Source organism: Musa acuminata, chromosome BXJ3-8 (assembly GCF_036884655.1).
Source record: "Musa acuminata AAA Group cultivar baxijiao chromosome BXJ3-8, Cavendish_Baxijiao_AAA, whole genome shotgun sequence".
Lineage (NCBI taxonomy): Eukaryota > Viridiplantae > Streptophyta > Magnoliopsida > Zingiberales > Musaceae > Musa > Musa acuminata.
Window position 1 is genome coordinate 9,092,183 of NC_088356.1, and position 71,251 is coordinate 9,163,433.

Consider the following 71,251-nt stretch of genomic DNA (forward strand, 5'->3'; position numbering starts at 1 on the left):
CATTCTAAATTAATGAGACAGTGAGTTCATAATAGCAAGATCGATATCTGGGGGTTCTTCTCGGCTCTAGTTATCGTCGGCCGGAGCACCAGCATACACCTGTCCACCTTGGCCGTCATGCTGCCGGGGATGGTGGGGAGGAAGGGAGAGGTATGTGTCAGACATTGGGCTTTCGATTCTGGAATCCCGAATTGCCAAACATGAGGTATGCGTCAGACATTGGGCTTTGAGATCATACACAAGATCTGAATAAATTTAGTTTGGACATCGGAATGCTATATTTCGGAATCGTCAAATAAAACTAGATAATGATTGTGTAGGTGATGTCGATTAGCATTACTCGATTCAAGGTTATGTGTATAATATGTCTGGTATGGTTGGAAGAGAGGTTCAGATATCCATTTGAGGGCTGAGATGGATTCGAGCCCATTCTTCACGATCGACTTAGTACGAAGACCAAGGTCGGATGAGTTTTTCAACATATTTCCTTCAATATTTAATTTAGTAATCGATAAAAATAATATAATTTAATTTATATCGATTCTCGTGTCCAAGATAATCTTTTAAAAGAGGTTTATCAAGAAGAATATTTTACGAGTAAAATATTTTATGTTATCTCATTCTCAAAATATTTCTTTAACTATTATTTTATATTGATGCCCTCCACGTAGCTTAGATATCGAATGAGTCGTATCATTTCATTATCGGAGTGCAGGCAGAATGACCTGTCTTGTCAGCATGCGGTGACTGAAAAATATTGTTCGAGCAATATTTCTCTTAGTACTTGAGAGCTCTGTTAGCTCTTTCGTTTGAGCCACATATCCATTGAGCGTTGGAGTGGTTTCGTCGACATGTCTTCGACGTTACTGTTTTGCAAGTGACGTCTGACTTGAGAGGCTAACTAAGGGTAAGATCTTGCAGGAGCATCCAACCGCTTAGATGATCCAATTTGAATGACGTGACCGTAGAACAAAAAAAGAAAAAGACAAAGTCGAATCGACTCTATGGCATCAACCGTTAGTACAAAAATTATTCTTATATATAAATTTTAATGTCAAAATCTGAAATCAAGTAATAAAAGATTTAAATTTATAATACGTAGCTTTCGATATTATTCAATTTTTTTTTTTTTTGATATGTGAGCACATTATCAAATCCAAAATCTATAACGACGATACTAATCTACAAGAAGAACTAGATTAGGAACAAAAGAAAGATGAGGAAAGATATTTAATCTCTTATTGAGAGGTTTACGTGACTAGGAAGAGATAAGAAAAGGTATATAGTTTCTCAATAATATCATATATTCATGTATCCTTTTATCTGCGTATATCTATGTATTATACTTTTAGTCTCTAAAAAGTTTTAACTATTTATAGACGAGAGTACAAGATCATCTCTTAAAAAATCTTATTATAATTGGGTTTACTTTTAATTGATTAATAATCATAATAAAAATCTAATCATATTCATAATATATTTTACGTAATTAGATAGGATCACGTAATCCAACATAAACAACTAGTTTAAACTATAGATAGATAGGGTTTATCTTATTGGAACATTTCTCAAATTTCATATATTAGTGTGGGAATTCACTTGTTCCAAAAGATAAATATTATCATTAAGTTGACAAATATTATCATTAAGTTGGTAATATATTTCACGTTTGCTCCCTACTCAGCTAGGGGGGTAGATGGAAGGATAGAAAGTTATTTATTATTTTAATAAATAAAATAAATTTTGTTGGTTCAAATATGAATCCTACTTAAATATGGATAATTAATCGATATTGACGAGTGCAACATCATCCTTTCACTAGTCGACATATGGACACTAACGTGAGAAGAAATGATAAAATTATTTACATCAAATCTATCACATCAGTAAATGTCTTAATATGATATATTCCTCTAATCATTCTTGATGTTTTGCTAGACATAAGTCGTCAAGTAGCACCGACAATAAATAGCAAGTTCGACATCTAAGACGTGATTGACTTTATTTCGCTTAAGATCGAACTACGTCGAGTCGTTTCCGACATCTCACTAAGATCGCTGATCTTGGAGATAACAAGTATCAAATCGAAATCTGCATCCAATAAAAAAAACAATACGACACTTCTTTTGGATTGAACTTCTAATTCTACTCGACCACTGTGTTTTTACTGCCCCGACGGCATGCAGAGCACAAAGGAGGCATCTCTTTCCTTTCTTCGATACCAAGCTCATGCACGATGAAATAGATCAAAATTAATGACTATAGTGATTGAATGTAATCTATTTAACTTCTGACTATAAGACATTATCAACAGCAACAGTTTTGAGACGATAATTTTCCATCCCAACTCGAGTAATATAACATGAAACAAATCATCAATAATGTAAATTTGCATTAATTAATTAATTAATTAATTATGATAGGGCTCAAAATTATACTATACTAAACTATGATGTTTGGGTGATCGCAATTCTCGAAATATTAAGTTTCGAGGAAGGGATCTAATATATAATTTGTGTCCACGAAACACATTAATATTTACGAGTAAACAAAATTAGCACATGCGTAATATATAATTTAGCATTTTCTCACAAGTAAGCCTACCACATGCATAAATATTTATTTTTAAATATATACTAGAAATAGAAACAAGAGATAGATAAAATATATGATTGGATGATTATAATTTATAAAAACTTAAGTTTTTGGAAAAAAAAGGGAAAATGATGATTTTCTTGAAAAGACTTTCTTTTTTTTTCCTTTTTCCGAAGAAAAGGTTTCTAAGTTTTTTCCAAATGGTATCTCTGTTTTGAATAATGTCCAAAATATCTCTCACCAACTCCAATGATATTTGTTCTGCACGTTGCAATGTTTTGATCTATTACAGTATTTTTTAAGTTATTATAATATTTTAATCATAATAATAAAAATATTATAAAGCCTACTTGAAAATATGGTAAATGATATAAATGAACTCATAACCTCAACCAAACTAATTTTAAACTTCAAATTTTAGGAAGATACAATATATGATATCACTTACAATGTTTTTTCAATAGTTTTATAGTATTTTCGATACCTCAACAAAAACACTGAGTGAATCAAATGAAACAAAAACACACTAAAAATCATTTTTGATATTTCATACTAAGATTTAAATGGATATGTATAATAGTTTAAAAACAATATGGTCCAAATAGGGATAAAAAATTGACATGTTATAAATTTGGTATTCGTAATAAAATACTACAAAATATATTTAAAAATATTATAAATGATTCAGATGGATTTCTAACCTCAACCAAATTAACTATAAGTTTAAAAACATGACATCGTGCAATAATAGCAAAAGAGATATAATATGATGTCACTTATAATATTTTTTTAATAATTTTGTAGTATTTTTAGCATCTCAATAAATACATTAGAAGTGAATCAAATGAAAATACTAAAACAGTTTAAAACTAGTAAACTATTCTAACAGAACAAAATATATATATCATTCGAGTTGGTGAGAGGGATATTTTGGGTATTATACGAATTGAGGCACAAAATACGGAACAATTTTTTGGTGGAAAAAAAATGAAAAAAGAGGATTTTTATTTATTTTTATTTTTTTTATTATGAGGGAAATCACCCTTTAAAGAAAGCATTCGATATATAATCTTCTAACACATGAAATCGAAATCCAATGCTGGTCCTTTGTTATGTATGCATCCATTCTGATCGCGAGAGGCGTTCGGTGGCTGGTCATTTCCACGCACGGCACAAATCTTCTCCCAAAGCCATTTACTATTCCACTCGGGGTGGAGTAGCTGAGACTGATAGCTCATCTGCACCCTCTCCGATCAAAAGCAATCAGGCCACCTCTCCGTCGTCACATTACAGCTCGGCCGACAGCCTCTTTTACATGAGGTGAACTGCAGGTGTTTTTTGGATGCTCTTCCTGTGCTTCTCTTCTCGATCACTCATGAAAAAGACGGCTTCGTCGATCAAAGTAAGCCCATCCATCGCTGCCACCCCACAAGCCTCCGACGGCCAATTTGGTTTCGGTTGGTAGAGAGCAGTTTGCTCCCATTGGTTTCCCGTCCTTCTTGTGGTAGTTGGAAAGTCGACTTCAACTGACGGGACATGGACGGAACATGACGCCGTCCCTTTCCGCCAACCCATCGGTTCCATCGCCGACTTCACTCTCATCTTTTGGCACGTTGAAAAGACAAGAGGAGCTTTCTATTTTTTTATTTGAATTTATTATATCAAATAACGTACATAAACATTCACATACAATTCGAACATAGATGTACAATAATATACTAGTCTGAATTTATCATTCTAAATTTGCATGTAAATCATATATAAATTTTACTGTTAGATTATTTGATCCTATCTAATTAGATAAGATATATTATATATCTGATTAGATTCTGATGATAATTATCAAGTAATATAAAAAAATTAATTATGATAATATTTATTAGGAGATGATCTTGATGTGAAGGACTCTACTAATTACTTATTTTAGATCATCTGCTCTTGCCTATAAATAGAATGAATTTTTTAGAGACTTAGTGTGAAGACGTAGATATGTGACATTATTGAGAGATTACAATTATTCTCTCATCTCCCCTTAGTCACATGAGCCAGTCATTAAGAGATTACATATCTTCACTCATATCCCTTTGTAGATCAACATCACTATAATTTTTGGATTCGAGGATAGTGCCCCTGTAGATTAGATAAAGATTTTTCTAGATGATTCTTAAGGTTACACATCATAAATCTGATTATTATTATTTGATTCTAATGATTCTAACATTAAAGTTTTCGTATAACAGTAGCATGTTATAATTTTTTATGCTTACGATTAGAATCAGAACCAAGTTTTTTAAAATCAAATATACCTTAGATCTATTAGTTTTGATTTACAATGCTTGAATGATCCATGCATATTATCGATCAGCCTTTCTATTTAATCTGTCTTGTTGCCTCCTTATGGGCGATGCAACATTCATTGTATTTGATTAATGAACCATGGTCGATAGCTTACTATCGACGATATTATTGTTGAGGGTCGTAGTCTTCGATGATCACCTGTCTAGCCATGGGTAGTAGTTGCGTACGTAACGAAAGTACCTAGGGTAGCTATAGCAGCACCGTTGCTTATAGCAGATGTGGTGGCTACACAGCATCACTCCGATGGCAACTACGACAACTACAACAATGTTGCTATGTGTTCCCGTTATGACGATTGCAGTAATGTCGCTACGACGACATTTGTTGGCTGTCGATAATGTCATTGGATGCTTCACCCCAACGATTATGTCGTGCGATGTGTGTGCATAGTGGCACAACATTGCACAGGCGATAAGTACTACCGTCACTATAGGCGGCAGTAAGAGATGCATAGGGGAAAGTTACGCATCACGTTGGGAGCAAATTTATTATATTGATCTTATATATTGATGATATTTTATTTACTAATAGTAATATTGTTTATTAAGATATTTCCCACTAAGAATTTTAAGATGATTGATATGAATGAGACAATCTATATTAGTAGTATTGAGATATTTAGGTATAGATCTCAAATATTATTAGGAGAGTTTCAAAAAAAAATTATTAATAGAGTTTTGGAGAGATTTAATATGCAGCTTTGTTCAGATAATGATACACCTATTATTAGAGGTAAAAAATTTAATCAAAGCCGGTGTCCGAAAAATGATTTAGAAAGAAATCAAATAAAAGATATTCCGTATGCCTACGTAGTTGAAAGTCTATTATATGCTTAAATCTGTATAAGACCAAATATCAGTTTTGCAGTTACAATATTAGGTAGATACCCAAGAATGAAACATTGAAAAACTACAAATAATATAATTGTATATCTATAGGGGAAGAAATATTATATGCTCATATATAGAAGATCAGATCAACTTGAGGTGATAGGATACTCAAATGTTGATTTTACAAATTACCTCGAGAAGTTCATTTTAGGATTTATATTCATGTTAATTGGGGTAATTTCTTGAAAAAATATAAAGCAATCACTTGTTGTTTCATCAACAATCGAAGCTAAATTTGAGATATGCTTTGAGGCCACAAATCAAGCTTTATGACTATGGAATTTCATCTTCGGACTTGATGTGGTCGACTCAAATGTCAGGCCTGAAAATATTTTGTAATATCATTATATTAGTTTTCTTCTATAAGAATGATAAGTATTCTAATGGTTTTAAGTACATCGAGATAAAGTACTTGGTGGTTAGAGAAAGAATCCAAAAACAACAAGTGTTAATTGAGAACTTGAGCACCATCTTAATAATTACTGATTTATTTACTAAAATTTTATAGTCTAAAATATTAAAAAAATATGTTCTTAGGTGGATACTATTATTAATATTTTTCTTACTTAATTAAAGTTATTTATTTTTCTATTTTATTTACATTTATGTTTATGAATATTATAGTTAGATGTAATAATAAGATTGTCTTGATAAAATAAATTATAGATATCATTATATACTACATTAGGAAAAGGTAATAGTATTGTGGTATAAAGAATGAAGTATGATATTACTAATATACAACCATTATGACTCACATTAGTAGTTGAATTTAATATGGTATTATTATGCTTATTGGATTTATTAACTTATTTTAAAATTAATGACAATATATAAAATATTTTTTTAAAATCCTATTAGGTAAAATTATTTTAAAATAAAATTTATTATATTTATTTTAATCTTAAATTTTTTTTATATCTAATCAATTAATAGGTGAAGTAGGAAAATATTGGATTATGTGGTACTATCTAATTAGGTAAGATATATTGTAGATCTGATTATATTCTGATAATAATAGTTATTAGCTAATAAAAAGTAAGTTCGATTATGACTGGATTCTTTAGGATATGAGATAAATTCTCTTAATTATTTATCCTAGACCTTCTACTCTTCCTTATAAATAGACAATGCTGACTTAATATGAAGATGTGGATATGTGAGAAGTTATAGATATTTTTTATTTATTCTTGTTACTAATCCATCGATCATAATGATACTATAAAGGATAGAAAGAGAAAAGAAGACGAGTCTAGTTCTTCTTTCATATCGATATGATTTTTGGATCCGACGATGGTGTCGTTGCATATCAGATAAAGATTTCTCTAAATAACATCTAGGGATATTCATCGTAAATATAATCGATTATTAATTGATCTTAATAATTTTGATATTAAAGTTTTTTACATGATAATAATATAATATATATTTTTAATGTTTACACTCGCTTGATTGCATCACATATTAAAGACTGTATCAACAAACTAAGAACCAATCATTCCACCCCTTCGGAGACATGTGCGGTATGTTATCTGCCAATATCTAATCGATCCACGACCGTCGCATGGTGAGCACCAAGTCAACTTTTGCTTGGCCTCTTAACGAAAGATCATCATGGTGTGGCCACCACGCGATGCAGTCCGCGCCTGATTTGGTGGATCTTCTCCCACGGTGTTGCTCAAGAGCGAAGGAAGGAAGGAGGAGCAAAGAAAGAGTTGACGAAAGGCCACAATTAGTGCGTTCGTAGTGACATGTTCCAAACACGAAACCATCCTACTTGATGACTGATCTCGAGAAGCTTGTGGCTTGGGAGAACGAATCGAGATCCGGAGACGTCAACACCAAATGCTTTCGTGACGATGATTCATCGATAGAACGATTACAGTCAACAACATAACAGTACGGTGGACGGAGTGATCTTTTTGTCTGTAATCCTGATCGAGCCGAGGAGTAGTGTCCCACACACCTCGAAAGAGAAACAAATATGAAGCCATCGAGATTTAAAACGCGTTTCCAGAAATCATTCCTTGAGTCGATATTACACCATCACCACCTTTCGTCTTCCTCACACAGTGGGAGGAAATGGCTATAAAGTTAAAGAAGAGTCTGACGTCTTCTAAAGTAGGGAACAAGACGACTGAACATGTCACATGGGCATGAAGGGGAACGATGAGCTTTCCTACCAACATGCTTCTTCACGAGACTTACCTGTCCTACGTTTTCTCTCTCTAACGCGCTCATCTGTCGTTGTCTTGGAAATTTGACCCGTTCAACTTTGGGACACAGCACACTAATCACGAATTCTCCGTTGCTTCACTCAAACCGATCATTTAAAGCATTCGGGTGGGAGGAGAGTTAACTTAGTCTATAAGAACTTAATGTGTGTCATGATAAATGATATCAGTATTGCTCATCTCGTTGATGGGACTCCAACCACATCATTCATGTCTCGATGTGAATTCTCGGTTGGGATATAATCATTGAATCTACGCACAATTGCCTAAAAGATTCCAAAAGAAAATTCCCAACTTTCACGTAGTTCCGAGAAAGAAAGAGACACACACACACACATCATATCAAAATTCTCTTCAAACTCATACTACCAAGAAGAGTGAGTGACAAACGAGTAATCTGCAAACGATAAGAATTAACTCTAAATCCTACGGAATGTGCCTTATCAGGATCTAATGATAACGTATGTATAAAGAGAAAGAAAGATTCTTACTCCTTGTTGAGAACGCTATAGGGAGATCTTAAAAGACTAACTTTGTTTCTTAGATGGGACACAGGTGGACCGGATTGATATTAGTGAAGTTAGATAGGCATGCATGTTCTCTCCTGCTATGGTGGCGCAACCAACGCAACTATGTTTTGAAGTTTAGGTAAATTAAAGGTGCCGTCTAAGAATTAAATTGGTCCCAACTTATGCCTCTTCCTCCTTTGGATTGTTTGGTAGAAATCTATATGGCCTACAAAAGAATGCTTCCTACGTTCTAATGCAATGTCTTGTTATTGTAGTGCTAATAAAATACTATTCAACTTAATTGTCTCTATTTTCTTTATTAATTCATATTCTGTACCGGTAATAGTGATAATGATGATAAATGAAGGTGCTTGTTACGAAGAAGTCGAGAAAACCTAATTTGCTTCCTTAAGGATGTTATGAAATTAATATCGGGAGTGCGCTCGATGGGATCACTCCTCCGATGCTAAAATAAGTTTGAGGTCTTGTGTAAGAATAATAAAAAAATATTCTTGAATCAAGAACTATTCCCCTCTCCAATGAATCTTGGCATGATCGATTTAATAACTAGGCTCCAATTTTGATTAGCTTGAAATACTACTGATGATATCTTGGATAGTGATATTACAATGATATGGTGTCATGATAATATAATTACTGATTTGAATTGAAGCGATTAATGATGAAATTTGTTGTATTGATAGTAATAAAATGACGAGCGATAGATAATGATAATGATGATGATGATAATATGATAGCCGTGAGACGATGATACTACTAATCATAATGATGATGTATTGTTGGTGCTACAATACTAATGATAATGATGACTATGGTATAATGAAACCAATGATGATTTACATTTATATCGATCATAATCTTACAAAACTTAAGAGTCTGTCATGTGAATAAAATATAACTTTAATGATATTTATTTGACAAAGTAACACATTTTTAAATAGCAAAGGATTTTCATATATAATAAATAAAATTCCGGCAGCCTTTTCGCTTTGGGGATTTCTTATTCCTAATTGTTAATTAGTCCCGAGGGTTGCTTAATCTGCTTTGTGAACATATTAATCGTTCCTACTCATCATCCCATCGACAAAAAAAAAAGAAACGAGTAATCATTCTTATCTTGACCTAAACATAGTAACCACCGGAGTTTGAGCCTTATCTTCTTTACTCACTTGGAGTGGTCTCACAAAAGCGAATTGCTTCCCAACAAAACAAACGAAAAAGTGAGATGTATTGGGGGAACTTTTATGGATCAAAGTAGGTGTGTGGAACACTATGCATTGTTTTCTTGTGCCGAATGAACATCTTGCTGTCTTTTATCTAGGAATCTACTAAAGAAGACACACAATCATCTATCAGTGCATATCTTATCAATCAGGACCCCAAACGTGGACTCTCCTTAACAATGGAGGATCCCAAAAAAGCCATTAAAATAAAGGACTCGTAAAAAGCAATGCTAAAATAATTTAAGATAACTCTAAAACTTGTTTTCGATGAATTATTTTCTAAAGTTTTATCCTCGTTTATAGAATTAATTTTATTTATATTTTGCACATGTTATCGACTTTTGTAAAGCTTATTTAGTATGTGATAGGAAATCTATCGTTAGTTGACATGCAATTCCCACATTGATAGAAATAATAGAAGATAAGAACAATAATTGAAGAAGCTTTATTGTAGAAATGAAATAGCTTTAGCTTGAATATATTAAGCTTCCCTCATTAGAATAAACAGAATAGAGAGATTTCGGGGAAATCTTATCCTCTATCAAGTTGGAAAAATCTTATCTTCTATCACACATAAGATCTAAATTATCCTCCATCGGCTTTCAAAACATAGAAATACAAACTTCGTTATCGTTCATTATAACAAATATGGAAATTATAAACTTTCTTCTCTCTCGTTCTTCTAAATCCCTATTTCTTTTTTTATGATAAAAGAAAGTCATTATAAACTTACTTCTGCTCCTTCAAAAATATAAAAACATATCTATTATGAAATTTAATGTTGTGGCAAAAGAGTCGGCATGACTAGGTTCAATCTCAAAGATGCAGTGTCACCCACTTGAGGATCTAGTGATGTGACGGGAGAACTAAGTCAGGTTGGGAAGCACCTCATCAGTCAGCTCGAGGCAAGCCTTCGATTACTGCTCCTTCCTGGTAAGAAAAAAAGTTAACATTAGGAGGGGGATTCTCGACTTGACCACTTCGAAGTTTAAATCAGCTCAAGGTGGTATATAGGTGTTTGAAGTGTGCTCCTTTATTATGGGGAGGGGATTAGTTTTTATACTTATTTGTTGGAGGTGTTTGAAGTGTGCTCCTTTATTATGGGGAGCATAATATTTTTACCTTAGGAGCACAATAATTTCATCTTCGAAGAGCAATATTTTTATCTTAGAGACATCTAAGATATTCATACCTATACGAATCTGGATGACATAAACAATATTTTCTCATAACAATACGTAATAATTTTGATCTTTGTTTTTTGCTTCTCAAATAATAAAGTTTGATTATTTTAAGATTGATGTGGAGCCCATTGGCGCTGGATTGAATTATGTTGGTCACATTAAAAATAAAAAAACCCAAATGGACTGAAAAGATCCAAAAGACTTTAAAAACCAGTCATCGTGAATGTGCATTGCTCTTGATTGGCCAAGTCACCATCAGTTTCCGATAATATAATAGAAAGGTTGCATGAATCCTGCGAACTAATTAGGCAGGTGTTGCCACTCAAATCTAAATCCTCGATCTGTTTCCGATAATATAATAGAAAGGCTTAACCATTCAATCACTGATTAGCACAGTCTATTCTGACGAGGTTGTCGTTTTTGGATTTTTTTTCTAAACTAAATTGATAAAAGAAAATTCAATTATGTGACCATAAAATCGAAAAACATAGGCTGTGAGTAGGACACCTAATGTACTTATGAACTTATCTCACGTGCAAGAATATTACGTAATTATCAATTAACCATTGGATAAAACAAAGAGTAAACAGTGATACCAAAAATTACTATTAAAAAAAGAAGCCAATACATTTATGAATATTATTAACAAAATTTGATCTAAATTTTTGCATATATATCATTAATTTATATAATTAATATTATACTATATATTATTTAATTTTTGTTTCATCAAATGGCTTATATAATATTCATAGATATATTCGAATATAAGATATATCACTTATATAATATTGTGTCTCAACAAAGACATTGAACTGAATCCATACAAATGTAACAATCGACTGAACCTAATATAATCCAGAAACTTATTAGTTCATATTTGGATCTTAAAAGGATCCAATCTGATACCATCACGACAGGGACATCATTTACAGGCTAGTAAGAATGCTTCTTATCATGTGATAGGACGTCTGCGGTGCCACTTAAGCCGTATCTGCGGTCACTGAAGCCCATGTGTATAAGATAGAAGAATGTGGTTTAGCGTATGGCTCGCATCACCCCCAAACAAGACGAGCAAGTTTCGTGCAGTGGATTTAGGTAACCCGTCTCCATCTTGGAGGACGACAGCTCATTTATCTCGAGGAAATCGTGTCTTCCCAGTGTACCCATCTGCCTCTGTGGTCGAGTTCATTTCCTCTCTCTTCCATCTCGATGATCGCTGGCGGAGTACCTGTTGTACTTACACTATTATGTTCGTCCCCTTGGCTTGCTATGGCGTAGGTTCCACTTCAGGTTCCTGTGCCTGTGTAACACATGCCATGGAGGTGGACAATCACGCTATCTCATCTACTCTCTCACGGCCGAAGGACCACTGGTCATTGGGCCATCACTCTGCGATCCTACTGCCAGCAAACGGTGGTGGGGGTGGCATAAAAAAGAAGAAGAAAATTCATGCCCGCGTCAATGATATGATCAGTCGAATTTGTCAGGCAGCGATGTGTCTTTTTTCTGTGTGCTTGTGATCATTCAGTAATTCTTCCCTCCTTTCTCTCTCTTGAAAGAAAACAATGGCTTTTTATCTTTGCAGAACGTACAATGACTCATTCATTCACCTTTCACTTTGCAGTATAGTTTCGGGACCGTATCATACGTCGGGTACGACGTCGGGGGGCATCGTTTCCAGCCTTGCAAGTTGCAAGGCATAGACGTTGCTACTGCAACAGGGTTAATAGGAAAAGCAGCTGCTGGGATAAATCCTGACCTCTCTTATTGCTATTTATGAGATGACAATGGGAGGCAATGTTGCTGCATAGCACGGGGCGGAGCGAATTGGGGAGACATGGCGTGGGGAAGAGGAGCGATGCTGGTGGCCCTCGTCGTGGCCTTGTGCCTGAGCGCACTCGGGGCGGACGCCCAGCTCAAGGTTGGATACTACTCCTATGGCTGCCCAGCAGCTGAGCTCATTGTTAAGGAGGAGGTCGAGAAGGCTCTGATAGATGACCCTGGCGTCGGTGCTGACCTTCTCCGGATGCACTTCCATGACTGCTTCGTGAGGGTGAGTTCCTTCTCGACACCTTGATGTATTATTGCATACACGGATTCGTTTGTGTTGGAATTGGATGAATGGCCGTGCACACCACACCAGGGTTGCGATGGCTCGGTTCTTATCGATTCGACGGAGGACAACACCGCCGAGAAGGATGCACAAGTCAATCTAACCCTCGAAGGATTTGAGATTATCGACGCTATCAAGGAAAAGTTGGAGGCCGCCTGCAAAGGAGTCGTCTCGTGCGCAGACCTTCTGGCATTCGCCGCCAGAGACAGCGTCGTACATGTGAGCTTCATTGATGCTCTGTATTCCCCTGCTGCCGATTCAAGCGATTGATATCGGCATTAGCTTCTCGATGTAGTCATTTAACTTGGGATTGAACTGGTGGTATTGGACAGTACGGAGGAATTCACTACAGAGTCCCTGCAGGCAGAAAAGATGGAACGGTATCCAAGGAAGGCGACACGAGCATTCTCCCTTCGTCGGCCCTTGACCTCACTGAGCTCACAAAGTTGTTCATCTCCAAGGGGTTGAGCCAAAATGACATGATCACTCTTTCAGGTAATAATTAAGAAGCTCCCGCGACTCACTACATAATCAAAAGCGCACGCAGAGAGATCTGAGATAGCTTCCACGCGCGTGCAGGAGCGCACACGGTCGGCATCGCGCACTGTGACGCCTTCACCGACAGGCTGTACGACACAGACGAGACGCTGGATCAGAAGTACGCAAAGGCGCTGCGGAAGCAGTGCCCTCCGGGCAGCAACAACACGGTGTCGATGGACCCGAAAAGCCCTCAAAGGTTCGACAACCATTACTACAGGAGCCTCCTGAAGAACCGAGGGCTGTTCACCTCGGACCGGACCCTCCTTTCCACGCAGGGCACGACGACGCAGGTGAAGCGGCTCGCGAGCAACTACAAGCGCTTCCAGCGGAAGTTCGCGGCTGCCATAGTGAAGATGGGCCAGATCGGAATCCTCACCGGGAGCGAGGGCGAGGTTCGCGCCAATTGCAGGAAGATCAACTGATGATGACTGCCATTGACAAACGAGACAGATCCCTTTCGGTGGAGTACTTCATCATCTTATATATATATAGATATGTATATTTTATTTGTTGGAGATTGCCTGTATTGTTTCATGTGATTCTTCTTCTTCTTCTTCTTCTCCTCCCTTCTTGAAATATGTCTATCTTTGATGAATAATGAGGGTGTCAAAGACATGTTTTGGGAATCATCTCATCTGTGCGTGTCGGTGAAATGAGCTGAGATTTCTTTCTCCTTTTTCTTTATGGTGTTGAACTTTTATTATATTTTAGTGCAAAGCAAAAGCCACACCACTGCCTATGGTATTATATCTTCAATCATTGATGTAGAATTGGATCTCCTGCTACGGTCGATGATAATGCAATGCAATCATTGATGTAGAAGCCGCCGATGGAGAAGTTGAAACTACCGAGCAATTCGACAATTGCAATACGTGGTAGCAGCCACAGACGAGCAAATGCAAGTTGGAAGTTGTCGGTCCTCATCGTGTGATGTGAAGCGGTCTCGTGTCCAACCCAAATCGGTCGCTTATTGCAACGCTAACTCTCCTACTTACTCAGATTAGTTGAATTAATAATTATTGTTGTTACGGGAATCGATTAAATGTTACCATCCCCATCATTTTCTTGGAAGAGAGCAATTTTCAGCACAACTGTTATTTCTGTGATGTCCAATGCATTTGGTCTCATGACCAATAATGCAGGGAGCCCCATCTGGAGCTGTTACTGCTTGATTATTATATTGGGTATGTGGATCCTAAACGAAGTCCATACCCGTTATTCGTACTTGCTCCGTTAACAGTAACGGATAGGGCTCGGGGTTATTGGATAGCAGCGATGATGGGTTCCAGCGATGACGTTGAATCAAACCCGTTGCAAGATGAAATTAGCGACCACTTCATGAGTTGATCGATGCAGTCTCCCACGGGTGGAGCCCTGTGTTTCAACCCACATGGTGAGGAGATTAAAATAACCCCAATAACAGATGGATAAGACTTGAGAGCAGGCATCATGTCCTAATCCAAGATTCACAAGCACAGCGACCAACCAACAACCACATTAAATTGTAACACGAAAGAGGGACGAAGGTTTCATATATTATCAGACCTTTTTCTCAGAACAAATTATACTACCGACAATAGGATTGTCTTGACAATCCTGTCGCTGTAAAGCAGCATTGGCTCATCAATCGATCTCTATAGTGTGTAAATTTCTTAACAGGAAGGCCTCTAATAGACTACACCAAAGAACAGCTGCTCTAAAGTAAATGTAATGTCATAGTGGAACGTGTCCAAATTATATATAATGTGTGGGCCCAAATTAGGTCAAGAAATCCGGTCCAAGCATGCTTATTGTACAGAGTCGCCGACATAGTCTTTCGTTCTTTGACTGTTGCCACGCTGTGATATGGAACTGAACAGGAACGCCATAAAGCCGATGCAATCCTTATCGGATTGGTTATTTGCAGGATTCAACTTTGGTGTAACCACTGAAACCTGGATCACATCGAACAGCAAATGCATGCATCAGAATATTGGGTAATGGTTGGCGGGACAGCCCAAATCCATCTGTCTCCCGCATTAATGCACAAAATTTTCTTCGTCTCCAACACAAAATGCGAATAAAGAACGACTTATCTCTCACTCTTAATTCATCGATCGCGTAATTCGATGACCACTCACATGGAAGCAAGCAGCCAAATCAATTCCTTGTTCTTTCAACTGGATCATCCACCATTTTATCTCTAAAATATGCATTTTTGGCCACATGTTCTTGGTGAACCGTCCATGTCTCTAGCCACATCCACACTCTATAATGCTAGCTAAAATATGCATTAGTTAGCCGACCCCTGTGATTTTTGGAGATTCTTAATGCATATTGTTTCACATCCTGACAGTGCACATGAATTATGTTTCTATTTGTAACATTTACCACGACAGAAGCTCTAAGTTATTTCAGTAGCAGCCGAAGCTGCATGACAAACTCGCACATGATTAGCTAATGGCGGGACAGCATTCGAGCTAAGCACTCATGTCACCGGTCGCCAGACGGGGCCCCACGTTGTGTTGAGGAGCTGTAAGGCAGTGATTCGTTCACGTATCTGCTCGGTGTTGTCTTAGTTTTTGGAGAGGGGTAATGGTTTGGTGACGGCTTCCAGCTTCACATGGGTCTGCCACTGATAATGGGCATTATTTGGCGCGTCTTTGTTCTATAAAGAGGGACAAGACCTCATTGCACCACAACACCACATAGCCGAGCCCACTAAGATTTAGAGGAAGATGGCTTTGGGAAGAGGAGAGATGTCGCTAGCCATCATTGTGGTCTTGTGTCTCAGCGCAATGGGGACAGAAGCCTATCTCAAAGTTGGCTTCTACTCCTACAGCTGCCCTAAAGCGGAGGAGATCGTTAAGGAGGAGCTTGATAAGGCTCTGCAGGAAGACAAGGGCATTGGCTCTGACCTTCTCAGGATGCACTTCCATGACTGTTTCGTGAGGGTTAGTTCCTCTTTCACACCTTATCTTACTTGTTTACCTGACCTTCTCAGGATGTGATGAAGAGTAAATGAGGTTGACGTTGTGTTCGGGATGGATCGTGTCAGGGTTGCGATGGCTCACTTCTCATTGACTCGACCAAGGACAATGCCGCTGAGAAGGATGGGAAACCCAACGAAACCGTTGAAGATGAAGGGTTTGAAGTCATCGACAAGGTCAAGGAGAGGTTGGAGGCTGAATGCAAAGGAACGGTCTCATGCGCAGACATTCTTGCATTCCTCGCCCGAGACAGTGTTGCACATGTAACGTTCTTTGACTCCACACTCGCATGATTACCAGAGCATAGTGGTCATTAGCTTAACTTGGTCTTCTACACCATGAGAAAAATCAGTAGCAGTGACTTAGAAGCGATCGATTTATAGTTTATGGACTCCAGTTTACGATGTAGAACTCTTTCTAACTCGGAATCGAACCGGCGTTGTGCAGTACGGAGGAGTTCACTACCCAGTCCCTGCCGGCAGAAGAGATGGAAGGATCTCCAGATCAAATGACACGATCGATCTCCCTCCTCCAACATTTAAACTTGGTAATCTCACGAAGTTGTTCGTCTCGAAAGGGTTGAGCCGTGACGACATGGTCGCTCTCTCAGGTATGTGAAGATTGGAATGACACTTAGGGTATCAACTCCTCGTGCATGACGCTGAGTAACGACGACTGCGGTGTCGTTTTGGTACACAGGAGCACACACCATCGGCATCGCGCACTGTTCTGCCTTCTCCGACAGGCTCTACAACTTCAGCCAGACGGTGAAGGCCGACCCGAGCTTGGACCCGAACTATGCTTCCCAACTGAGGGGCGAGTGCCCAACTGGGAGCGATAACGAGGTGGACATGGATCCGCCAAGCCCCCTCACGTTCGACAGCAGCTACTACAAGAACCTCCTAGCGCACCGCGGACTCTTCACATCGGACCAGACCCTCATGTCCAAGCACGGTACCGCGACGTTGGTGAAGCGGTTTGCCAAAAAGCCTGCGCTCTTCAAGAAGAAGTTTGCAGTTGCCATGGTGAAGATGGGGAGCATCGGCGTCCTCACCGGTGAACAAGGCGAGATACGTACCAACTGCAGAGTAGTCAACTGATGAGCGCGGATCACCGGAATATATGCCGTTCTATTGGATCTCATTTTTCTTAATCTCTTATATCCCTGAGGTTAGATCACCAATGGGGCATTAAGAGATTTCATTTATTGTTTGGTGTGTGTTTCATCGATGAATAAGAATTAGTGTGACTGACGTGTTTGAGAAATTAAGTTCATTTATGTTCTGTCAGTCTCGCAAATCGAGCAAATTAAATGGGATTCGTACTCTATTACAGTATCGGCTGCACTAAGTCTCTGGCTTTGACTGAGGTTCCACAAACTGGAACCTTATTTACCGTAGGTCTTCATCCATAGATTTGATAGATTCTCCATTCCAATTCTATTAATCCTACACGAGTTGACCAATTGCATCCAATTCGCGGCCCCGATTGAGGTATCACCACTTGGAGTCTTGAGTAGAACCTATTGGGATAACTCAGTGGGAATGATTTACTTTTAATTAACTCGAACTAGAACAAATATGTCGAATAAGAATTCGACACATTAAGTTTACACCAAAATTAATCCTTTTGTGTGTTTACAGTAAATACTCACTGTAGCTCCAGAACGAGGCTAAATGAAAGGAAATGGCACTTCAGTCCATAGTATCCAACCACAAGCCGCCGTATGATCTCGATTACTACTTGATTCAAGAAACTGTTATTTAGTCACTTGACACGGTCAAAGTTTCTGAGGATGACAGCTCTGCACTGATTAGAATACGCTGCGATCGCCAACCTCAAACCTTTAGTTAATGGACTATACATTTCAGCACCAAGTAAATTAATAGCGGATAAGGATCCATTCGTACATAAGATGCTTCAGCAGGTTCCAGTCTCCTTGACATGTTACCAGGTCTTGGCATATCTCATGCACCGTACATGTTGCAATTTACAATTAGCACCACAAAAAGCACCGTTATAGGTCCCTCGACATCTTGCTCGTAGGAAAGACTCACGTAACAAAGTTGGGCATGGACAGCTTGACCGACATCAATATCCGCTTTACATGCACGTCGTGGTACCACGAATGGGAGGGGAAGAGAAATGATCACGTCGTTATAAATAGGGCATGCAGTGGAAGGCCTCATTGCATCACATCGATATATCTCCGAGAGAGATGGCTTTGAGAAGAGGAGCGACGCCACTTGCCATCGTCGTGGCCTTGTGCCTGATCGCAGCAACAAGAACAGAAGCCCAGCTCAGAGTGGGGTTCTACTGCCGTATCTGCCCTAAACCTGAGCTCATTGTCAAGCAGGAGGTTGAGAAGGCTGTAAGGGCTAATCCTGGCATCTCTGCCGGCCTTCTCAGGCTGCACTTCCATGACTGTTTTGTTGGGTCCAGCCCATATGTGGGTTTGGACAATTGGGTCTATTGAGCCCAAATGCACAGATCAGATTGCAACGGGCCGCGTGCTGAGAAAAAAGAGGAGAGAGAAATAGAGAGAGAAAGTAAGGTTTCTGAGTTTTTCTGCTTGACGATCGGTGGCCAAACGTTGTCAGTTTCGGCCCAAATTTTATGTGGAGAATCCTTGCAGCAAACTCTACAGTCCTAACGGTGTTGATCTGCAGTTTACCCTCTCTAAGGTACTTTCCTATGATATCCACTTTGTGAGATCTAGAATTCTCTTTTGAGGAGATCCATCCTACGTGATGAAGATATGCTATCCTTGAGCCAAGATCTATGTTCTTGATGTTATTCTGATCCTCTAGTTATTCTAGAGAAGACCTACTGTAAACCTGTTATCATTATTATTGATAGTGGAAGTTTGAGGTGGACTACGGTCCCGTGGTTTTTCCCACATTGGGTTTTCCACGTTAAAAAGATTTGGTCTCACTGTGTGATTGATTTATTGCTCTATTGTTTATGTTGTGCTGATTGATATTAGCATTTTGATATCAAGTTGGTATTTTGATGAGGAACCTATTTTGATACACAAAGAGGGAAAAGAATTATTCCGCATTAACAAGTTTCTTCCCAACAAGTGGTATTAGAGCATCAGGTTGTTTGGTGCTAGTTTTCTTTTGTGATTGAAATGAAGTCAGATGGTATGATTAAATTGAACTCATCAAATTATTCCACTTGGAGGCGTCTGATGGAAGATTTGCTCTATTGCAAAGATTTGTATAAGCCTATCAAGGTTAAAGATGAACCTTCTATTATGGACGATGAAGAATGGGAAGTTCAACATAGAAAAGCTATTGCCTATATTAGAAGATGGATGGATATAAACTTGCATGAGCATATTTCAGATGAAATCAGAGCTGATGTTGTTTGGCAAAGGTTAGAAAATCTCTTTGCGAAAAAGACAGTGGGAAATAGAATTTCTCTCCTCAGAAGGCTTGTAAATTTGAAATATAAAGATGGTGGCAATATTGTTGAGCACATAAGCCTATTTCAGAGTCTTGCAAACAAGTTGGTTGCTATGAAAATGAATATAGATGATGAGATGCAGGGATTATTACTTCTCAGCTCTTTACCAGAAAGTTGGGAAACGTATGTGGTGACTATTTGTAACTCCACGCCAGAGGGGACTCTAACCATAGATATGGTTAAAGACAGTTTGCTAAATGAAGATGCAAGAAGGAAAGAACAGGGTGAATCTTCTTCTGGTGCATTTGTTACTGAAAAACAAGAAAGACGTGGAAGAAGTCATAGCAGAAATCCATATGGTTATAGAGGAAGATCCAAGTCTAGAAGAGATATCAAATGTTTTCACTGTAATAGGCCAGGTCACATGAAGAAAGAGTGTAGGTTTTGGAAGCGAGAACAGAATGAAATGAAGAAAAATGAGAAAGAGATCAATACAGTTGCTGCTGAAGGTAATATCACTATTGTCTGTGATGAAGGTTGTGTTAGCCTTGTAGCTCAGGACAGTAACTGGGTAATTGACTCTGGGGCTTCATTTCATGTTACTTCTCATGGTGATTTCTTTAGATCTTACACTGTTGGTGATTTTGGTAATGTTAGAATGGGAAACAATGGTACATCTAAGATTGTGGGTATTGGAGATATTTGCTTGGAGACCAGTATTTGGAGCAAATTAATACTCAAAGATGTAAGGCATGTTCCAGATATTCGTCTTAACTTGATATCTACAGGTAGACTTGATGATGAGGGCTTTGCACATTATTTTGGTGAAAGTAAATGGAAACTCACTAAAGGTTCTCTAATTGTGGCAAAAGGAAAGAAGATTAACTCTTTTTATGTCATGGAAGCTAAGCTACATAAAGGAGAGATTAATGCAATTCGAAAAGGTGAAAGTATAGATCTTTGACATAAGAGGCTTGGACATATCAGCGAGAAGGGACTTCAAACTCTTGCTAGAAAGCAGTTCTTACCAGAGTTGCAAGGTACATCTCTTAAATCTTGTGATCATTGCTTAGCTGGAAAAACACATAGAGTTGCATTTCAGACATATCCATCATCTAGAAGATCTGATGTTATTGATTTAGTTCATACTGATGTTTGTACTATGCAAACTAGAACTCTTGGAGGTGCTCTTTATTTTGTTACTTTTATTGATGACCATTCTAGAAAAGTGTGGGCTTTTGCTTTGAAATCTAAAGACCAGGTACTCGATGCTTTCAAGGAGTTTCATGTCAATGTTGAAAGAGAAACTGGCAGAAAGCTAAAGTGTGTTCGATCAGATAATGGTGGCGGGTACAGGGGTCCTTTTGAGAATTATTGCAGGTTTCATGGAATCAGGCTAGAGAAAACAGTTCCTAAAACTCCTCAGCAGAACGGTGTGGCAGAAAGGATGAACAGAACCATTGAAGAAAGGATTAGGTGTATGCTTTCCCACGCCAAGTTACCAAAGTCATTTTGGGGGGAGGCTATGAGAACTACAGTTGACCTGATAAATCTTTCTCCATCAGTTCCTCTGCAAGGTGATGTTCCAGAGAGAGTATGGAGAGGAAAATATATATCTTATAATCATTTGAGAGTCTTTGGGTGTAAAGCATTTGTTCATATTCCCAAAGATGAGAGGTCCAAGCTTGATAATAAGGCAAAAGCATGTATCTTCTTGGGATATGGTCATGAAGAGTTTGAGTACAGATTATGGGATCCAGTGAACAAGAAGATTATTAGAAGCAGAGATGTTGTGTTTCTTGAAGACCAATTGTTTGATGATGGTGATAATGTTGAGAAGCCAGAAACCTCTGTTTATATTCCTTGGAGTTTGGGTCCAGTTCCTTCACCTGTAGTTCATGATGATCATGGGGGAGATGAACAAGAAGATTGTGGTGAGAATACTAGTGATGATACACCTACAGTTGATGATGCTGAACCAACTGAACAAGCACCTCCACCACCAGTTGAGATTCCATTGAGAATATCCACTAGAGAGCGACAACCCTCTACCAGATATCCTCCATATGAGTATGTTATGCTTACTGACGGGGGAGAGCCAGATACTTACCAAGAAGCTATTCTACATGAGAATAAGAATGAGTGGGTTAATGCCATGCAAGAAGAGATGAGATCCTTGCTTGAGAACCATACCTATGACTTGGTAAAGTTGCCCAAAAAGAAGAAAGCTCTCAAGAATAAGTGGGTTTATAAATTGAAGACTGAAAATAATAGCTCACAACAAAGATACAAGGCACGACTAGTTGTGAAAGGATTCAGTCAGAAGAAAGGTATTGACTTTGAAGAAATATTTTCTTCGGTTGTGAAAATGTCCTCTATCCGAGTTGTTCTTGGTTTGGCTGCCCGCTTAAATTTAGAAGTTGAACAACTTGATGTGAAAACAGCATTTCTTCATGGTGATTTAGAAGAAGAAATTTACATGGAGCAACCAGAAGGTTTCAAAGTCAAGGGAAAAGAAAATCTGGTATGTAAGCTTAGGAAAAGCTTATATGGACTCAAACAGGCACCTAGACAGTGGTACAAGAAGTTTGATTCCTTTATGATGAGCCAAGGGTATGATAGAACCACATCTGATCATTGTGTGTTTATGAAGAAATTTTCAGATGATGATTTTATTATTTTACTGCTATATGTTGATGATATGTTGATTGTTGGCCATGATGTTGGAAAAATTGAAAAGCTTAAAAGAGAGCTAAGTAAGTCTTTTGCCATGAAAGACTTAGGATCGGTGAGACAAATACTTGGCATGAAGATTCTTCGTGATAGGAAGAAAAGGAAGATTTGGCTATCTCAGGAGACTTACATTGAAAAGGTTCTTGAAAGATTCAACATGAGTAAAGCCAAAGCAGTTTGTTCCCCACTTGCAGGTCATTTCAAGCTTAGTTCGAAACAATGCCCTACAAGTGAGAAAGAAAAAGAAGAAATATCCAGAGTGCCTTACTCATCTGCAGTAGGCAGTTTGATGTATGCTATGGTTTGTACTAGGCCAGATATAGCTCATGCAGTTGGAGTTGTTAGCCGATTTCTCTCAAATCCTGGAAAGAAACATTGGGCAGCAGTGAAATGGATATTAAGATATCTAAGAGGTACTTCCAGGTTATGTTTATGTTTTGGTGATGATGAACCTGTGTTAGAAGGGTACACAGATGCAGACATGGCAGGTGATACTGATTCCAGGAAGTCCACTTCGGGATTCTTGATGACATTTGCAGGAGGAGCAGTCTCTTGGCAGTCTAAGTTACAGAAGTGTGTTGCTCTATCAACCACAGAAGCAGAATACATAGCAGTTACTGAAGCCTGCAAGGAAGCTTTATGGATGAAAAAGTTTCTACAAGAATTGGGCTTGAAACAGGAAGTATATACTGTTTACTGTGACAGTCAGAGCGCTATTCACCTCTCCAAGAATTCAACATACCATTCTAGATCCAAGCATATTGATGTGAGATATCACTAGATTCGTGATGTGCTTGAGATGAAAGAATTACAGTTGGAAAAGGTGCATACCAATGATAATGGTTCAGATATGTTGACAAAGTCTTTGCCTAAGGAGAAGCTTGAAGCATGTAGGCGAAGAGCGGGCTTGGTACAACCCATCATATGAGCTGGAGGGGGAGAATTGTTGGGTTCAGCCCATATGTGGGTTTGGACAATTGGGTCTATTGAGCCCAAATCAGTAATTAAGAGAGAAAGGGCAAAATTGTGCAGGGTGTGTGTGCGCACATATCAGATTGCAGCGGGCGTGCGGCGGCGTGCTGAGAAAAAAGAGGAGAGAGAAATAGAGAGAGAAAGTAAGGTTTTTGAGTTTTTCTGCTTGACGATCGGTGGCCAAACGTTGTCAGTTTCGGCCCAAATTTTATGTGGAGAATCCTTGCAGCAAACTCTACAATCCTAACGGTGTTGATCTGCAGTTTACCCTCTCTAAGGTACTTTCCTATAATATCCACTTTGTGAGATCCAGAATTCTCTTTTGAGGAGATCCATCCTACGTGATGAAGATATGCTATCCTTGAGCCAAGATCTATGTTCTTGATATTATTTTGATCCTCTAGTTATTCTAGAGAAGACCTACTGTAAACATGTTATCATTATTATTGATAGTGGAAGTTTGAGGTGGACTACGGTCCCGTGGTTTTTCCCACATTGGGTTTTCCACGTTAAAAAGATTTGGTCTCACTGTGTGATTGATTTATTGCTCTATTGTTTATGTTGTGCTGATTGATATTAGCATTTTGATATCAAGTTGGTATTTTGATAAGGAACCTATTTTGATACACAAAGAGGGAAAAAAATTATTCCGTATTAACAGGTTTCTTCCCAACATGTTTCGTGAGGGTTAGTTCCTTCTGTCAAATATTACTCCATTACGTACTTTTCTTCATCTTGGTTGTTGTACAATCCTGTTATATGATCGTATCAGGGTTGTGATGGATCGGTCCTTATCGATTCAACATGGAGAAGTACTGCAGAGAAGGATACACTCCCCGACAAAAGCCTTCGAGGATTCGAAGTCATTGACAGAGCGAAGAGAAGGTTGGAGGCTGTCTACAGAGGGAAAGTCTCGTGCGCAGACATTCTCGCGTTCGCAGCCAGCGATAGTGTTGTACATGTAACGTTCCCCTGCCTCTTCTTCTTCGTCCTCTTCATCCAGTTTCAAACTGAAAGCACGCAGTACAATATAATTAGAGTCTTGTAATACTTGTCAACTTGCAAATCGGTGGTAATGCAGTACAGAAAAGTTTCTACCAAGTCCCTGCAGGACGAAGGGATGGAAGGATTTCCAGGGCTGCCGATGTGATCGATCTCCCTCCTCCAGCCTTTAACCTCAGCCTCCTCGATCCATTCTTTACCAAGAAAGGTTCGAGCCTAGATGACATGATCACACTCTCAGGTAATCAGAAGCGATTGCATATATATATATATATATATATATATATATATATATATATATATATATATTGATCTCTTATGGGCGGACAGCTCATTGATTCAGTCGATAGTGGACTTTAATAGTCTACCGCCTCAACTCTATTTTCTCATTTAAACTAAATCCTAACCTTTTTAATCATTAAGACGTGTGGCAATTAGAGAAGAAAAAAGGGGCAATAGTGGCTGTGAAAAAGAGAGACACAGCAATGGTAGTTAGGGAAAAAAAATAAGAGAAAAAGGAAAGGGAAGAAGACAAGGATAATGCAGAGACTGTTCTCAATCATCCATGCAGTATTATCACCTTAGGTTAGATCAGATTTATAGTAAACTCTTGCTGTAATTTTTGAGGAGATTTTGGATATTGTGCACAATAACATAATCATTGTATTCTAGTTATTCTCTTATGATTGTTGCTTAGGTTTTGAGCAAGATATTCTGATATTTATATATTCATTATTCTTATAATGGATTTTCTCTAACTTATCCCATAATTTTTACCCTTCATATTGGATGGGTTTTCATGTAAATCTTATTGTCTTATTTGATTGTGATTTCTGTATAATTTCATTATGTGTTATGACCTACTTGTATTTGGTCGTATACAAAGTTGCTTTTTATCCCATCAACTAATGTCAAAGTAAGGTTTTGATGATTTAATTTTTGTATTCAAACATAAAAATCGGTAGTACTTCTCACATGGTTAGCTTGAATGGAAACAATTAGATAACATGAAAATCATGAATGAAAGATCTCTTGTATTGTAAGGATTTTTATAGACTTTGCAAGGGGATAGTGCAAAACCCACAACTATGACAGATGATGAATAGAAGAGGTTATACCAAAAAACATTTGGGTTTATTCAACAATGGTTTGATGACAATGTCTTTTATCATGTTTCTACCGAAAGTTCTACATACTCTCTTTAGAAAAAACTGAAGATCTCTACAAAGAAAAAACAACTGATAATAAAGCATTCTTGATCAGAAAACTTGTAAACTTGAAATATAAAGAGGGTGCTTCTATCGTCGAGTATTTGAATAAAATGTAGAGTATCACTAACCAATTATCCTCAATGAAAATGTCTCTTGATGATGAGTTGCAAGCAATATTACTTCTCAGTTCATTGTTAGAAAGTTGGGAGACACTAATAGTTTCCCTTAGTAATTCTACGCCAAATTGTGTTATCACTATGAGTCAAGTAATAAGCAGTTTGTTAAATGAGAAGTTGAGAAAAAATTCAACAACATCTTAGATTGATTCATAAACACTTATTTCGGATAATAGAGGAAGGTCAAAAGCCAAGGATAGAAGCGGCTCATGCATGGGTAGAAGAAGTCAATGTCAAGAAAAGATATTATTTATTATAACTGTAGTGAGAAAGGACATTACAAGAATCAATGCAAGTAACCTAAGAAGAACAAGAAAAATGAGAAAGAAATAGAGCCTATAGAATCAAAAGATAATACCATAGTTATAGTACAAGGTGGTGATTATATGATTTTATCTCATTTTGATAATATTTTTTCTTGTATGTCAGGATCTTGAGTAGGTGATTGACACATGTGCTTCTTATCATACTACATCACGGAGGGAGTTATTTACTACCTACAAGTCTAAAAATTTTGGTGTTGTCAAGATGGACAACTATGGTAGGGCGAACATCATTAGCATGAGTAATATCCATATAAAGACCAATCTTGGTTGCAAGTTGGTGCTTAAGAATATGAGGCATGTGGTTGACTTAAGGCTGAATTTAATTTCAGTTGAAAGGCTAGATAATGAAGACTATAATGACCGATTTCATAGAGGGCAATGGAAGCTCAGTAAAAGTTCTCTTGCTATAGTTAGTAGAAAGAAATATCATACCTTATACTTGTTGTAGGCTAAAGCTTGTGGTGAACAGTTAAACGCTACATGGAAAGACTTCAGGATGGAGTTGTGGTATAGACGACTGAGACACATAAATAAGAAAAGACTGCAAGTTCTTTCCAAGAGATAGGTATTGTCAAACCTCAAAGATACATGTCTGAATCATTGTATTGATTGTTTTGTTGGTAAACAATATAGAGATTCATTTGTTAGTTCTACTTTATCTAGAAAGTTGCATGCCTCAAATCGTATTTATGCAGATATATTTAGTCCTTTGAGGACAAAAATTTCTAGTGGACCTGTTATTGTTTCTGGTATTAGTAGTGCACTTTATTTTATCACTTTTATAGACAACTTTTTTAGAATAGTTTGGGCCTATACTATGAAGATCAAAGATCAAGTTATTAATATCTTCAAAACTTTCATGCTAGAGTTGAAAGGGAGACAGAAATGCAATTGAAATATATAAGATCAGATAATTATGGTAAACACATAAGATTGTTTATTGATTATTACAGGTCACATGACATCCAACATGAGGTGACAATTCCTGATACACCTTAGCATAATACAATTGTAGAGAGAATGAACCACACAATCATGAAAAAGATCAGATGTATGCTTTCATAGGCCAAGATACCTAAAAGGCTTCGAGATGAGACTTTGACGACTATAGTTGATGTGATTAACTTGTCACCTTGTACAACCCTAGATAGTGATATTGCAGAGTATGTATAGTCAGAAAAAAATATTTTCTACAAGCATTTGAGAGTGTTTGATTGTCATGCATTTGCATATATTCCAAACAATAAGAGGTCTAAGCTGAATGGTAAGACTAAAGAATGTATTTTTCTTGGCTACTCACATGATCAGTTTGGTTATAGGCTTTGGGATCTAGAAAAGCAGAATGTGTTTAAAAGTAGAGATGTGGTTTTCTTTAAAGATTAAACTATTAAGGATTTAAAGGAGGCACTAACCAAGACTTCTACAAAAGAATTAGAAAATTATGACTCAATTACTCCCAGTATATAGGGTGATAAGAGAGATGTGTAGGACGATGGTGTAGAGCCCGATTTTGATCTACCTGTAGGATATGTTGAGCAAGAAGAAGTTGGGGAGCAACTTCCCACAAAATCTTAGTTGATAAGATCTTTACCTTCTAGAAGATACTCTACATATGAGTATATGATGCTGTTGGGAAATCTTGGGGGCGACATCACATGCGCAGCGGAAGAATAAGAAAACAAAATCCCCGATTCCCAAAGAGATGTTCGTCGTCGTTCGAAGATTGGTGCGCAAAATCCGCAAAACTTAAAACTACGTATAGAGTATATTGTGTTACTTAGGGATATCGTATATCCCTGTTTCCTTGCAGATCCTTAGGAGAGGGTGAATGAGGTCAAGCGTCCTCCTCTCTAGCGGTGATCCACACAGTAGGGTTGCGACGATGCTCCTCAAAACTCAAGGCCTGCTCTAAGGTGGAGAGAGAGAGGAGAATAGGAGAGGCAAGCAAAGGCTCTAGCCCATGAGGCTCTGAATCCCTCCTATTTATAGAGGTCCCCTGTTAAACCCTAATGGGTCCTCCCCTAGTGGGTATTGGATCTGCATCCAATAAGACAAGGGCTCCGTCAGATATCTCATATCCGAACCTCTACTCATCGCAATGCCTACCATATGTGTGTGACCCTCTAGGCCCAATATCGAGCTGGCCGTGAGTCATACCTATCAGAACTCCTTCTAACTCAATGAATTATTATATCTGTAATAATTCACTCGACTCATCGACTACGGACATACTAGGCCACTACGCCGTAGTCCCCAAACGATACAGGGGAATCCAATCCATTGGACCTGTCTGTCCTCAGTTACCGTGTACCTATAGTCCATCATCCATCTAATATCCCAGAGACCGTATATCGAGCATGGTGTTGTCATACCCATACGGTTTCTACTCGAGTCTCGCTCTAATCGGATTCTCCCGGAGAACTCTTTCTCTCTCAACCCGAATGACCCTAGTCAGGGATTTGTCTGAGCAAGAACACATGGGATATTCCTCTCATGACGCTGAGAGTGGATGATCCTCTATCGACACTCAATAGCCCTCGTAAGGTTGACTGCCACTCCCAATGACCAACTGTACTAGATCTGGGACAGCCAAACCTATAAGTCTGGTGTCAAAGAGTGGAGCTCTCATACAGGACATCCTTAGTGTCTCAAGTCTAAGGACCAGATATACCACTAGGATTACGGAATCGCTGTCTGACAATAAGGCATCATCAACCATCCAGCATTCCGTAAGCGGATCAATCAGTGAACTCATTCTCCAATGAGCACTTGTACTGTATCCCTAGTGTTCCTACACGAGCAGCTATGAGACCAGCTGCATCCATCATATGGACGGGTATATAGCACACCAGTCTGTCCGGTTATCACGATGTCCCTCTCGAGTAACCTATGACCGGGATTATTTAGGATATGTGTTTAAAGGTGAATCAATCTCATTATCATGATCTCATCACGATCCGATTTCCATTGCACAAATCCAAGGACATCACAATATATATATGAATTTATGCAATAGTTATAAAGTGATATGCGCCAAAATATAATAAGCAAAAAGATTCTGTATCAAGTCACACGTGCCATCACTCACGTGATTGGCTTGCTGGGCACCTATGACTATCAATCTCCCACTTGACCTAAAGCCAATCACCTATGTGTCTGATCCCCATCAGACCCCTGTGACGCTCAAAGACAATCTGAGACAACGGCTTTGTCAATGGATCTGCAATGTTATCTTCGGATGGAACTCTTTCCACTACTACATCTCCTCGAGTTACGATCTATTTGATATAGTTGAAACCTCCTCAGAACACTTCTGATGAGACCCAGGTTCCCTTATTTGAGTAATCGCCCCGTTGTTGTTGTAATATAGGGAGATCGGCTCCTTGCTACCCGGCACGACGCCCAAATCTGTAATGAACTTCTTCAACCAGACTCCCTCCTTTGCTGCATCTGATGTAGCAATGTACTCCGCCTCTATGGTCGAGTCAGTAGTGGTATCTTGCTTGGAACTCTTCCAGCACACTGCTCCTCCATTCAAGGTGTACACATACCCTGAATTCGACTTGCTATCATCGACATCAGACTAAAAACTTGAGTCAGTGTAGCCTTCAACCTTAAGGCTATTACCTCCATATACTAGTAAAAGATCCTTAGTCCTTCTCAAGTACTTAAGGATACACTTTACTGCTTTCCAGTGCTCAAAGCCTGGATCCGCCTGATACCTGCTCGTGACACTCAGAGCATGCGCTATATCAAACCTAGTACATAGCATGACATACATGATAGACCCTATTGCTGAGGCATAAGGTATCATATTCATGTTCGCCCTTTCTTCTGAAGTCTTTGGGGACATACTCGTAGAAAGCGATATCCCATGTCTCATCGGTATGAGACCTCTCTTGGAATTTTCCATGCCAAACCTTTTGACAATGGTTTCTATGTACCTGGACTGGGATAAGCCAAGCATCCTCTTGGATCTATCTCTATAGATTCTAATCCCCAAGATATAGGATGCTTCCCCTAAGTCCTTCATGGAGAAGTGTCTAGATAACCAAGCCTTTACTGTGGATAGCATTCCTACGTCATTCCCAATGATCAGGATGTCATCCACATATAACACCAAAAAGGTGATAGCGCTCCCACTTACCTTCCTGTACACACAAGGCTCATCTTCGTTCTTAACGAAGTCATAAGATCTGATTGCCTCATCAAATCTTATGTTCCAACTTCGAGAAGCTTGCTTTAGTCCATAAATGGATCTAAGCAACCTACACACCTTATCTGGGCAGTTCTTGGACACGAATCCCTCAGGTTGCATCATATACACCTCCTCCTCGAGGTTCCCATTGAGGAATGCAGTTTTCACATCCATCTGCCAGATCTCATAATCATAGTGTGCTGCAATAGCCAATAGAATTCTAATGGATTTTAGCATTATTACGGGTGAGAAGGTTTCGTCGTAGTCAACACCTTGCCCTTGACGATACCCCTTAGCCACTAGCCTTGCTTTATAGGTCTCTACCTTTCCATCTACTCCGATCTTTTTCTTAAAGATTCACTTGCAACCGATGGGTACAATACCTTTGGGCGCATCAACTAGGTTCCAAACCTTATTAGAGTACATAGAATCCATCTCAGAATTCATGGCTTCTTGCCACTTCCCGGAGTCTATACTCATAATAGCCTCCTCGTAGGTCTGAGGATCAATATCCTCAACATCCTCTCCTCTAATATGTCCCACATATCTTTCAGGAGGATGTGATACTCTATCAGACCTGCGTAAAGTTGAAACTTGTGTATTAGGTACCTGAACAGACTCGGGCTGTAGAGTGGTGCTTGAGCTTGGTTCTCCAACCTCGCTCAACTCTATCATTCTCCCACTATCTCCGCCAAGAATGTGTTCCTTCTGAAGGAACACTGCTCTCTTAGCTACAAAGACCTTTTGGTCCTCGAGATGATAGAAATAATACCCACAAGTTTCCTTGGGGTATCCCACAAATTTGCATCGCTCTGTCCTTGATTCTAACTTATCGGGGTTGTGTCTTTTAACATAGGCAGGGCAGCCCCAAATCTTAACAATCTTAAGATCAGGCTTCTTCCCTTTCCATATCTCATATAGTGTAGACACTACCGACTTAGTTGGAACTCTGTTCAGAAGGTAAGCTGCGGTTTCTAGGGCATATCCCCAGAATGAGATGGGTAGGTCAGCGAAACTCATCATGGACCGTACCATATCTAATAACGTACGATTTCTCCTTTCAGAGACACCATTGAGCTGAGGTGTATAAGGAGGTGTCCATTGGGATAATATCCCATGGTCCTTGAGGAACTGAGTAAACTCTATACTTAAGTACTTACCTCCTCGATCTGATTGAAGAGTTTTGATACTCTTTCCAGTCTGGTTCTCCACCTCATTCTTATACTCTCTGAATTTCTCAAAGGCCTCGGACTTGTACTTCATTAAGTACACATATCCATACCTTGAGAAATCATCAGTAAATGTAATGAAGTAGGAGTAACCTCCAATGACATGAGTTGACATGGGTCCACATACATCCCTATGTATGAGTTCCAACAACTCAATGGCTCTCTCTCTAGTTCCACTAAATGGAGAGTTGGTCAGTTTTCCACGAATGCAAGGCTCACAAGTTGCATATGACACATAGTCGAATGGATCTAGATATCCATCATTTAGTAACTTTTGAATCCTTCTTTCATGGATATGACCTAGCCTACAATGCCACAGGTATGCACTGTTCAACTCATCTCGTTTCCTTTTGGACACATTTACATTCATGATATGTGGAGTAGTGTCTAACATAAATAAACCATTATGCAATGTTCCTTTCGTGATGATCTTATCATCTAATAATATCGAACAACCATTGTTCTCAAAAACAAATTTATATCCACTAACAGTTAAACATGAAATGGAGATAATGTTTTTGATAATAGATGAAACAAAATAACATGCATCTAATGCAATAAAAGCTCCACTAGGCAGATGTAGGGCGACCTCGCCAACAGCTACTACAGTAACTTTTGCTCCATTACCCATCTTGAGGTCCATCTCGCCTCTCTCTAGTCTCCTAGGCCTTGCCAGAACCTGCAACGAATTGCATATATGATAAGCACTACCGGTATCCAATACCCATGTGTTATCATAAGAGTCTGACAAATGGAGACTGATCATGAATGTACCTGAAGCTTCATCAAGCTTTTGTTTCGCCCTTTCTACAAGGTACTCTTTGTAGTTTCTCTTCCAGTGCCCATCTTTACCACAGTGGAAGCACTGGCCTTTGTCCTTTGCTGGGTCTTTCTTAGCAACCTTTGCTTTACCTGGTTTTCCCTTGCCCTTTCCCTTCTTAAGGGACCTTTCTGCTTTCCTTTTCTTTTTGGTCTCACTAGTGTAGAGAAGTGGCTTCTCTTTCTTAATAGTACTCTCTGCCTCCCTCAACATATTGAGGAGCTCTGGGAGAGTCACCTCAAGCTTGTTCATATTAAAATTCATTATGAACTGTGAAAAGGAATCTGGTAGGGACTGAAGCATAATGTCTACACACAAGTTATCCTCTAGGACCATTCCTAGACCTGTGAGTTTCTCTATCTACTCAATCATCTCTAGGACATGGTTCTGAACCGGTGTCCCCTCAGTCATCCTAGCGCGGAAGAGGCTCTTGGATATCTCATATCGTTGAGTCCTTCCTTGTTCCTCAAACAATTTGCGGACATGTAGGAGAATGGATCTGGCATCCATCTTTTCATGTTGTCTCTGTAACTCAGGAGTTATAGAGCCCAATATATAGCACCGAGCAAGAGTGGAGTCATCAATGTACTTCACGTAGTGAGCGATCTCATCCTCGTTTGCCCCTTCGTCGGGCGTAGGCATCAATGTATCAAGGACGTACATGATTTTCTCCACTGTGAGAACAATTCTCAAGTTACGGAGCCAATCCGTATAATTTGGACTAGTGAGGCGGTTGACATCAAGTATGCCACGTAAGGGATTTGAAAGCGACATTTTCTGAAAATAAAGATGCAACAGAAATGAATAACATGCAGATTTTGCAAGAAATAAACTATCAAGATATGGACTTCTATCTTAATATGCTCCCACTATTTTACTAACGAGTCATGCGACACCCTCAGCACGTGAAACGGAAGTTTCCGGCAGACTTCTAGTGGGGATCAGGATCCAATCAGCATCTTAGTGTAACCTCGAGGGACTCGACCAATCACACACTAAGCCTAAAATGTAGGCAACTCTTGCTGATCACAACTCCTTGTGATTCCCATCCTGTTCGGCCTCCGAATCACCATGGCCTCGAGGGACTTGACCAACCATGATGCTCAGTTAAGTCAACACCTTCGTTACAAGATGAGTCTGATTTGATGATATACCCTCGAGGGACTCGACCAAGCATACCATGCCCTCAGGTCACCGGTGACATCTCTATGTCATAAGCAAGATAGCGAATCACGATATAGGTGAGTCTCGAGGGACTCGACCAACTCAACCTACACCGGGAATCGGTTCCTACTTATAACGATGGAAGGCCACGTAGGTCAATCTAATTGCCTCACGTTTACTGACTTAATATTATCGAGAGATGTTTCTATGATTTGGTCTCCTAATATGACATGTCACATATATACATATTTAATATATATCTACATCGCATGCAAATATATATACATATCTAGTATGTGTATAAGCAATCACACCAGATGATTATGGACCACAACCTAATATGATTAGGTCCGAGCCAGTAGGCCTAATCACTCACATCAAGATCTATGTATGCAACGGTGCATCTCTATGCCCTGTGATCATCCATCTCGTCCTCGTCGGTTCCGTCGACATTTTGATGCATCTTGATGCATCGCGATCGTCCGTCTCGTGGGTCCCGCTATTGCATCCACGCTCCCGCTGCGCCTCCTCATGTGATTACAACTTAATCATAGGCACGCAGGCCAGACAATAAACGAGAAATATAATGGAGGCTCGCAGACCTCAATAATAATAATCACAAGTACACACATCACACGGTCCATTATCATCCGTCCACACATCATACATCACATGTATAAATAATCATCATCATGTAGGACTACTAGATAATAATAAAAATAATAATCAACTAAACCTTTTAATTAATTAATATTTTCTGAAATCAGGGACATGTAGGGAATTTCTCAATTCCTAAGGGTATTTTCGTAATTTGGATAAAAGACAGAAACTATAATTTCTCAAATTCATAGGGGCAAAACTATCCTTTTGTCCAAAACCCTAATTCCCTCTTACTGCTGCCGCCGCCGCCACCCTGCTGGCGACGACCTATGAGGCGGGGCGAGGGCATTGCCCTCGCCTGTAGGCGGCACGCTTGTTGGCGGCGCTGCCGCTGAAGGTGGGCGCCCCCGCAGGTGGTTCTACCGGTGGGGCAACGCCCGCAGGCGGTGCTATCCCGCCGGGCGACCGCCCCTATGGGGGGCGGTTTTGCCCGCGGGAGCAGCGGTGGCAAGCGCCGCTACCCTGCGGCGCCTCACCCTGCGGGAGAAGCGGCCGCAGGCGCCTCTGCCCGCGGGCTGCCAGCCCCGCCGGACGCAAGCCTGCTGCAAGCAGGCCGCCGGCCGGTTGCTGCAGACGCAGCCCCTGTGCTGCCCGCCTTCGGTTGTGCTACACACACGCAGATCGAGGGTAGCAACTGTTGCTGCCCTTCCTAGTTTTTGCGTCAACGATTTTGACGTCAAAATTCTTCCTAAACACAACACACGCAGTTTAAAACCAATCATTTGCACGAACAACCTGGCTCTGATACCACTATTGGGAAATCTTGGGGGCGACATCACATGCGCAACGGAAGAACAAGAAAATAAAATCCCCGATTCCCAAAGAGATGTTCGTCATCGTGCGAAGATTGGTGCACAAAATTCGCGAAACTTAAAACTGCGTATAGAGTAGATTGTGTTACCTAGGGAGATCGTATATCCCTGTTTCCTTGCAGATCCTTAGGAGAGGGTGAAGGAGGTCAAGCATCCTCCTCTCTAGCGGTGATCCACATAGCAGGGTTGCGACGACGCTCCTCAAAACTCCAGGCCTGCTCTGAGGTAGAGAGGGAGAGGAGAATAGGAGAGACAAGCAAAGGCTCTAGCCCATGAGGCTCTGAATCCCTCCTATTTATAGAGGTCCCCTGTCAAACCCTAATGGGTCCTCCCCTAGTGGGTATTGGATCTGCATCCAATAAGACAAGGGCTCCGTCGGATATCTAATATCCGAACCTCTACTCATCGCAATGCCTACTATATGTGTGTGACCCTCTAGGCCCAATATCGAGCTGGCCGTGAGTCATACCTGTCAGAACTCCTTCTAACTCAGTGAATTATTATCTCTGTAATAATTCACTCGACTCATCGACTACGGACGTACTAGGCCACTACGTCGTAGTCCCCAAACGATACAAGGGAATCCAATCCATTAAACCTGTCTGTCCTCAGTTATTGTGTACCTATAGTCCCTCATCCATCTAATATTCCAGAGACCGTATATCGGGCATGGTGTTGTCAGACCCATACGGTTTCTACTCGAGTCTCGCTCTAATCGGATTCTCCCGGAGAACTCTTTCTCTCTCAACCCGAATGACCCTGGCTAGGGATTTGTCTGAGCAAGAACACATGGGATATTCCTCTCATGAAGCCGAGAGTGGATGATCCTCTATCGACACTCAATGGCCCTCGTAAGGTTGACTACCACTCCCAATGACCAGTTGTACTAGATCTAGGACAGCCAAACCTATAAGTCTGGTATCAAAGAGTGGAGCACTTATACAGGACATCCTTGGTGTCTCAAGTCTAAGGACCAGATATACCACTAGGACTACGGAATCGCTGTCTGATAATAAGGCATCACCAACCATCCAGCATTCCGTAAGCGGATCAATCAGTGAACTCATTCTCCAATGAGCACCTGTACTGTATCCCTAGTGTCCCTACACGAGCAACTATGAGACCAGTTGCATCCATCATATGGACGGGTATACAGCACACCAGTCTGTCCGGTTATCACGATGTCCCTCTCGAGTAACCTATGACCGAGATTATTTAGGATATGTGTTTAAAGGTGAATCGATCTCATTATCATGATCTCATCATGATCCGATTCCCATTGCACAAATCCAAGGACATCACAATATATATATATATGCATTTATGTCATAGTTATAAAGTGATATGCGCCAAAATATAATAAGCAAAAAGATTCTGTATCAAGTCACACGTGCCATCACTCACGTGATTGGCTTGCTGGGCACCAATGACTAGCAGATGCTTACTGATACAGGTGAACTAGAGAGTTACTAGGAAGTAATTGAAAGTGAACAGAAAAATAAGTGGTTAGTTGCTATGCAAGAAGAGATGGATGCTCTACAGAAGAACCACATATATGATTTAGTAGAACTATTAAAATGAATGAAGGTTTTGAAGAACAAGTGGGTTGTCAGGTTAAGAATCAAGAATATTATTCTCAACCAGAGTACAAAGCTAGATTTGTTGTGAAAGTCTTCGGTTAAAGTATAGGTATTAGCTTTAAAGAGATTTTTTCTCCTATTATTAAAGTATCTTCTATTCACGTTGCTCTCCTATTATTAAAGTGTCTTCTATTCATATTGCTCTTAGTATTATTGTTAGTTGGATATAAAGATAGCTTTCCTCCATAGCGATTTAGAGGAAGAAATTTATATGGAGCAACCAGAAGGCTTCACAATCAAAGGTAAAGAAAACTTTATCTACAAGTTGAGGAAGAGCTTGTATGGGTTGAAGTAAGCTCCAAGATAGTGGTACAGAAAGTTTGATTCATTTAGATATAAAAGAACGATTTCAGATCATTGTGTGTATATCAAATGGTTCAGTAAGGATTTTATTATTATCTTACTTTATGTTGATGATATGCTTATCCTTGGGAAAGACATATCTACAATTGACAGGTTGAAGAAAGAACCGAGTGAGTCCTTTACAATGAAGGACATAGGGTCAACAAAACAGATACTAGGCATGCAGATTTCCCGTGATAGAAAAAATAAGAAGATTTGGTTGTCATAGGAGAAATACATTGAGAAGGTATTGAAAAAGTTCAATAAGAGGAATGCAAAGCTAGTTGGTTCTCCTCTTTCAGGTCACTTCAAGTTGTGCTCAGAGTAGAGTTTGTTAAATGATGAGGAGAAGGAGAAAATGCAAAAGGTTCCTTATGCTTTAATAATTGGAAGTTTAATGTACGCGATGGTATGTACGAGACCAGACATTGCATATGTAGTAGGTGTTACTAGTATATTTCTTACAAATCCAAGCAAAGAACACTGGACAGCAGTGCAGTGGACCTTTAAATATCTCAAAGGGAGCTCTAAGGTTTGTTTAAGCTTTCGAGGTAGACCACCTTATCACGGACAAACTTCTAAACAGGATGTTGGATGCAATGCTTATCTATATCCGTGTCTTTTGGTTTGTTCATGCTTTACCCAGCATGTAGAGGGATAGTCGAAGGCATAACAACCCTATTTTAGTTGAGTTTGGTGGCCTTCTTAGGCTTGTAAATAAAGGTTGTATCATATGGACACTTGTGAGAGATATTCGGTCTATAATGGATCATTTTGACCTTTTGTTGTGCAATCGTTCAGAGCTTGTAAAATTTGTTTATAATTTGTATTGTTTATGAAGTGTTTCCTAAAATGTTTACTTATGGATCCCGAACACGCAAGAGTACTGCACGACTTAGGCAAAACTAGCTAAGTCTATGACAGATGGTATTAGAGACCTAGTAGGGCTATGTTGTGGGTAGTCAGCACACACGCGATCATTTTGGGGAAAACGGGCATGGAGATTTAGAGAAAAGGAGTCGCTCAGAGGAGCGGGCATCTGAGATTAACATTAAGAGGAATGACCAACCCTTCGTGCAAGAGGTACCATGAGAACAAGCAAGCTTGAAAAATACATAGTGCACAAAGGTTGGGATGGCTAAGTTCGAGCTGCGGCTCGACGTTGACAACTATACTTGATGGTGCTCAAGGCAAGCGAGGCACTTGATAAAGAATAAGACCATGCAAGGTGGAATGGGTTGCTCAACGACTGAAAGAGTTATGCAAAACTCACAAAGGTGAGAGGAATTATTAACTCGAAGAATTCGGTACTAATGTAAGGGCTTATATGTGGATGATGGAATGTTCATGGCTATCCCAAGGCGATCAAAACTCGGTGCCATGGAACATTGAAACTTTCTCTTCGACATGAGAAGGATACGTCTATAGGAGGCTGAAGTGTGCAGTGAGTTCAACATGTTGCTAGGCCTTGAGTGGTGCAACGGGGGCTGTATTGACGTGGAGTCGCAATCTAGCAAGTGCGTTTGCAAGAGGTAGAACAATACACAATTTGTTCAGCAGATCGGTATAATCCAAGGGGATGGTGGTCTCCGAAACTTTCAGAGTAAAGGAAATGAAGAGAGATATTGCTCTAATGAGATAGATATCCAGAAGGAGAATCATGTGCAACAGACTATACATGTTTAGGAGGAGTACCTCAAAAATAACAACTCCACAAAGCTCAATGGATCGAGTGAGCGACGAGGAGTCATCGCATGATCTCACTTGAAAGAATGTATTGTTGGATGCATTGCAAGATCAAGTGGGAGAGCGACTTAAAGAAATATAAATGAAGGGACACTTGGAGTCGATATGGAGATCAGACTCAAGGGTGGGCTAACCCGTAGAATGGTGGGTGCGAGGGCCACCATCAACTCAATGCAAAACGAGTAGTGGAGCAACTTGGGTGTAACTTAGTGAAGTACCCAAGCCGCATGAAGTGAGCCGACATAGAAGATGGAACATAGAGCGGAGGCACAAAGCTTTCCTTGGATAGAGGTCAAGGACATAAACTTTTGCAGAGACAAGAGCAGAATCATGTTGTTTCATGGGTCCTTTATTCTGATAGAGCAGACTCATCTTGCATGGTGACAATGATGAATAGAGCTTTTGGGCACATGCACCTTATCTCAGAGAAGCATTTGATGGAGGAACTAAGGCGACTCAACTTACGGAGGCAAAGTTGGGTTCAGAAGGCATTGGCACGGTGCAAGAAGACGTGGAGGTGGGTACTCTTGAAGAATATGCCATAGTGTTGTCATTTAAGTTGCTATGAAGGAAGCAGTGTGCAGCAGAGATTGTGTTGGTAGGGGCAGGGGCCTAGGATCCAGACAATGGTGCACCATTTTCAGCGAAGTTAGGGGACTTTGGGATCTACTAGGCGACGAACTATCCTAAAGCGGTGCTTCATCTAAGTGTGACCCAAGAGCGGGTGGATGAAGGTCGATTGCCGAAGGAGCGAACAAAATCAAAGATGGAAGAGACCGTGCAATGTATTGGCCGAGGCCACACATGGAGAGATCATCATTCGAGTTCATCCCACCATGATCAGAATATCCCACCATGATCAGAATGCAATGGAGATGTCACCAGGAGGCGACATGGTACAACGGATCGTGGTGGAATAGTTTGTGGCAAAACAATACACAAGACATAGTCCCGTAAGGAACTATATCATACGGAGGTATGATCGAGAGCTATTAGGAGCTCCACTTCGGTGAATAACATGACAGCAAGAAGGCTATGGATTCAATGAGTGAAGGCCATGGTACCGTAGAGGCGGATCTTCCGTGCATGTATCGAGTTTTGCATCGGATAAAAACCTTGGTTATCAGCATATTGTCACGGACTTAGCTAGTTTTGCCTAAGTCGTGCGGCACCCTTGCGTGTCCGTTCGTAAAGGTCAACCTCCCCGAAGCCTCCCATGTCCCTTAGGACCCACAGAAGAGAGAACGGGTTAGAGAAAACGCCTCATTCGGGATCAACAAGCAAACATTTCCGAAAACACTTTATAGACAATGCAAATTACAAACAGACTTTATAAGCTCTGAACAGTTGCACAACAAATGGTTAAAATGGTCCACTACAGACCAAAAATCTCTCACAAGTGTCCACATGACACAACCTTTATTTACAAGCCTAAAGCGGCCACCAAACCCAACTAAAATAGGACTATTAAGCCTTCGACTGTCCCTCTACATGCTAGGCAAAGTATGAACATACCAAAAGACATGGACATATATAAGCATTACATCAAATATCCTGTTTAGAAGTTTATCCGTGACATTCTCCCCCACTTATTCCTTCAACGTCCTCGTCGAAGCCTTTGTGAACACTGCAACTCCTCGCTTTTGCTGAGTCTTCAATCTTATGCTCCAGCTGCAATATGCCTCTTGGCTCCTAGCTGCTCTCCACTGCTATTTTTGAGTAGTCAAACCTTTGATCCGCTATGCTGCTTCAACTCACCAATGACTTTGACTCTAGTGTGGGGTTGGTTGAGTTATGTTGATCCTTGTTGATTCCTGCGAATCCTTCAGATAAAGGAAAAGACTATCCTTACTGCGCTAGTCTCTCAAATGCCTCATACTGCTTGAACTGGGTGGATGCTTGTTGGAGCTTTAACGAGCATCGTCTTACAAACTTCTGAAGTTTTGGGTCCTTCCTCCATAAAATTTGTCAATTGACTCTTTTTTTCACTTAGTTGTCACTTCCAAGTAAGTTCACATCACTTCCGCTTTCGATTGGCATTTCGTTGGGAAATGAAGCGAACAATCTACTCTTAGTAGCATTGATCACCGTTGGTGAGGATTTGACAACTATTGTCTTCCATTATCTTCGAAGGGTCTTTGAACCTGTGCAGAGCTCCTCTGTTGGATAGATAAGAGAATTAGGATACTCAGTTTCTCCCATTCTCTTAACGGTTGAGAAGGCAAAGGTTACTTGACTTCGCCCACCTCCTCGAGGTTGTACTCCTTGCATCGAGCTGGTTACTGGCCTTCGCTTGCTCTTTGCTCACACTTCTGAAGCACTTGAAGTGTTTGCACTCCTTGCGTTGAGTTAGTTACTATGATTCACCTTCTCAATGCAATCGAACTTCTGGAATGTAGGAAGTTTTCACCCCAACTTGGAGTAATTCTCTAATAGATTTGGTCGCCTCTGGGATTGTACCGTCTTCTCCATTAACCTTACCGCCTACTCCACTGAGTAGCAAAGGTACAGTACCACGTACTGCCTACTTCGTTCCTTGGTCGTGCACTTTGCTTGACTCGAAGTCCTTCACTTTTGGCTATCTTGATGAGAAGCTCGTTGACACCGATCTTACGAAGTGGAGATTCCAGTAGCTCCCAATCATACCTCCGTATGATCTAGTCCCTCATGGGAAAATGTCATGTGTATCGCATTGCCACGAACTGTTCTACCATGATTTGTTGCACCATGTCGCCTCCTGGTGATATCTCCATTGCATTCTGATCCTTATGGGATGAACTCGAATTGTGATCCCTCCATGTGTGGCCTCTGCCAATACATCGCAGGGTCTCTTCCACCTTCGATTTTGTTCACTCATTTGGCAATCAACCTTCATCTACCCACTCTTGGGTCACACCTAAATGAAGCACTGCTCTAGGACAATCCGTCACCTAGTAGCTCCCAAAGTCCCTCGACTTCACTACAATTAGTGTACCATTGTCTAGATCTTGGGCCTCTGCCCCTACAAGTACAATCTTCGCTGTGCACCGCTTCCTTCATGGCAACTTGAATGGTAACACTATGACATATTATTCAAGAGTACCTACCTCCGCGTTCTCTTGCCCCGTGCTAAGGCCTTCTGAACCTAACTTCGCCTCTGCAAGTTGAGTCGCCTTAGTTCCTCCATCAAATGCTTCTCTGAGATAAGGTGCATGTGCCCAGAAGCTCCCTTCGTCTTTGGCACCATGCAAGATGAGTCTGCTCCGTCAGAATGAAGGACCCATGGAACAACATGATCCTGCTCTTGCCTCTACAAGAGTTCATGTCCTTGATCTCTGTCTAAGGAAAGCACTGTGCCTCCGCTCCATGTTCTATCTTCTATGTTGGCTCCTTTCATGCGGCTTGGGCACTTTGCCAAGTTACACCCAAGTTACTCCGCTCCTCGTTTTTGCATTGAGTTGATGGTGGCCCTCGCGCCCACCATTCCATGGGTCAGCCCTCCCTTGAGTCTGATCTCCATATCGACTCCAAGTGTGCTTTCATTTGTGTTGCTTTGGGTCGCTTCCCCACTTGATCTTGTAATGCATCCACCAATGCATTCTCTCAAGCGAGATCATGCGACGACTCCTCACCACTTACTCGGTCTATTGAGCTTCATGGAGTTGTTGTTTATTGAGGTACTCCTCAACATGTGAGGTCCATCCCACATGATTCTCCTGGATAACTATCCCGTTGGAGCAATATCTCTTTTCGTTTCTTCGTTTCGGAGACCACCATCCCCTTGGACTACTCCGATTTGCTGAACAAACTGTGCATTGTTCTGTCTCCTCTCCTGCAAACGCACTTGCTAGATTGCAACTCCATGTCAATACAACCCCCGCTGCACCACTCAAGGCCTAGCAACATGCTGAACTCGTTGCACACTTCAGCCTCCTACAGACGTATCCTTCATATACCGAAAAGAAAGTTCTAATGCTCCATGGCGCCGAGTTTCGGTCGCCTTGGGATGGTCACGAACATTCCGTCGCCCGCATAAAAGCCCATGTATGAGTACCAAATTCTTTGAGTTAGCAATTCCCCTCACCTCTGTGAGCTTTGCACAACTCTTACGGTCGCTGAGCAACTCATTCCACCTTGCATGGTCTAATCCTTTACCAAGCACCTCGCTTGCCTTGAGCACCATCAAATATAGTTGTCAACGTTAAGCCGTAGCTCAAACTCAACCATCCCAACCTTTATGTGCTCTACATTCTTCCAAGCTTGCCCGTTCTTGTGGTGCCTCTTGCGCGAAGGGTTGGCCATTCCTCTGAATGTCAATCTCAGATGCCTGCTCCTCCGAGCGACTCCTTTTCCCTATATCTCCATGCCCATTTTCCCCCAAACGGTCGCGCGTGTGCTGACTGCCCTCAATGCAGGCCCGCTAGGTCCCCCACATTTGCATGCTAAGTGTTTCTATGAGTGCTTGTCCCGCTCTGATACCATATGTCATGGACTTAGCTGGTTTTGCCTAAGTCGTGCGGCACCCTTGCGTGTCCATCTGTAAAGGTCAGTCTCCCCGAAGCCTCCCATATCCCTTAGGACCCACAAAAGAGAGAACGGGTTAGAGAAAATGTCTCATTCAAGATCCACAAGCAAACATTTTCGAAAACACTTCATAGACAATGCAAATTACAAACAGACTTTACAAGCTCTGAACAGTTGCACAACAAAGGGTCAAAATGGTCCACTAAAGATCGAAAATCTCTCACAAGTGTCCACATGACACAACCTTTATTTACAAGCTTAAAGCGGCCACCAAACCCAACTAAAATGGGACTATTAAGCCTTTGGCTGTCCCTCTACATGCTAGGAAAAGTATGAACATACTAAAAGACACGGACATACATAAGCATTACATCAAACATCCTATTTAGAAGTTTGTCCATGACAATATGGGGGTTGTGTTCCACCGAGGGAAAAGTTTGAATGCAAGTACCAGTGAGTCCCATGGGAGGGACTTGATTATTTAGAGGTATGATCGAAGTAGTTGGAGAGTTGGACTACTCTAGAGCCAATATTCACTTAAGGGAGCCTGACAAGTCAGAGGACAATGTCGAGTAAGCAAACGTTGCTACCAAGGAAGCTAAGGAGTACATAATTGGTGCAAACCCTACAATATGATGGCAGAGGTAATGCATGAGATTTGCAGTCTATCTTTGCATCGACCAAAGGGAGCTACTTGGAGAACACATAAGTGTTGAAGCAGGGGGTCGAAATGGGCGAGGAAGTGACGATGAGTCTATAAGTGTTAGGATCAAGAGCACTAAGAGGGGGGGGGGGTGAATTAGTGCAGCGGAAATCTTTCACTATTAAAATCGAAAGCTGCGTTCGTTTGATAAAAATGATTTCGATGTAAAAGCCGATTCTAAGATTACTTTAACTTAAGATTAAGCGAGATGACGTTAAAGTAAATCTACGAAGGCAGTTTACAGTTTATGATGAAAATCAGAATGCAAGCGCAAACTGAAATGCGACGTTCGTACGATAAAACCGGTTTACGTCTAAATGCCAATTTTGAAGATACTGAACTTTGAGATACGTTTTATAAATGCGCAGAAGGCAGTTTGCAGTTATGATTGAAATCAAAACGTAAACGTAAACTGAAATTTAATGATCGTACGAAAAAGATGATTTACGTCTAAACGCAGATTCGGAAAGCTCTGAACTTAGAAACTCGTTCGTAAAAGCGCAGAAGGCAGTAGCTATTTAGGAGGTTTGCAGTAAAGATAAAATGCTCAAAGTAAATGCAAACCGAGATTTAGAGTGGTTCGGTCAATCTTGACCTACTCCACTTTTGGCTTCCTCCACCGACGAGGTCACCGACGTCAACTAGAGGCCTTCCTTCAATAGGCGAAGGCCAACCACCCTTTTACAGTTTCACTCTTTTTGATGGGCTTAGGAGACAACCCTTACAAAAATTTTCTCTCCTCTCTTTACAACTTAAAACTTTGAAGAACAGAGGGAGGAGAATTTTTGGCCTTTACAACAATTTTGAGCTCTAAGAATCACAGAAAAGGATCAAGATTTCGGTGTATGTCTGTGCCCTTTCAGTGCTGAATGGGTGGGGTATTTATAGGCCCCAACCCAGTTCAAATTTGGAGCTCAAAACTGTCAATTCCCGGAATTCCGGGATCAGGCGGTTGCACCTCCTGACTGGAGCGGTTGCACCGCCTGGCAGAGCTCGAAGACTGAGCCTCTGAGCGGTGCCACCTCTATCAGGGGCGGTTGCACCTCTCTGCTAGAGCTCGAAGACCGAGCTCAGGCGATTGCACCTCCTGACTGGGGTGGTTGCACCGCCTGGCAGAGCTCGAAAACTGAGCTCAGGCGGTGCCACCTCTTGTCAGGAGAGGTTGCACCGCCCAATCTCGCTTGGAGACTAAGCCCAGGCGGTGCCACCTCCTGGCTGGGGCGGTTGCACCGCCCAGTCTCCCTGGGAGACTTAGCCCAGGCGGTGCTACCTCTTGGCTTGGGCGGTTGCACCTCCCACAGTAATTAGGGTCCGAATGGGTAGATCCATTCGGCCCAATTTGGGTCTTTCAGGGGCCGAATTACCCCAAGATTAAGTTAATGGGATCACCTCCCATTTCTAACTTAATCATTGTGCTAACTACGATTTTTCCTAAGACATTTACTGTAACTTGCTCCGGTGCGTCAATCGCTTCTTCTAGCGAGCTTCCGGCGAACTTCCGTCGATCGTCCGATGAACCCTCGGTGATGCTCCTGCGGACTTCCGGCAAACTCCTGGACTTGTGATGATCCACTTGGCGAGTTCCGACGAGCTTCTTTGGCAAGCTCATGGACTTCTCGGATTTGTTCCCTCAGAACCTCCGACGACAGTCCGAACTTCCGTCGAACTCTCGAACTCCCAACGTGATCATTGTCTTGACTCCGGTGCAACTCCTGTTGCATGTCTTTCTTCCATCGTAGTTAATCCTGAACACTTAAAACAAAACTTCGATCGAGACAATGAATCCTAAGCAATTAACCAAGTTGTCCGGCATGTCATTGGTCCCTCGACGCTTCGTCCGATTCTTCGGCGCATCGTCCTTTCCTGCAGCCTATTGCCCAATCGGCCAGTTGACTCCGCAACTCCGATATCCTTGGCACAATACCCGCTCTTCTTGGCCCGATGCCCGAGTTCATGGCCCGAAGCCTTCTGTCGATACGTCGACTGTTCCACCGGCCCGACGTCCAATCTTCTGACATGTTCCTCCGGCACAACATGATTTTCTTGCTTTAATTGTCTCTGTAGTCCAATCCGTTAAACAACGGTGGACGAAAAACCGATAAGCCCTCTTGAAAGCCATGAAGAGCCATTTCTCTCGGGTGTAAATCCGAAATGAGAAATACCCCACTCTGATACCAATTGTTAGGATCAAGAGCACTAAGAGGGGGGGGGGTGAATTAGTGCAGCGAAAATCTTTCACTATTAAAATCGAAAGCTGCATTCGTTTGATAAAAATGATTTCGATGTAAAAGTCGTTTCTAAGATTACTTTAACTTAAGATTAAGCGAGATGACGTTAAAGTAAATCTACGAAGGCAGTTTGCAGTTTATGATGAAAATCAGAATGCAAGCGCAAACTGAAATGCAACGTTCATACGATAAAACCGGTTTACGTCTAAATGCTGATTTTGAAGATACTGAACTTTGAGATACGTTTTATAAATGCGCAGAAGGCAGTTTGCAGTTATGATTGAAATCAAAACGTAAACGTAAACTGAAATGTAATGATTGTACGAAAAAGTCGATTTACGTCTAAACGCAGATTCGGAAAGCTCTGAACTTAGAAACTCGTTCGTAAAAGCGCAGAAGGCAGTAGCTATTTAGGAGGTTTGCAGTAAAGATAAAATGCTCAAAGTAAATGCAAACCGAAATTTAGAGTGGTTCGGTCAATCTTTACCTACTCCACTTTTGGCTTCCTCCACCGACGAGGTCACCGACGTCAACTAGAGGCCTTCCTTCAATAGGCGAAGGCCAAACACCCTTTTACAGTTTCACTCCTTTTGATGGGCTTAGGAGACAACCCTTACAGAAATTTTCTCTCCTCTCTTTACAACTCAAAACTTTGAAGAACAAAGGGAGGAGAACTTTTGGCCTTTGCAACAATTTTGAGCTCTAAGAATCACAGAAAAGGATCAAGATTTCGGTGTATGTCTGTGCCCTTTCAGTGCTGAATGGGTGGGGTATTTATAGGCCCCATCCCGGTTCAAATTTGGAGCTCAAAATTGTCAATTCCCGGAATTCCGAGATCAGGCGGTTGCACCTCCTGACTGGAGCGGTTGCATCGCCTGGCAGAGCTCGAAGACTGAGCCTCTGGGCGGTGCCACCTCTGTCAGGGGCGGTTGCACCTCTCTGCCAGAGCTCGAAGACCGAGCTCAGGCGGTTGCACCTCCTGACTGGGGCGGTTGCACCGCCTGCTAGAGCTCGAAGACCGAGCTCAGGCGGTGCTACCTCCTGTCAGGGGAGGTTGCACCGCCCAATCTCGCTTGGAGACTAAGCCCAGGCGGTGCCACCTCCTGGTTGGGGCGGTTGCACCGCCCAGTCTCCCTGGGAGACTTAGCCCAGGCGGTGCTACCTCCTGGCTTGGGCGGTTGCACCTCCCACAGCAATCAGGGTCCGAATGGGTAGATCCATTCGACCCAATTTGGGTCTTTCAGGAGCCCAATTGCCCCAAGATTAAGTTAATGGGATCACCTCCCATTTCCAACTTAATCATTGTGCTAACTACAATTTTTCCTAAGACATTTACTACAACTTGCTCCGGTGCGTCAATCGCTTCTTCTAGCGAGCTTCCGGCGAACTTCCGTCGATCATCCGATGAACCCTCGGTGATGCTCCTACGGACTTCCGGCAAACTCTTGGACTTGCGACGATCCACTTGGCGAGTTCCGATGAGCTTCTTTGGCAAGCTCATGGACTTCTCGGATTTGTTCCCTCAGAACCTCCGACGACAGTCCGTACTTTCGTCGAACTCTCGAACTCCCAACGTGATCATTGTCTTGACTCCGGCGCAACTCCTGTTGCATGTCTTTCTTCCATCATAGTTAATCCTGCACACTTAAAACAAAACTTCGATCGAGACAATGAATCCTAAGCAATTAACCAAGTTGTCCGGCATGTCATTGGTCCCTCGACGCTTCGTTCGATTCTTCGGTGCATCGTTCTTTCCTGCAGCCTATTGACCAATCGGCCAGTTGACTCCGCAACTCCAATATCCTTGGCACAATACCCGCTCTTCTTGGCCCGATGCCCGAGTCCATGGCCCGAAGCCTTCTGTCGATACGTCGACCGTTCCACCGGCCTGACGTCCAATCTTCTGACATGTTCCTCCGGCACAACATGATTTTCCTGCTTTAATTGTCTCATCCTGATCGAAGCATCCTGCGTCACTCAAAACGCAGATTAAATCATAAACATATATCAAGTGGTTTCATCATCAAAATACGAGATTCAACAATAAGGACTTAACTACCCAAAATCAAGCATTAGCTAGAATGGAGATGGACTCGAAGGAGTGACATAGAGACATATCTATTGATCGTGAAGAAAATGGATGCATATACAAGGTGACGGATAGTAGAGCCATGGGTATGGTAGCGCCATAGTACCGCAGAGGCGGGACTTCCGTGAAAGTCATTGATCCCTTGCTCTCATGGAGGGAGAGTGCTTGGTCATGAAAGGGGCCGAGGAGGTGGAGCAAGCAGAGGCAAACTCCAAGTACCGAGACAAGGCTAAAGGGCATAGGCCAAGGAACTTCGTAAGATTAGTGTCAACGAGCTTCTTATCAAGATAACAAAAAATGAAGGACTTCGGGTCGTACAAGAGTGCATGACCAAGGAATGAAGCAGGTAGTACGCGGTGTTGTACCTTTGCTACTTAGTAGAGTAAGCGGCAGGGTTGATGGAGAAGATGGTATAATACCAAAGGCGACCAAAACTATTAGAGACTTACTCCAAGTTGGGATGAAAACTTCCTGCATTCCAGAAGTTCGATGGCATTGAGAAGGTGAATCACAGTAACTAACTCAATACAAGGAGTGCAAACACTTCGAGTACTTTAGAAGTCTGAGCAAAGAGTATGCGAAGGTCAGTAACTAGCTCGATGTATGAAGTACAATCTTTGAGGAGGTGGGCGAAGTCAAGTAACCATTGTCTTCTCAACTCTTAAGAGAATGAGTGAAACCAAGTACCCAAATTCTCTTACTTATCTACTAGAGGAGCTCTGCACAGGTTCAAAGACCCTTCGAAGATAATGGAAGATAATAGTTGTTAAATCCTCAACAATGGTGATCGGTGCTACTAAGAGTAGATTATCCGCTTTATTTCCCAACAGAATGCCAATCGAAAGCAGAAGTGATGTAAATCTACTTGGAAGTGACAACTAAGTGAAAGAAGAGTCGATGGGCAAATTTTGTGTTGGAAGGGCCCAAAACTTCAAAAGTTTGCAAGGCGATGCTCGTTAAAGCTCCAACAAGTATCCACTCAATTCAAACAGCATGAGACATTTGAGAGACTGACACATAGTAAGGATGGTCTTTTGCTTAATCTGATGGATCTATAGGAACCAACAGGGATCAGCACAACTCAGCCAACCCCACACTAGAGTCAGAGTCATTAGCGAGTTGAAGCAGCATAGCGGATCAAAGGTTCGACTACTCAAAACAGCAGCGGAGAGCAGTTGGGAGCCAAGAGGCGGATTGCAACTGGAGCAAAAGATTAAAGACTCAGCAAAGGCAAGGAGTTGCAGTGTCGGCAAAGGCTTCGACGATGACGTCGAAGGAATAAGTGGGGAGAATGTCATGGACAAACTTCTAAACATGATGTTGGATGTAATGCTTATGTATATCCGTATTTTTTGGTTTGTTCATGCTTTGCCCAACATATAGAGGGACGATCGAAGGCATAACAACCCTATTTTAGTTAGGTTTGGTGGCCTTCTTAAGCTTGTAAATAAAGGTTATGTCATGTGGATACTTGTGAGAGATATTCGGTCTATAGTGGACCATTTTGACCATTTGTTGTGCAATTGTTCAGAGCTTGTAAAGTCTGTTTGTAACTTGCATTGTCTATGAAGTATTTCCTGAAATATTTATTTATGGATCCCGATTGAGGTGCTTTTCTTAACCCGTTTTATCTTTTGTATGTCCTAAGGGACCATGGGAGGTTTCGGAGAGGTTGACCATTGCGGATGGATACGCAAGGGTGTCGCATGACTTAGGCAAATCCAGCTAAGTCCGTGATAACCTGTGTTGATAGGTTATACAGATGTAGATATGACAAGAGATATTGATATAAGAAAGTCTACATTAGGTTTTGTACTCACTTTTGCAAGGGGAGTTGTGTTATGATAATCTAGATTGCAAAGGTGTATTATATTTTTCACCACATAAGTAGAATATATTATTGCTATAGAAGTTTACAAAGAAATATTATTGATGAAAAAATTCTTACAAGAATTGGGGTTGAAACAGAAAAATTATGTCGTGTACTATGATAATAGAGCATCATCCATTTGTTTAAGAACTCAATTTTTTATTCTAAGTCAAAGCATATAGATGTCAAATACCACTGGATTCGAAATGTACTTGAAGAGAAGCAGTTGTAACTTCAGAAAATTCACACAGATGACAATGGAGCAGACATGTTGACAAAGACCTTACTGAAAGAAAGACAGGAGATATGCTAATAGCTGATCGATATGGCTTCATATTGAGGAGTCATAGGATAGCCTCCCTTATGGGCTGAATGAGGAGACTGTTGGGCAGACAACCCATTGGTTCAGCCCATAGTGGGCTTTAATAGCCCACAACTCACTTAAGCCTAAACTCTCTTTTCTCATTTAACCTAAATCCTAACCCTTTTAACCAAGAGGTGTGGTGATAGGGAAGAAAAAAAGGGGCAGCGATGATTGTGAAAAAGGAAAGGGAAGAAGAAAAGGATAATACAGAGACTATTTTCAATCATCCAGGCAGTGTTATCACCTAAGGTTAAATCAAATTAGATTTTGGATATTGTGTACAATCCTTGTATCTCAGTTATTCTCTTATGATTATTGCTTCGATTTTCGACAATTGATTCTGAGATTTGAATATCCATTATTTTTATAGTGAATTTTCTAAAACTTGTCCCATGAATTTTATCATTCACATGATTTTCTACGTAAATCTTAATATTTTATTTAATTATAATTTTTATTTAATTATAATTTTTATTTAATTATATTACTTATTATGATCTATTTGTATTTGTTCTTATACAAAATTTCGGTTCACCAATAGTTTCGTACTTATTATGCCCTTCCTTCGCCAACAGGCTCTACAACTACAACAAGAAAGCGAGCTGCCCAGTTGAAGAGGCGATGCCCTCTACGGAGCAACAGCGTGGTGCCCATGGATTCATCGACCCCCTTCACGTTCGATACCAGCTACTACAGGAACCTGTTGGTGAACCGAGGTCTGTTCACTTCCGATCAGACCCTCACGTCGACATGGGCCATGGCCGCGAAGGTGAGGCAGCTCGCGGGCAATCCCATGCTCTTCTAGAGGAAGTTTGCAGCTGCAATGGTGAAGATGGGTAAGATCGGAGTCCTCACCGGGAGAAAGGGTGAGTGTTGTGGGAGACAATCTTTTAGCCGTGGCCTCGGGGTCTACGCGGCTCGATTCGAGTCCGGATGACGGGGGGGATCTTCCCGAGATGGCCTTCGAGTCCGCTGAGGTGGTCGTGTGCGGTGGTCGGGACAGTGTTGTCGACTCCTCCGAGCAGGAACTCCTCGCCTTCTCGTCCCGCGGGGACCTTCGGCTTTGCACCTGCATAAAGGTCGGGTCGGGGTGCTCGGCCCGACCCCTTCGACGATCAAGTTAATTGATGTGAAGGGGACTTCAGACAATGAAATCTTTTTTGTGTTTGTCCTCCCCCCTCTGCTGATGAATAAGAGGGTATTTATAGGGAAGCTTATTGCTTCCTGAGCTGCCCGCTTGCAGGGGGCGGGCTGGTAGCGTCTGACACTAGTGTTGGCGTGGCGTGACGTGAAGGATTAAGCTTGAACAGGGTATTAATGTGCCTCGATCGGCGTTTCGGTCTGCATTGACCAAGTACTATTGCGCCGATCGAGGCGTGAGGCGTCATCTGACGTCAGCCGAGTCTTATCATAATTACTATCCTCATCATATTCCCCCCCGGAAAGAAGCTATGCATTGGTCGTTGTAACGGGAGTCCGAGGCATGACTTCAAATTTCAGGCGAGCTGGCCACGCAGGGGCGTACTCGGGCAATCGACAGGCAGTCGGGGGCCGAGTTACACGCTCAGGCAGGCAGGCTGCGTAGAGGCGTACTTCGGGCAGTCGGGGGCCGAGTTACACGCTCAGGAAGGTAGGCTGCGCAGAGGCATACTTCGGGCAGGCAGCAGCCGAGGTACATGCTCAGGCAGGCCTGCTGCGCAGAGGCGTACCTGGGGCAGTCGGAAACCGGAATACACGCTCAGGCAGGAAGACTGCGCAGAGGCGTACTACGGGCAGTTGTCAGCCAAGATACATGCTCAGGCAAGCAGGCTGCGCAGAGGCGTACTCGGGCAATCGGCAACTGAGGTACATGCTAAGGTAGGCAGGCTGCGTAGAGGCGTATTCGGACAGTTGGCAGCCGAGGTACATGCTCAGGCAAGCCGACTGCGCAGAGGCGAACTCGGGCAGTCAACAACCGGAATATACGCTCAGGCAGGAAGACTGCGTAGAGGCGTACTGCGGGCAGTCGGCAATCGAGATACATGCTCAGGCAGGCAGGCTGCGTAGAGGCGTACTCGGGTGGTCGGCAGGCAGTTGGGGGTCGAGTTACACGCTCAGGCAGGCAGGCTGCGCAGAGGCGTACTTTGGGCAATCGGCAGTCGAGGTACATGCTCAGGCAGGTCGACTGTGCAAAGGCGTACCTCAGGCAGTCGGAAGTCGGAATACACGCTAAGGCAGGAAGACTGCGTAGAGGCGTACTGCGGGCAGTCGACAGTCGAGAAACATGCTCAGGCAGGCAGGCTACGCAGAGGCATACTGGGGCAGTCGGCAGCCGAGGTACATGCTCAGGTAGGCAGGCTGTGCAGAGGCGTACTTCGGGCATTCGGCAGGCAGTTGGGGGCCGAGTTACACGCTCAGGCAGGCAAGCTACGCAGAGGCGTAATTCGTGCAGTCGGCAGCAGAGGTACATGCTCAGGTAGGCCGGCTGCGCAGAGGCGTACCTCGGGCAGTCGGAAGCCGGAATACACGCTTAGGCAGGAAGACTGCGCAGAGGCATACTACGGGCAGTCGGCAGCCGAGATACATGCTCAGGCAGGCAGGCTGCTGTTAGGACCCTTTTTATGAGCTTTTGAATAATATTTATTGAGTCTGTTTAGTCCAGTTGTTTATTGAGTCGGTTTGGTTTAGTTAGAGTCAAATAGAGGTTTATTTAATATTTATTTATTATTAGAGTTCAAGTTCTGATGAACTCTAGGTGAAACTCTATAAATAAGGATGTAATTGCTTCTTTTCGGTAATCTATAAAAAATACTATTATATCTTTTGACAAACCCTAGGAGGCCGATCCCCTCGAGCTCCACCGTGCCTCATCTCGTTCAAAAAAAAAAAAAAAAAGCCGCAGCCACCCCTGCGTCCCCTGCTTCCGGCCAGCCCACCCGCCGCTGCTGCTCTCCGGCCAGCGCCCACCATCGCCCCGCTTCCCAGCTGGCGACCACCACCGCCGCTGTTCCCCGGCCAGGAGACGACGCTGCCAGCGTCCATCCCAGCCCTACTGCCGCCGCCCGCCTCCCCTTGCGTCGCAGCGCAGCCACTCGACTCTCCTCCTCGGCGATCGTTGGTGACGCTGCTCCCAGCCGCGCCACCACCTCTGCCTCTCCACCGCAACCCTAGCCGTGCCCCCCCCTTGGGTCACAGCCGCAACCCCTCGTTGCAACGGTTGCAGAAACAGAGTTCCTCTGTTGCCGGAGCCCCTCGTCGATCGCAGCCGCGCCTCCACCAGCCGCGCCGCCTCCAGCACTCCTCTTCCCCTCCAGCGCCGTCGCCGCCCAGCCGACCCATTACCGCTGCGGGCCACCGTGCGACGACTGCCGCACGCCTCCCAGCAGCCGATCCTCCTTGCTCTGCATCCGTAGTGCCAGAAACAGGGCAACTCACCGGTTGCCCTTGTTCCCAACCATGACACCGCCGACTCCTCCTTCTCCACCGCTGCTGCTGCTGCTGCTTCTCGGCCGCACGATAACCGCCGCACCGCCGTTGCCAGCATCGCCAGCGGCTCCGGCTGTGGTGCAATAGAAACAGAGCACCCTGTTTCCCATCTCCACGACGCTCGCTGCCTTTTTCTCCACCGCCAACGCTGCGCTCCGGCCAGCGACCACCGCTGCTGTCAGCCGCCGCAGCCTTCTCCACCGCTGCTGCCAGCCACCGCCAATGCTGCGCTCCGGCCAACTCCTTCGATGGTGTGACAAAAATAGAGTACGCAGCAACAAAAACAGTGACACACTCTGCTGCCGTAGCCGTCGATTGTAACCATCGTCGTCGCTCCCAGCCAACGACCAACCCCTCGTTCTGCAGCAGCCGCCCTCCAACAGCGAACGCAGCAACCGCAGCAAGTACGCTGCCTTGCCTCAACCCCAGCAGCGCATGCAACACCGATTCCTCTTCTCAACCTCGGCCGCATCAACGCCGCCTCCCCCTTGCTTAGCATATTCTACCACAACCACAGGTTGCCATCACCGCAGCCTCAACCCCGTTGCTCGGGGATCGCCCCTTGGGTCGTAGCAGCTACAGCCACATCAACACAGTCGTCTTCTAACCCCGGCGCTCTCACCTCACGCAGCGATAGAAACAAGGTAGCTACTCTTCCTCCAACGCAGCGACCGTAGCACTGTCCTTGGCGTCCACCTCCTCGGTAACTTCGCATCGACAGTGTTGATGCCCTTAACCAACACCAAAAACAGGAGTTAAGATTATAGATTTGCAGTCTTACGTAATGGCCACTGATAACTCGGTAAAAGCACAAATGGAAGCATTGGAAATCAGAATTGAGAACCGGTTACAAGAAGTACTTAATGATTTCAAAAAGGACTTACTGGGGAGCCTTAGTAAATTTTAACAAGGTGGGAGCTCAAGTTCTATATTGCACAGATCTGGAAATACTAAAAAAGGGCCCCAAGATTATGACACAATCTACTCGTATATGAAGGTGGATGGACAACTCTCAAAAATTTGTTAGACTTCTACAGTGTTGGAATATCAGAGTAGGTTTGAAAGATTATCAAATCAAGCTAGAGATTAGTCGGAACAATAACTTCTGGATATATTTATCGAATGTCTTATTCCAGAGATCCGGTGTGAAGTTAAGGCTCGTCAACCTCGCACTATGATAGCTGCGATCTCATTCGCACATCTACATGAGAAAAAAAATCAACAGGGAAAATCATGGAAACAGAAGTGACAATAACCAGATGATCAGTAAGCCACCAGCCTTATCTATTCCCAATCAAAGCCTTGACACCCGAAGACTAACCCAAGAAGAACTTAAGGAAAGATCAGCAAAGGGTTTGTACTATGATGAAAAGTGGAGTATGAAACACCGATGTAAACAAGAGCAACTTCTGATGATTGAGCCAATTGGAGAGGAACTGAAAGTAAAAGAGTTGGACTCCGATCATAAAGGTGTTAGGATCAAGAGCACTAAGAGGGGGGGGGGGGGGGGGTGAATTAGTGCAGCGGAAATTTTTCAGCGATTAAAACGAAAGCTGCGTTCGTTTGATAAAAAACGATTTACGTCTAAACGCAGATTTAGAAAGTTCTGAACTTAGAAACTTATTCGTAAGATCGCAGAAGGCAGTAAACAGTTATGATTGAAATCAAAACGTAAACGTAAACTGAAATATGATGATCGTACGAGAAAAGTCGATTTACGTCTAAACGCAAATTCAAAAAATTAGAAACTTGTTCATAAAATCGCAGAAGGCAGTAAACAGTTATGATAGAAATCAAAACGTAAACGTAAACTGAAATATGATGATCGTACGAGAAAAGTCGATTTACGTCTAAACGCAGATTCGGAAAATTTTGAACTTAAAAACTCGTTCGTAAAATCGCAGAAGGCAGTAAGCTATTGAGAAGTTTGCAGTGAAGGTAAAATGCTCAAAGGAAATGCAAATCGAGATTTAGAGTGGTTCAGTCAATCTTGACCTACTCCACTTTTGGCTTCCTCCACCGACGAGGTCACCGACGTCAACTAGAGGCCTTCCTTCAATAGGCGAAGGCCAACCACCCTTTTACAGATTCACTCCTTTTGACGGGCTTAGGAGACAACCCTTACAGAAGTTTTCTCTCCTCTCTTTACAACTAAAATTTGAAGAACAGAAGGAGAACTTTTGGTCTTTACAACAGTTTTGAGCTCTAAGAATCACAGAAAGATGTCAAGATTTCGAGTGTTTGTTCTACCTTTCAGTGCTGAATGGGTGGGGTATTTATAGGCCCCAACCCAGTTCAAATTTGGAGCTCAAAACTGTCAATTCTCGGAATTCCGGGATCAGGCGGTTGCACCTCTTGACTGGGGCGGTTGCACCACTTGGCAGAGCTCGAAGACTGAGCCTCTGGGCGGTGCCACCTCTGTCAGGGGCTGTTGCACCTCTCTGCCAGAGCTCGAAGACCGAGCTCAAGCGGTTGCACCTCTTGACTGGGGCGGTTGCACCACCTGGCAGAGCTCGAAACTTGAGCTCAGGCGGTGCCACCTCTTGTTAGGAGAGGTTGCACCGCCCAGTCTTGCTCGGAGACTGAGCCCAGGCGGTTGCACCTCCTGGCTGGGGCGGTTGCACTGCCCAGTCTCCCTGTGAGACTTAGCTCAGGCGGTGCTACCTCCTGGCTTGGGCGGTTGCACCTCCCACAGCAACCAGGGTCCGAATGGGTTTATCCATTCGGCCTAATTTGGGTTTTTCAGGGGCCCAATTGTCCCAAGATTAAGCTAATGGGATCACCTCCCATTTTCAGCTTAATCATTCGTGCTAACTACGATAAATCCTAAGACAATTTCTGCAGCTTGCTCCGGTGCGTCAATCGCATCTTCCGGCGAGTTTTCGGCGAACTTTCGTCGATCATCCGATGAACCCTCGGTGATCCTCCTGCGGACTTCCGGCAAACTCCTGGACTTGCGACGATCCACTTGGCAAGTTCCGATGAGCTTCTTTGGCAAGCTTCTGGACTTCTCGGATTTGTTCCCGCAGAACCTCCGACGATTGTCCGAACTTCCGTCGAGCTCTCGAACTCCCAACGTGATCATTGTCATGACTCCGGCGCAACTCCTGCTGCATGTCTTACTTTCATCGTAGTTAATCCTGCACACTTATCTCAACACATAGATTAGACAACAAATGATAATTGACTTCATCATCAAAATCCGAGATTCAACAAAAGGTATGAAAACTGATGAAGATATTGAAGCCATCACACATACAGTGCATGAATTGGCTGGCTACACTAACCCACAAACTATGAAAATCGGAGGAACTTTGAAGCATCAACCTGTCACTATTTTGATTGATACAGATAGCACTAATAATTTTATGGACAGGAAAGTTGCAGCCCAATTAGCCCACCACATTGAAGGATGTGATATATTCGAAGCTGATGGACAGATTTTAACTTATGATAGCAAAGGCCAGGAATTTCTTACAATGATTACTACACTGAAAGATCGACCTATTGCTTACACTGTCAAAAAGTGGAGACCATACTTACTTGATCAACGGGTTGTGATGCGTTGCAGATAGCCTATGGCTGAAGTGCAAAAAGACAAGCTCCCCGAGATTGATACTGCTCAACCTTGAGGACAAGGTTGATTTGAAGAGGGAGGAACTGTTAGGACCCTTTTTCTGAGCTTTTGAATAATGTTTATTGAGTCTGTTTAGTCCAGATGTTTATTGAGTCGGTTTGGTTCAGTTAGAGTCAAGTAGAGGTGAAACTCTATAAATAGGGATGTAACTGCTTCTTTTCGGTAATCTATGAAAAATACTATTTTTGTCTTTTGATAAACCCTAGAAGGCCGATCCCCTCGAAGCGATCAAGAAGGCCGATCCCCTCGAAGTGATCATCCCCTTTCTTTTCTTCTTTTTTACGATAAGACTTTAGGGTCTTATCAGCTGCGTAGAGGCGTACTCAGGCAGTCGGCAGCTGAGGTACATGCTCAGGCAAGCAGGCTGCGCAGAGGGGTATTCGGGCAGTCGACAGTCGAGGTACATGCTCAGGCAGGCCGGCTGCGCAGAGGCGTACTCAGGCAATTGGTAGCTGGAATACATGCTCCGGCAGGAAGATTGCGCAGAGGCTTACTACGGGCAGTCGGCAGCCGAGATACATGCTCAGGCAGGCAGGCTGCGTTGAGGCGTACTCGGGCGGTCGGCAGGTAGTCGGGGGCCGAGTTACACGCTCAAGCAAGCAGGCTAAGCAGAGGCGTGCTTCCGGCAGTTGACAGCCGAGGTACATGGTCAGGCAGGCCGGCTGCGCAGAGGCGTACCTCGGGCAGTCGGAAGCCGGAATACACGCTCAGGCAGGAAGACTGCGCAGAGGCGTACTGTGGGTAGTCAGCAACCGAGATACATGCTCAGGTAGGCAGGCTGTGCAGAGGCGTACTCGGGTAGTCGGCAGCCGAGGTACATGCTTAGGCAGGCAGGCGGCGCAGAGGCGCACTCGGGCGGTCGGCAAGCAGTCGGGGGTCGAGTTACACGCTCAGGCAGGCAGGCTGCGTAGAGGCGTACTTCGGGCAGTCGGCAGCCGAGGTACATGCTCAGGTAGGCCGGCTGCGTAGAGGCGTACCTCAGGCCAATCGGAAGCCGGAATACACGCTCATGCAGGAAGACTGCGTAGAGGCGTACTGCGGGCAGTCGGCAGCCGAGATACATGCTCAGGCAGGCAGACTGCACAGAGGCGTACTCGGGCAGTCGGTAGCCGAGATACATGCTCAGGCAGGCAGGCTGCGCACAGGCATACTCGGGCGGTCGACAGGTATTCGGGGGCCGAGTTACACGCTCAGGTAGGCAGGCTAGGCAAAGGCGTACTTCGGGCGGTCGGCATGTAGTCGGGGGCCGAGTTACACGCTCAGGTAGGCAGGCTGCGCAGAGGCGTACTTCGGGCAGTTGGCAGTATGCCTCTGCACAGTCTTCCTGCGGGCAGTCGGCAGCCGAGGTACATGCTTAGGCAGGAAGGCTACGTAGAGGCGTACTCGGGCAGTCGGCAGCCGCGTAGGTACTTGTGTGGTTGTCCCTTCATACCAACTTACCCGTGGTGGGGGGCTGGGGACTCCTATGCCTCGTGGGAGCCAGTTTTTTGCGTCAGCAATGTGCTTTCAGGCATCGAGATCAAGGCTCCAGGGCTTTGCCATTTGCTTAGCTTGCCCTTGAGCCGCTACGTCATTTATGGTGGGGCGTCCTTTGGCCTCCCTGATGCGACGTGGTGGGCAGGCGGGCATGTGAGTGGGCTGTCACCCACTTTAGGAAGGCGGTGGGACACTGGTTTCGGTGGAGCCTTTCCTTTAAATAGGGCGCGTGCGGCTTCCTTTTCATTTCTCGCCGCTGAGTCTTCTTCTCCGAATCTCGCCGTCCCCTCTCCGATCGTCCTCCTCGCCTTCAGTGTCGCCTCTCTTCATCAAGTAGTCCCTTCCTGTTCCCTCTCAAGGTTAGTGAGGATGACCTCCTCCTCTTCTCCCTCTTCCTCATCTACCAATAGGGTTAGGGAGAGACCACTTCCGTCATCCCCTGTCCAATCCTCCGATGGGGAAGCGGCGTGGGCCCTTGAGGCCTTAATGTGGCCGCATGACCTCGACTCCACCGTGAGCGGGTCATCACTAAGGAGACTCCGGGAACGCTATAGCATCCCAAAGGATTATAACATCAGCGCCCCCGAACCGGGGCAGCGGGCTTACGACCCGATCCCTAAGTGTTTTGCGCTAACCCTAGATGCCCTGGAGGCGGGGCTGCGCCTTCCCCTTCACCCCGTCATCGTCTCTTGTATTTCCCTATGGCGAATTTCGCCGTCTCAGGTGGTGCCGAACTCTTGGCACTACCTAGTGGCGTTCCTGGGGAATGCCACTACACCAATATCACCCCCACCCTCAACCGTTTCCTTTCCTGTTTTCGTCTTTCCAAAGGGTCGGGGGGTTACTTCCTGTCAGCCCGAGCGGGCTTTCAAGTCAGGGGGGCCCCTTCCAGTAATAAAGGGTGGAAGGGGAGGTTTTTCTATGTCAGCTGTGTGAGAGATTGGGGTTTCGGGGTCCGGTGGTCCGCGAGAGTGATTGATAACACCACCCCGAGCCTGAGCGACGAAGAGCGCAGGGATCTGGGGAGGCCCAGGGAGGTTCTCCCTAGCTCCCAGGCCATCCGGAACATGACCGAGCGGTGGCTGGTCGAGGCGGGTCTTAGTTCGATGCCTCAAGGTACATCAATAGTGCCTGGTCCGGGTATTTCGCGGCTCGCCCTAAGTTCTAATTCTTGTCCGACTTCTTGCAGAAATGGTGAACCTCCGATCCCTTCTAGGCTGTAGGGAGTCATCGGCTTCTTCTCCACGCCCGTCGGTCGACCCAAAGCCCGGCTCGAAGGATGCCTTGTTGGAGGTTGATGCCGGGCGTCCTCTGAAGAAGGCAAAGGTCACTGCCTCCAAGGGAGCTGAGGCAGCCCTAGTCGGGCTAAGAGTTGATACCGCGGGACGAGCGGATCGAGCAGGGACGGATCCTCTCCGAGGTGCGGCGGGGCCCAGTCGGGAGGTGACAGGGAAGGATCCGCACCCTCCCTCCATGCGCAACCTGTGCCGACTACCCGCAGGTTTCGACGAACCTTTTCTGTCGCGGGTGATGGGTGAACTCCCGACGGGGGAGACAAGCGACCCCCTGGTCGCCCACTGGGGAGGCCTGTCCCGGGGGGACAAGGTGTGGGCCGGAGGAGATTCCTCCGCCGCATTCCTCCGAGGTGCATTCCATCCGGACATGGCTCGAGATATATACACCTTGCCCTCGGAGGCTCTGCTTGGCAAGTCAGCCAAGTCCCTAACGTTGGTAAGTATCATGCCTGCTACTTCTAGTCATCCATTTGACGGTGCTCCTCCTGACCTCTCCTCTTTCATACAGGGCCTACACTACCCGAAGACCCTGATGGATCGGGTGCGTGACGCCGACCGGATCATCGGGGGCCTTATCGGGTGCAACGCCGAGCTGCGCCACAAAGTGGAGGAGATCCGAGCCAGGGTGGGCCCGGAAGCCATGGCGACCATCGAGAAACATGCGACGGATTCGGAGGCGGAGGCGGAGGTGGCTCGCCTCAAATCGGAGCTCCAAACATCAGAAAGTTCGAATAAGGAGCTCCAGAAGACTTTGCGAGTGGAGCAGACCGAGCTCCGTTTGTTGAAGACGGAGGCGTGCACCTTCAGCAAAAAGCTGGGGGAGGCGAAGGCAGAGGTGAGAGCAGCTTCTGAGGCACTCGCCGAGGAGGCATGCCTCCGACCAGACAAGGACAAGGAGCTGCTTGAGACTTACAAGAAGTCTGAGGGGTTCGAACTCGGGCTGACGCGGACGGGGCAGGTTTCCTTCGAATATGGATACCGGATCGCCCTGGCCCGCTTCCGTGTGTGCCACTCCAGCCTCGAGGTAGAGGAGGATCCTTTCACCTCCCATCCCGAAGATCTAGAGGTGGACATGCCCGAGGACATCCCTTTCGATGATCGCTTGGAGGTCCCGAAGGAATAAAATGGTCATGTAATTTTTCGTGATTTTTCTAAGGGGTCGGTCGGTCTGTAAGTCAGGGTCGAGTCCTGTAGTCCCTGTTTTTCGTAAATGAAAGAAAATTTTCTTCTCTTGCATATTGCCAACTTTTGCCCTTTCACACGAAAAACTTCTTAAGGTTTTGGACGTTCTATGTCCTTGGCAAAGAACAGCCAGCCATCGTCGCGAGCCGGTACGTGCCCGGTCGGATAATCTCGACGACCCGATAAGGTCCTTCCCATTTGGGAGTAAGCTTACCATGCGCTCGGGTCGGATTACTTACCTCGGCCCTGCGCAGCACTAGATCGTCCAGCCTAATAGGTCGAGGGCCCACCCTCTTATTGTAAATCCTGGCGACGGCTCTTTTGTAGGAGAGGTCCTTCAGGTGCGCGTCGGCTCGCCTTTCCTCGAGCAAATCCAATCCGGCTCAGAGTCCTTCAGTCGACGCCCCTTTGTCATAAGATTCCGTGCGTGGGGTGGTAATCTTCACCTCGGCGGGTAGGACGGCCTCGGTGCCGAAGGCTAAGCTGTAAGGGGATTCCCCTGTTGCTGTTTTAGGCGTGGTCCGCAAAGGCCATAAGATGCTCGGGAGTTCGTCAACCCAAGCAGATCTAGCTGTGAGCATCCTCCTGAGTCTGCCCAGGATGGCTCGGTTGGTCACCTCGGCCAGCCCGTTCGTTTGGGGGTGCACGATCGAGCTGAACCTCAGCTGTATCCCGTAGGTCGCGCAGAACTCCTTGAACTGGGCACTGGCGAACTGCATCCCATTGTCGGTGATGATGACTCTGGGTAGGCCGAACCGAGTAAAAATGTTCCTCCACATGAATTTCTCCACCTAATGCTCCGTGATCACTACCAACGGTTCGGCCTCGACCCACTTGGTGAAATAGTCTATCCTGACAATAATATATCTTTGTTGCCCCGAAGTTGGGGGGAAAGGGCCGCGAAGGTCCATCCCCCACTGCGCGAAAGGCCATGCGCAGTCCATGGGCATCAGCTGTACCACCGGCTGCCAGGGCGTTGGTGCATGCCTCTGGCATGCATCGCACTTCTACACATATGATCTCGCGTCTCGGCACATAGTGGGTCAATAGTACCCTTGACGGAGCACTTTGAATGCTAGGGTGCGCCCACCTATGTGCTCACCGCAAATAACGTCGTGGACTTCGGCGAGAACCGACTGAGCCTCTTCAGGCTCCAGGCAGCGTAGGAGGGGGCGTGAATACGACCTCATGTATAATCGTCCGTCGATTACACAACACCAGGCTTGGGTTTGGCGCAGGCGTCGAGCCGTGGCTTTGTCCTCAGGGAGTGTCCCATGACGTTTGAATTGTAACATCTCCTGCACCCATGTTGTTAGTGGGCCAACGGTGGCCACCGTTGCGACCGTGATGGCTCGGGTGGGGAGCTCCTCCACGTCGGGCTCGCCCTCGGGACCCGATCTAGAGGCCAGCTTTGCCAATGTGTCCGCCCGATCATTCTGGCGTCTCGGCACCCTAGATAATGTGAAGCGGGAAAAGCAGGCGACAAGAACTCTTACCTCCGCTAGATACTTCGACATGATTGGGTCCCGGGCCTCATACCCGTCGAAGAGCTGCTCGGCTACCAGCTGCGAGTCGATGAGGACGTGTATGTCGTCGACTTGCATTTCGACGGCTAGTCTGAGCCCTGCCAGCAGCGCCTCGTACTCCGCCTCGTTGTTGGTGGCCTTGAATCCGAAGCGAAGGGAGTGCTCAAACGAGCGCCCATCGGGGGCTTCTAGCACCAGCCCGGCCCCCGCGCCCTTTCGGCCGGATGATCCGTCAATGCGGAGGAGCCATTCCGTCTTCATGCTTTCCGGCCCCTCGGCCTCGGGCTGAGTCAGTTCGGAGATGAAGTCGGCCACCGCCTGTGCTTTGATGGCGGTCCTCGGGACGTACTGAATATCGAACTGTTAGGACTCTAGCTTGGAGAGTCCTAATTGAGAGGGACATTCATGTAAAACTGTTAGGACTCTAGCTAGGAGAGTCCTAATTGAGAGGGACATTCTGTTAGGACTCTAGCTAGGAGAGTCCTAATTGAGAGGGGCATTCATGTAGGAGGTATTTTCTTAGAGAAGAATTAGGAGTTGTAAGGGAATAGGAGTCTTGACTATGAGTCCTACTAGGAGTTGGTTAGAAGTAGGAGTCTAAAGTAGGAGTCCTATTAGGAGTTAGGGTTTAGAAGCCCTATAAATAGCCATGTATTCCTTCTCTTTTCATAAGCAATAGATGAATCTTTTCTGCAGCCTTTGAGCAGCAACTTGGAGGGAGGAACCCCTATAGAGTTCCAAGGAGGCCGATCCCCTAAAGAGATCAACCCCAAGTTTAGAATCCGCAAGGGTTCTAACACCTGGTATCAGAGCAGCGTTCTTGGCGTCTCGCTGCCCTTCCACAGCCATCTATCAACCCTCTACAACCATCCCAAGCAATTCCCACAATTGCTTAAAAGATCGTCACCGAATTCCGTCATCATCTCCACCACCACGGATCATCCTTTGATCTCCCCGTGAATTGCAACAGGTTCTGGTTTCCTACCTTACTGCTGCTGCAATTTAGTTATCCTTATTCGAAAATTCAAAAAAAAAAATCGTTCCTATATTGCTGCATAAACTTTTCATCTCTACGACGAAAGATACATTGCAGAATTCCAACCGCATAGCACCATATGTTTGATCTTACTACTATGCTTTTTCTATCCAAATTTCTACGAAATTTTTATGATATCTTTGACACTTCATATCAGTGGATTTCCCTTTGGTTTCATCAAAAAATTCTTAATATAAACTACTGATCTTTTATGTCCAATCTGCTGCACTTGAATTGCAGAATTCAAGCCGCATAGCACCATCTGTTTGATCTTGCTACTGTGCTTTTTCTATCTAAATTTCGATGAAATTTTTATGACATCTTTGAAACTTCCTAACAGTAGATTTCCCTTTGGTTTCTTCGAAAAATTCTCAATATAAACTACTGATCTTTTATGTCCAATCTGCTGCACTTGAAAATCTATGCTGCAGAAAATTTCAGCTGCATATCGTTGCCTTAACCCATCTATTTGCAATCTTTTTTGAATGAAATTTCTTATACACTTCATAGATCATCTTGGCTTCCATCTAAAATTGATCTATTAAGAAATTTATCTCTAAAAACGATTTTATGTTGCTGCAAATTTTCATCGTAGCCCGCTGAAATTTTTCGATGATAATTCTGCAATTGCAACTTGCACCAATTTCCTTGCTGTTATACTGCCGAAATTTTCTTGATTAAATTAGATATCCTTGCTGTCATATAAACTTTGATTTTGCTATCAATTCCCTCCTCAATTCTCTCAAGTTTTTGGTGGAAATTACGTCGAGAAACCGTTGTTTCTTCGACGACAATTCTACTCTTACAAGACAGCACATACTTGCTGCAACTTCCATGGATTTCTGTCAAACCTTTGCTACCATCTACCACAGATCCAAAACTTTCATCCACAGCCCTAAAACTCTACCAAACCACACCCTCAAACTGTACCCAAAACAGCCACAAAATAAGCCTAAACCGCAGCCTACATCCACCAATCCACCAACACTTTCGACCATCACTTCTCTCAACCTATACATGCCTTTAACCCAACAGTAAAAGAGAGATCTTAACATCATTGATTTGGGGCCATATACTATGGCATCTAAGGAGGCAATCAATGCTAAATTCGAAGCCTTGGAGGCGCGAATGGAGGATAAGATTCGGACACTCTTTGTCGAACTCAGATTGGGCCGACCACTAAGCCCGAAGAAATCATATCAAGGAGAGAGCTTTGCCCAATCACACCAAGCCCGAAGAGATGACTTCCAAGGGAGGGTAGGTTCTATGACCAACCCCAACTATCCATGCATGAGAGTGGACTTCCCTAGATGGGAAGAAGGAGACCCGATTGGTTGGATCTCGCGCGCGGAGCGATATTTTCGGTACCACAAAACCGCGGATGTATCTATGGTGAAAATTGCAGCTATACATCTTGAAGGGGATGCTATACAGTGGTTTGACTGGTTTGAACATACTTATGGAGTCCTTTCATGGCGACAATTCAAAGAAGGACTACTGATTCGCTTCAGACCAACCGATTACGAGAATATTGACGAACAACTAGCAAAGATCCAACAAACCTCCACCATTCAGGAGTACCAAACCAGGTTTGAAAGGTTATCTAATCAAACTCATGATTGGTCTCAAAAACAGCTATTGAGGACCTTCATTGAGGGCTTAAAGCCGGAGATCCGAGGAGAAGTTAAAGCGTGACAACCGTATACGCTTATGGCAGCCATCTCTTTCGCACGACATCAAGAGGAGCAATTGAACCATGAAGCTCGGAGGACTAGGGTCTCTCCTCAACCAGTAATATTGAAGCCCTTAGCCCCCCCTACTGTCGACCAAGTCCCTACACCAAAGAGGTTAACAAGAGAAGAGCTTCGAGAGCGATATGCGAAGGGGTTATGTTGGCATTGTGACGAGCCGTGGAGCCGTGAGCATCGCTGTAGTAAAGGGGGACTTCTTATGATTGAACCGATAAAAGAAGAGGTCATTGAACATCCAAAAGAGAGCCTTGAACATGAAGAAGAAGATGCAGAAGAAGAGCCACAACCGACCGAAGTTACGGTACATACACTAGCTGGCTACTCAAACCCGCAAACGATGAAAATTGGAGGTCTTCTCAAACAACAACCAATCACTGTTCTCATCGACACGGGTAGTACTACTAACTTCCTAAATAGTAAGCTTGCTGTTCGGATATCATTACCTATCGAGAATCGCTGCAGGTTTGATGTTAAGGTCACCGACGGACGAATTTTGAATTGTGATCATAGGCGCTTGCAGGAGAAACTATTGCTGCAGGACCAAGAGATAATTGCATATTTCTTCCTTCTCCCTCTTAACAATCATGAGGCCATGCTCAGAATTAAATGGTTGACGACATTAGGTGATATTTCCTGGAATTTTATGAAACTAATTATGAAATTTTACAGTAAGGAGAAACAGGTGACATTGCACGGGAAACGTGGGGGCGACATAACAACGATTTGCACACAACAAATGGAGAATGTTTTGCATAAAGCATGCAGCGGCTTTTTGGTACAACTTGAGCAGCAAACTAAGGGAGAGCCAACAGAATTTGAAGATCCAAATCTACTTCCTTTGCTTGCTGAATTTTCAAATATATTTGACGAACCGCGCAACCTACCTCTTACCTGTCGGCATGATCATTGTATAATGATTCTTCCAGGCAAATCTTCAGCAAATGCTCAGCCATATCAGTATCCACATCTCCAGAAGGATGAAATAGAAAGGATTATAAAAGAGATGCTCGAAACAGGAGTTATTCGGCCAAGTTGCAACATCTACTCTTCGCCGGTGCTACTTGTACGCAAGAAGGACGGAACAAGGCGAATATGTGTTGATTACCGAGGTCTCAATGGCATAATCATCAAGGACAAATACTTTATTCCAATAGTAGATGAATTGCTAGATGAAAGGGAGCACAAATCTTTACAAAGCTGGACCTTTGATCCGGGTATCATCAAATACGAGCATGCGAAGAAGACATACAGAAAACCACATTTTGAACACACAACAACCACGAATTTTTGCTTTCTTCAACAAAAGGTGGAATATCTTGGGCATATCATATCAGAGGAAGGTGTGGCAGTGGACCCCTTCAAAATTGGAGCAATGCAAAACTGGCCGACCTCGAGATACATAAAATTGCTACATGGCTTTCTGGGTTTAACAGGCTACTACCGCAAGTTCGTGAAAAACTATGGAAAGATCAGTGCACCACTTACTTTCTTACTAGAAAAAGATGTCTTCCAATGGTTGGACAGAGCCTCCGCTGCCTTTGACAAACTTAAGGCAGCCATGACGACGACGCCGGTGTTAACACTACCAGATTTCAACCGACCCTTCATTATTGAGGCCGACACATCTGGAGTCAGAATTGGAGTCATTCTCATGCAAGATGGTCGATCACTCGCATACACTAGCAAGGCATTATCTCCCTCCTATCAAAATATGTCAACATATGATAAGGAGATGCTCGCCATTGTGCGCGCAGCAACGAGGTGGAGATTGTACTTGATCAGGCGATACTTTCAAATCAAGACCGACCATAAAAGCCTAAAATATCTCTTGGAGCAGAAGATATCTTCCCCCGAGCAGCAAAAATGGGTAACAAAACTTCTTGGATTTGATTTTGAAATAACTTACAAAAAGGGGAAAGAGAATGTTCTTGCAGATGCGCTTTCGCAGCTACCCGAGCAAGTTGAAGTTTCGGCCGTTTCACTTCCGACCAGCGACTTCCTTGAGGATATTAAGATGGAATGGCAGGAAGATTCAGATACTAGTAAGATTATAAAAAAATTGGAGGAAGCACCAAGCCCCATGGCTCATTACAATCGAGACTCAAAAGAATTATGCTATAAGGGACGCATTGTGCTTGTGACAAATTCTACTTGCATCTTCAAGAGCAGATTTTGGACAAAGTTATTCCATATGCAGGGTACTAAATTGAAAAGGAGTACGACATATCACCCACAAACCAACAGCCAGACGGAAGTTTTAAATAGGTGCTTGGAGACAGCCCAAAGCCACCCACCAAATATGACTACCCAAAGAGAACTCCAGACCCAGCCAAGTGCCATTATTGATCGACGGATCGTTACTCGACGACGACGACCCACTAATGAAGTGCTAATAAAGTGGGCGAATCTACCAATAGAAGATGCCACTTGGGAGAACTATGACGACTTGAAGATCAAATTCCCAGAATTCACGAATCATCGGCCTCGAGGACAAGGCTAATTTGAAGAGGGCGGGTCTGTTAGGACTCTAGCTTGGAGAGTCCTAATTGAGAGGGACATTCATGTAAAACTGTTAGGACTCTAGCTAGGAGAGTCCTAATTGAGAGGGACATTCTATTAGGACTCTAGCTAGGAGAGTCCTAATTGAGAGGGGCATTCATGTAGGAGGTGTTTTCTTAGAGAAGAATTAGGAGTTGTAAGGGAATAGGAGTCTTGACTATGAGTCCTACTAGGAGTTGGTTAGAAGTAGGAGTCTTAAGTAGGAGTCCTATTAGGAGTTAGGGTTTAGAAGCCCTATAAATAGCCATGTATTCCTTCTCTTTTCATAAGCAATAGATGAATCTTTTCTGCAGCCTTTGAGCAGCAACTTGGAGGGAGGAACCCCTATAGAGTTCCAAGGAGACCGATCCCCTAAAGAGATCAACCCCAAGTTTAGAATCCGCAAGGGTTCTAACACGAACTCACCGAGCTCTACTGACCACTTGAGGAGGCGACCTGCAAGGTCAAATTTGGACAAAATCTGCCGGAGTGGCTAGTCGGTGATTACCTCAATCGGGTGAGCTTGGAAGTAGGGGCGCAGCTTCCGGGCTGTCAATACGAGCACGAGCGCTAGCTTCTCGATCGGAGTGTATCGCTCCTCGAGTCCATTGAGGACATGGCTAGTGTAGTAAATCGGTAGCTGCTCTCCAGAAGCCTCCTTGATCAGGACAGAACTTACTGCATGTCGAGAGGTGGCCAGGTAGACGCCCAGTTTTTTTCGAGGGGACACCGAAGCGAGGCGAGGGAGTGACGCCATATGCTCCTTCACGTGGGTGAAAGCCTCCTCGCATTCCACTGTCTACGCGAAGTCCTTGGGGTCCATCAGAGCCCGGAAGAAGGGGAGGCACCGGTCGCCCGATCGGGACAGGAACCATGACATGGCGGCGAGCCTTCCGTTCAGGCGTTGCAACTCCTTAATTGTCCGAGGGGCCTGCATATCAATGATTGCCCATACCTTTTTGGGGTTTACATCGATTCCCCTTTCATGTATGATAAACCCGAGGAATCTGCCTGAGTTGACACCGAAGGTGCACTTGGCGGGGTTGAGTCACATGTTGTACCTTTGTAGTGTGCCGAAGGTATCAGCCAAGTCGGACAAGTGAGTCGCAGTCGTGCGACTTTTCACAATCATATCATCGACATAGACCTCCATGTTTCTCCCAATCTGGTGAGCAAATATTTTGTTCACGGTCCTTTAATACGTAGCCCCCGCGTTCTTCAGCCCGAATGGCATGACCTTGTAGAAGTATACCCCTTGGTCAGTGAGGAATGCAGTGTGCTGCTGATCCTCGGGTGCCATCCTTATCTGGTTGTAGCCGGAGAAGGTGTCTATAAAAGAAAGGTGGGCGTGACCGGCCGTTGCGCTGACCAACTGGTCGATCCGTGGGAGGGGGTAGCAATCCTTCGGACAAGCACGATTAAGATCGGTGTAGTCAACGCACATCCTCCAGCTTCCATTGGGTTTTTTTACGAGGACTATATTGGATAACCAGCGTGGGTACTTGGCCTTTTCAATGAAGCCTACCGCCAGAAGTCACTCTACAACTCCTCGGACGGCCTGCTGGTGTTCGGGAGCAAGACGTCGGGGCTTCCGCTTCACTAGCCGCACGTCGGGAGAGATGCACAGGTGGTGTTGAGATACCTCAGGGTCGACGCCTGGCATGTCAGCGGATGACCAGGCGAAGACATCCACATTCTCCTGGAGAAGATTGATGAGCTGGGCTAGCTCCCGCTCAGGAAGCTCCGACCTGATCTTCACCATTCGATCTGGGCGTCCCTCCTGTAGTGGCACATCCACTGTAGGCTCCGTTGGCTCGGGGTGCTGGGATGACCTTTTTGCTTCTCGGGGGTCTTCGAGGGGCGGTTCATCCCTCCTCCTCTTGTGCAAGGAGACCACGGTCAGGTAGCACCGCCTTGATTCGCAGGGGCTCCCGCTGACTTCCCCGACCCTCGTGCGGGTCGAAAACTTCACGATTCGGTGGTAGGTGGAGATAACTACTTTGAACTTATTGAGGGTGGGGCGTCCCAGAATCGCGTTGTAAGCGGTAGGGAGGTTGACTACAAAGAAGGTTGCCATTACCGTCTTTGTCCTCGGCACTTTCCTAAGGGTTAAGGGCAGAGTGATCGTGCCCAACGGTGAAATTGACTCGTTGGTGAACCCGGTGAGTGCTGAGCTCATAGGCTCCAGGGCGTCGCGGAGGAGCCCGAGCTTTTGGAAAGCTTCCAGATAAAGGATGTCAACCGAGCTTCCAGTGTCGACCATGATCCTTTTTACTCGGGCGTTGGCGATCCTGGCGGTCACCACCAACGCGCCATCATGTTCGAGCTACTCGGCTTTCTCAGCGGGAAATGTGACCTCGGGCCCGCACTCGCTCCCATAGTCTTCGGCTGCGGCAGCGCGGGCGTATGCTTTCCGCCAGACATACTGTTTCCCCCAGACGTTGGGCCGCCCGTGATCATGTTGATCTGCCTTTCGATGGGGCCCTCGGGCCGTGGGGAAATTTCTT

At 43.7% G+C, this 71,251-nt stretch overlaps 4 protein-coding genes across 4 annotated transcripts; 3 read left to right on the forward strand and 1 right to left on the reverse strand.

Moving 5' to 3' along the window:
- The first annotated feature begins 12,646 nt into the window (after positions 1–12,646).
- LOC103993173 (peroxidase 5) lies at positions 12,647–14,299 on the forward strand. Its single transcript, XM_009413139.3, has 4 exons — positions 12,647–13,070; positions 13,161–13,349; positions 13,463–13,625; positions 13,710–14,299. Exons 1-4 carry the CDS (start codon positions 12,855–12,857, stop codon positions 14,090–14,092), a joined length of 951 nt encoding a protein of 316 aa, XP_009411414.2. The 5' UTR covers positions 12,647–12,854; the 3' UTR covers positions 14,093–14,299.
- Positions 14,300–16,343: 2,044 nt separating this feature from the next.
- LOC135645283 (peroxidase 5-like) lies at positions 16,344–17,909 on the forward strand. Its single transcript, XM_065163524.1, has 4 exons — positions 16,344–16,603; positions 16,708–16,902; positions 17,087–17,249; positions 17,339–17,909. The coding sequence occupies exons 1-4, from the start codon at positions 16,388–16,390 to the stop codon at positions 17,737–17,739; spliced, it is 975 nt and encodes a 324-aa protein (XP_065019596.1). The 5' UTR covers positions 16,344–16,387; the 3' UTR covers positions 17,740–17,909.
- A 948-nt stretch (positions 17,910–18,857) lies between these two features.
- LOC103994231 (peroxidase 5-like) lies at positions 18,858–51,678 on the forward strand. The gene is made up of 4 exons (XM_065164408.1): positions 18,858–19,088; positions 24,528–24,710; positions 24,794–24,998; positions 51,380–51,678. The coding sequence occupies exons 1-4, from the start codon at positions 18,858–18,860 to the stop codon at positions 51,676–51,678; spliced, it is 918 nt and encodes a 305-aa protein (XP_065020480.1).
- An 11,258-nt stretch (positions 51,679–62,936) lies between these two features.
- On the reverse strand, positions 62,937–69,501 carry LOC135645744 (uncharacterized). Its single transcript, XM_065164409.1, has 2 exons — positions 69,253–69,501; positions 62,937–63,767 (listed from the first exon to the last, which is right to left on the reverse strand). Exons 1-2 carry the CDS (start codon positions 69,499–69,501, stop codon positions 62,937–62,939), a joined length of 1,080 nt encoding a protein of 359 aa, XP_065020481.1.
- Between the last annotated feature and the right edge of the window lie 1,750 nt (positions 69,502–71,251).

Excerpts from the sequence above, each read along its gene's own strand:
- LOC103993173 (XM_009413139.3), top strand. The coding sequence starts at position 12,855 with ATGGCGTGGGGAAGAGGAGCGATGCTGGTGGCCCTCGTCGTGGCCTTG. Across the intron at positions 13,350-13,462 it reads CCAGAGACAGCGTCGTACAT|TACGGAGGAATTCACTACAG; the intron begins GTGAGCTTCATT and ends GGTATTGGACAG. Across the intron at positions 13,626-13,709 it reads TGACATGATCACTCTTTCAG|GAGCGCACACGGTCGGCATC; the intron begins GTAATAATTAAG and ends ACGCGCGTGCAG.
- LOC135645283 (XM_065163524.1), top strand. The coding sequence starts at position 16,388 with ATGGCTTTGGGAAGAGGAGAGATGTCGCTAGCCATCATTGTGGTCTTG. Across the intron at positions 16,903-17,086 it reads CCCGAGACAGTGTTGCACAT|TACGGAGGAGTTCACTACCC; the intron begins GTAACGTTCTTT and ends GGCGTTGTGCAG. Across the intron at positions 17,250-17,338 it reads CGACATGGTCGCTCTCTCAG|GAGCACACACCATCGGCATC; the intron begins GTATGTGAAGAT and ends TTTGGTACACAG.
- LOC103994231 (XM_065164408.1), top strand. The coding sequence starts at position 18,858 with ATGGCTTTGAGAAGAGGAGCGACGCCACTTGCCATCGTCGTGGCCTTG. Across the intron at positions 19,089-24,527 it reads TTGTTGGGTCCAGCCCATAT|GGTTGTGATGGATCGGTCCT; the intron begins GTGGGTTTGGAC and ends TGATCGTATCAG. Across the intron at positions 24,711-24,793 it reads TCGCAGCCAGCGATAGTGTT|AGTCTTGTAATACTTGTCAA; the intron begins GTACATGTAACG and ends CAATATAATTAG.
- LOC135645744 (XM_065164409.1), bottom strand. The coding sequence starts at position 69,501 with ATGGCGTCACTCCCTCGCCTCGCTTCGGTGTCCCCTCGAAAAAAACTG. Across the intron at positions 63,768-69,252 it reads TCCAAGCTCACCCGATTGAG|TACGTCCCGAGGACCGCCAT; the intron begins GTAATCACCGAC and ends TTCGATATTCAG.